This window comes from Amblyomma mixtum, chromosome 4 (genome assembly GCF_055824585.1).
Source record: "Amblyomma mixtum isolate Tamu chromosome 4, ASM5582458v1, whole genome shotgun sequence".
In the NCBI taxonomy this organism is placed as follows: Eukaryota; Metazoa; Arthropoda; class Arachnida; order Ixodida; family Ixodidae; genus Amblyomma; species Amblyomma mixtum.
This window is the reverse complement of record NC_143015.1, coordinates 32,136,626-32,208,714: the sequence shown is the minus strand read 5'-3', so window position 1 is coordinate 32,208,714 and position 72,089 is coordinate 32,136,626. Positions and strand designations below refer to the sequence as shown.

The 72,089-nt window shown below is 47.0% G+C and overlaps 1 protein-coding gene across 1 annotated transcript; it reads left to right on the top strand.

Moving 5' to 3' along the window:
* Positions 1–18,301: 18,301 nt before the first annotated feature.
* LOC149346079 (uncharacterized) lies at positions 18,302–64,760 on the top strand. Its single transcript, XM_089541247.1, has 8 exons — positions 18,302–18,500; positions 30,315–30,409; positions 32,024–32,062; positions 49,253–49,352; positions 50,623–50,748; positions 55,049–55,098; positions 62,571–62,606; positions 64,472–64,760. Exons 1-8 carry the CDS (start codon positions 18,431–18,433, stop codon positions 64,721–64,723), a joined length of 768 nt encoding a protein of 255 aa, XP_089397373.1. The 5' UTR covers positions 18,302–18,430; the 3' UTR covers positions 64,724–64,760.
* Positions 64,761–72,089: the final 7,329 nt, after the last annotated feature.

Below are 72,089 nucleotides of genomic sequence, written 5' to 3'. Positions count from 1 at the left end.
CGCGTACACTCAACCTTGTTTTTTCCCATTTCTTTTTTTGCGCATGTTATTCGTGCTTCATTTCATGTAACTCTTTGTATATTATGATTCTTGTTATCTTTTGATGCCCTGGACATCGTGTGGGCCCCAGTTTGATTGCGTGCCTTGATTACTACCCCTGGTGGGCTTTTACCCGGTGTGTGTATATAAGTGCGGGTTCAGTTTTTGTTCAAATAAAAGTTGGAAGTTCAGCGCTCTGTACTATCTTCTCCTTCTTCCTGATTTGTGTTCGCGCTGCTGATACATATAGGTGATACATTATTGCTAAAGCATACCGGATTCTTTTCCTAACGGAAAATTAAATGACCATTAGGAAAGTCTGTAAGTGCACTTTAACGGGACTGGTTGGTTACTGGGAGTAGACATATTAGCGGAAAGAAAGACACGCTCAGCGGAAATTCGACAGGACATACGCTAGACCTTGAATTTTACCGGACTAGTGTTTGTCCTGTCACATATCCACTGTCCATGTCGTTTTTTGCGCTCTATGTGTTTAATAGCATTACAATCAAACCACTTACCCAAAGAATTCAGAAATAGAGAAATAACGTCTTTTCATGGAACCACTGCTGAAAATAGTATTTTTATAGCTACGCGCTGGATCAGTAGTAGCAGTAGTATAAAACTTCATTCCACAAAATGGGACAGGGCTTAGGGGTTGGGGTCTTGAGCAGCAGGTGGTGTTCCTAGGTACAGGATCCCCTTGGTTCTTGCTGCCCCCTCGGCCCGCTCAACCAGCGCAAGCTGACCTTGCGGGTCGGAGCTGGACAGAAGCTCCTCCCACTGCTAGACTGACGGGTTTGTTATTATGGGCTCTACCGGGCTCGCCTGACAGCCCCTTGTGGAGTGGAAGAGGGTGGCTATCTCTCCGCACCACACGCATTCTTGAGTGTACTTATTCAGGTCATGCGCAAAAACCGGGGCGTATCTACTTCCTTCTTAAACTATGAAAGGATCGAATATGTTCTGCCCACCAAGAAGGGCTGAGACATTCCGAGCGCGCTGCGAATGCAGTTCCACAGTTTCTTTGCGCAGCCTCCTAAACGACAATTTTAATTGCAATGTCGGAGGGCCTTGGTGTGAGATAAGATTGTGGTTCAGTGTTTCATTATTTACGTTATTTGACACCTCAAGTTAAACTGATTGTTATGAGGTTTCTTCACCTCCAGTTACCATTCCTTTCCTTTCCCCTTTTCCGCCACCGGTGCGGAGTAGCAGGCGAGTGGCCCAATTCTCGAACTTAGCTCTTTACTGCTCGTTAAAAGAAAACGCTCTTTCTCTGCGTTTTACGTCCCCTAGGAATAATCACTCTTTTGCGTCTCCGGTACCAGAGCTCCACTTTTCGAAACACCTGCAATGCTGTCGCATGACCAGATTCGAGTCGGCGTGGCCAGAGCAGCAGGAACATCCACAAGTTAGAACAAACAGTAAGAAGCAACAGAAGACACATGCTAAAAGCATGCAGTTGTAAGAGTGGCCTTATACGCCAAGCGGAAAATCGGCAACGACACACGAAAAACGACTTACTATGCGCTGCAGGGGCTACTCTGAACAACTTCACCCTTTTGCTGCCGGTAAAGCCGCAGCCCGTGGCCATCTTGAGAAGAAAACCCAGTGCAGCCCGTGAAGCCATTTTATTTGATGACCATTGGCGATGTTCATGAAACTGACGTCACATTACGGCGGCGCCGCGCACTAGTCTAAGAAGTCACACTTAGAACGGCAGAAAGTTGGGCCAATTGGTTATGATGCATGGTTAGAAAAGTGGGCAAAATGGCGTAAATGAAAAGTGCGTAAAAGGGACGAAGAAGAACCACAACGGCGGGTGCAATTTCCGTTGTGAGTCAGCTCATGTAGCCGTGGTCTTCCTAAGTCCGTTTGTCCTTTTACGCGCTTTTTCAACCCTGTAGGTTTGACTGAAACATTTTGACTGAAAAGAAATAACAGAAATTTTTGATGGCTGCACAAAGAACAAGGCACTTACAGTGTACACGCCATGGTCCTGGAAGGGCTTTTGCCCTTCCAATTGGCTGGCTTGAAGATTGTCAAGCGTGGACTCTCCAAAGCTTGCTTAAAGCCGCATTGCACAGGTCATGCGTTGATAAAAAAAAAAACAGTTTTCACTCACAGGTGGATAGGCTAACCGCTGCAGGATACCCCATTAGGATCTTGCCAAGCGCTGCGGAATCTTTGCTTGGAGTTGGGAGTTCATCCTTTAAAAGAAAATATAAATAGGGAGGGGCAGCCGTATCGATGAAAAATGAGCTATCCTTGTTGGCCGTTGGAACCTGAAGACTGGTTTGGTTTGGATTAATTCTGAAAGCGCCTCCGGCTGTTTTTGCCCCCGCGGTGGAGGATTCCGGATATTTCCGACCACGTGGTGCTTTTTTTTTTTACCGTCAACTGACATCATGCAGTACGCAAACCTCTAGTGCTTCGCCTCAATCGAAATGCGACTACCGCAACCGGGCTCGAACATTCGGGTCAGCAGCCGAGCGCCATACCCACTGAACCACCACTCTTTGTCAAAAATCTAGACAGCTGATAATCACAAGAATGTCCACATTATATACTATATTCTCGGCAGGAAAATACGTTTATAGAACATAATGGTGCTTGAAGGAAACGAGCTGCAATAGTGCCACAATATCCTCCTGCTCTTAACGCCGCTGCTAGCCTTATTACGACCAATATCTGCTGTCTTCTTCCCGTTTGGGTATATAATTTCTCTTACGAGAATAATGCGCTCATAGCTTTTATGTCTTGATAGCAACAGCAATATGCATTTGGGAACCTTTCTGCGCAGTACTATAAATAATTATTATTTAGGACCGTCTATATCATCCAGGAACTCTACCCCAGTTATCTTGGGAAAACACCGCTGGACACCACGTCAATGAAAGAAGACAAAACAAGCACTGACTTTTTTATGTCGTCGTTGTGCGCAGGGGAAAACAAGAACTCATTCAGTGCTTGTAAATTCGCCGTTCACCATCCTCTTCTGTTGCGCTAATCTTCTCTCGATGAAAAAGCAATGAAACATTGAAGAAAACCAATTTTGTCTTTCTTAGCACCGGCGCATTTGCGCTGAAATAGGACTGACAGGATTAAGAAAAAACAAGTCTCGATGCTTGCTTTTCATTATTGACTAAAATTCGGTGGTATGTTTAAGTGGCGGCTTGAATGAGCCACTCAGGTCCGCATACAAGCAAAGATTTCCTCTTTAAAGAACGAAACAGTGCAACTAAAACGAAGGACCAAGAAAAAGAGAGACACGAACACGCGCTGACTTACAACTGACTGTTTTAATCGGAAAACTACATAAAAACAATCTCTAATCGCTGCGTCACAGCCTCACGTCGTCATCGCAAACTACTAACATAAAAAGAACGGAAAATCATTGGCGAAATGTAAGCACCTACAGGCTCCCACGCTTTTCCAACTGTGACGCTGTGACGCTGTGACGCAGTGATTAGAGATTATTTCTATGTGGTTTTCCGATTAAAACAGTCAGTTGTAAGTCAGCGCGTGTTCGTGTCTCTCTTTTTCTTGGTCCTTCGTTTTAGTTGCGCTGTTTCGTTCTTTAAAGATGCAATACCAACTCGCCCACTATGCTATGTTGCTAAAAGATTTCCTCTTCCTGATTTTAGCAGTGAGCTTTGAATATGAAAAATTGCAAAAAACACCAGGAGGCGCGTAGCTTCTGAAAAATTACAAGTTTCAGGCTGGCTCCTCAGGGACTATACGTCGTGTGATGCGGAAGTGGTATGTTTGAGGTTCTGGTTTGTGCTTGACTGAGCAGCGATCCTTGATTCTTGGTGAGGAGCAGGACGAAAACATTTTTATTCCTGTGGTGTTAGATTCGGACGGGGAGGCAACTGTGCATTTCAGCAGCGCAGTACCTTCAGTGGAGTGCGTTTCAGGGGAATGCTTTGAATTACGTTTGCAAGGTAGGCTTGGTGTCAGGTAATTATAGTCACGCACTAGAAAGTTTGCGACTTTGTAACGAAGCACAATGAAAGGATAACCGTTGAAATAAAGCAAGTTCCCGCATTTACGCTTATTCGCGAAGTTGCCTGCTATGGGCGGTATAGTTTAAGACACCGAGTGTTGAATTGAAAAGATTCAGTTAAAGACGTCGGTCTTAGCCAAGTAGTAGCCACAGATATTGACCATGTGACTGAACTGACTAGCAGAGTAAGAATGGGATAAAATGCGTTTCACAGCTAGGTAAAGATTCCAAATGACAGCTTAACAATATATTTTGACAGTAAAGTATAATAGTTCTATCTCATCACTTCTCATCTGTCGGGAGGAAATTTCGAAGAAAATGAAATGGCTGGCATCTAAATTCTGTGCATTGAAGCAAGCTATTAGGAGGAAAACAATACGAAGAAGCAAACACAGGAAAAGAGCACATTGGTCTAGAGAATTATCAGTAGTTAATGATAGTCAAGCTCAAATCAAAAACAAAATATCAGCAAGGACAAGGCTCCTAATGCTGAGAGCGGATCACGGATGATCATCTAGGGCAGTGGATTTAATAACTAGAGAAGTAAAATGAAGAAAGTCAGTGAGGGGATCGGGGGTAGAGGAATGATTGAGTTGGGAAGATGAGATTGGGAAAACTGTGCTGTAACGGTGGCCGCATCTGGAAGTGGGCTAGTCTAATGGCAGTCATTAGAAGATGCTTTTGCTCTGCGCTCTACGTGTTGGCGAGCTGATGATTATGAGAACTCCTTAGGCAATTTAAGTAGAGGAAAGAGTTGCTAAGGAGAGTACAGCAGCCAGTTTACTCTGGTAGACAGAGTACCTGATTTTAGAATGAAGCACACGATAGAGAATAATGTGGGTATGTTAAAACGGTTTCTATTAGTCTCCTACTGCCAAGGTACTGCTATAAACAGAATTTCAGGAGAGGTGCACTTGCAAGGGTAATTTCGTAGTTCGGTCGTACTCAGCGGAAAGCACTTGTCAAATGATGCTATCTGTGTGTAAGTTACTCCTTCTGGCTTTTCATTTTCTTACGAAAGGCAACGATTTAAAAGTGTGTCTACATCGCGGAATAGTATGCGCACCCTTAAAGCATTTGGTAACTTAACGGGCCTGATATCTATGCAATGAAGAAAAAGTGGTGTTGTGGTGTTACAGGTTCTCCCAGTTAAAATGGGGCTTCACAATAAAAAAAGACATTTTTGTTTCTTCAGATAATTGTAGCCTATGTGATGCACCTGAAATCATCGAACACTGCTTTATATTGGTTGCAAAGACGCGATATTATTTTGGGACATTCTACAAAGAACACTGAAGAAAGACCTTGCATTGAATTCCTGCAGTGCTCGTGACCTCATGGTCACCCAACATGACCACGAACCTTTTGAGGTGATTTTCCTATTCGGACTGCAAATCCTGTGGAAAACGCGCATGTTGGTCCGGCGTGCTGAGCCCCTTGTCTCCTCCAGCACAAATTTCGAGCCATATGGTGGACTAGCAGAAAGACACGAAGATAGGGACTGTCGACCAGACTGCAGGGTTGTCGTCATTGATGTCTTGTCTAAACTTGCGACCGTTTTATTTGTGTTAAGACGTGTGTTTTGTTGTTTGGTGTGTTTCCATTCAAGTTGCTCGGCTACTAGCTAATTACTTCGTAAATAATGTATATACCTCTTTCCTGCATATAAACGCTTGTAATAAATGCCACGCTGAAAAAAAATTTATCGGTGGTGTAGTGGTTAACGTGGTGTGAAAGGGGAAAGATTGTTTCGCCCAGAATTCATTTTAGCTGAATGATGCTGCAGGTAACGGACGTACATTTACAAAGAATTGGACTTTTTACCGGATTGGTTGCCTCTCCTGATGCACTGTATATCGTTGCCGGCCTTTTAGTTCTGTTATCCTTTCTATCATATTTGCGCCACGTAGCGCCTGCCTAGCTGCTCTGTAAATAGCTTTTTTGCGCATGTACACACACATATATATTGCCACGTATCATTGCAGTGTTTGTTCGTTCACGCTCAAGGCAGCAGGAAAGGGTCGTTATCACTTTTGTTCGTGGCGCGAGAAGCGACCAGACTAATCTCGATTGTTCGCAGCCAGGAAAGGCTGCATCTAGGTTTTTCCAGATTACCGTAGATGATCTTGACCTGTTATCTGGAAGTTTCCTTGCCGGGTTTAAATTGAGCGATGCCGCGAGCGGCGGACATTCGTAGTTCGACGACCGCCGAGCACGCCTGTTGCTGCCCGAGCTCGTCCAGAACCAGCGAAGTTCTTTCGGCGCTGGCTTGCTGAGAAGTTTTGACAAGTGCAGGCGGGCCTCGGATCCACTGCGACCCCGAGGATCCGCAACCAGCCTCCCAGCCCAGGCGCCGTGCCTTTGCCGGTGCTCGGGCAACTTCCTGGCCTTCAAGCAGCAGCCCAGTCGGCCGCCCGTGACGTCATGGGAGGCCCGGGACCTGCTGCCCCTCCGGTGTTCCGTGCGCCGCCCCCAAAGGCGCACTGTTTTTCGTTCACAGTTACATCCGACGCGACAGCTGACGACATCGTCGACGGCATCGAGTTGGTTGTCGGCCCGAAAGGGCTAGAGAGCCTCCAGCACCATGGAGGCATGAAGTTCTGCGTCGCCATGGCCTCGGCTGCGGCGGCGGAGAAGATGCTCGTGGAAGGCGCCTTCAACGTGAACGGCACTTCCGTCCAAGTAGCCTGCGTGGGTCCTGCCGTGGTCCACGTGACGGCTTTTCGTGTGCCGCTGTTCGTGGGAGACGCGGCGCTGGCAGCGGCACTGAGCTCTTTCGGCAAGGTGCTGGACATCACCCACCCCGTCCTCAAGGGCCGTCGTCACGTCGGCAACGGGACGCGCGTGGTCCGGATCGAGATGAAGCAGGCGGTGCCGAACTTCTTGACCGTCCAGGGCCACCGCGTCATGTTTGACTACCGAGGCGTCCGGAAAGTGTGTTCCCGCTGCGGGCAGGACGGCCACATCGGCGCGGCGTGTCGAACGCCGCGGTGCGCTCGCTGCGAGGTGTTCGGCCACGACACGGCCGGATGCGGAGCGGCTTGCAGGCGCTGCGGTGGAAGCCACGCCACAGCGGACTGCCTGCGGCCACGGTCCTATGCGGCGGCCGCCGCCTCGAGGAAGGAACCGAGTAAGGACAACGTGGCCGCAGAAACGCGGAGCCCACCAACCGTCCGGACGCCTGTTGCCGACGAGCACCCAACGACCAGCCGCCCGAGGGAGCCCGAACCCGCCCCCGCGACGGAGGTGCCCGTGAAGGAGCAGCTCGAGGGGACGCCTTCAAACGAGGTGGAGCCGTTCGGTGCTGTTTTCGCGGAACCCTTGCCGCCGCTACCCCGCACAGCTTCCTTCAACACCGAGAGCAGCAGCGGCGATGAGTCGAGCGTGGCGTCGGGCGACCTGGTGGACGTACCGGACAAAGTCACGCCGCTTCGCCTGACAGGCGACTTGACGTGCGGCCAGGTGTCAGAAACGACGACTCCTGGAGGTGCGGACGACGCGCGCTTCCCGTCACCAGCCAGCCACACCCTCCCATCGGCGACCCTGGCGTCGGCATCGGCTTCAGCTGCGAGCGTCGCCAAGACCACGCAGCAACCGGTGAGCGAGGCCACAAGCGCCGACGGCCCCGAAAACATGGACTTTTCCCGACCAGACTTCAAACGTGCCCACCCCCAATCATCGGAATCCGAAGGGACTGTTAACGAACGTTCTAGCAAAAAAGTGCCGCGCGCGCCAAGCGCCGCCCATGGCAGCGCTCTTTAGGTTGTATGCTATGCCGTCGGTGCTCTTGGCAGTCATGGCGGTTGTGCATCTCCTCTCCCTGAATGTTCGGGAATTTCAATCCGTAGACAGACAGAGAGAGGTGATGCACTTTGCCAGGGCTAGGGGCGTCGACATCCTGTTTTTACAGGAATGCAACTTCCGTACTTCACTTGATGTGCTGAATTTCACCACCCGGTTTTCTGTTTTTGCTTATTTTTCGTTGACTGATTTTCATATGTGCGGTGTTGGTGTCGTTTTTGTAAACCCCTGCCTGCGCGCGGGTGCTCATTGCACTTTCGGGCTGGACGGCCGCACTCTTGCGGTCGACTTCACACTAAATCAGCGGCGGGTACGTGCGTTGGTTGTATATGCGCCAGCACGGCGGACTAATAGTTCTGATTTTTTTGAGCGCCTCGACTCATTCCTCCTTGATCCCTACCCCACTTTCATCGTCGGTGACTTCAATTGTGTACTTAACATCGACCGTGACGTCCGCGGACAGGGTCACGGTCGCCGTTATTGCGGTGCCCCCGCGCTCCGCGATCTCGTGACTCAGTTCCGCTTGTCTGACGCGTGGGTACAGCTTCACGGGGATGCCTTTGGAGCGACGTTTGAGAGAGCACAGTCAGCGAGTCGGATAGACAAATTCTATTTTCCACCAGAGCTGGCTTCTTTTGTCGTTAGCTGCGAAGTTCTCGCGTTCCCTGCAGGCACGCCGGTGATTTCCGATCACCACCCCTTGTCAGTCAGGCTCGACTTTGGTGAGGACACCCCACGTACTGTTACGTGGCGCATGGACACGAGCCTACTGGCGGACCCGGAAAGCGTGGCGTCGCTGCGTACGGCGTTGGCAGCATCGTGCAGGAGCTTCGTTGCGACTGATTCATGGGACACACTCAAGGCTCGTTGGCAAGCAACCCTGGTGGCGGCCGCACAAGACCGCAGACGCCGGGTAACTCATGCACTGAATGACACCCTCAAGCGCATCCGTATAGTGCAAAGGGGAGCACCCTTAACCTTTGCCATGAGCGATTACCTGAGTCTACTTAAAGCACGTTACCACGTGTTGCTCTGCCAGTCATCACGGGCAGCTAGTCGTGCACACCAGCTCGGGCGGCCGATATCAGACCCGGCTGTGCTACGACACGTACGCGCAGGCACGGCAGAGGAATTCGCTCCCGCTACTGTGCCTTTCGTGACACTCCCAGACGGCACCCAAAGCAAAACCACGGCCGATATCTGCACGATCTTCGCAAGCCACTTTTCGAACCTGTTCTCTACGGACAGTTGGCTACATCTTCAAGATGGTTATGACGGGCTTCTACAAAGTTTTTTTGGAAACTTGCCACGAGTAGCTGAAGAGTTGCATGAAAACCTTTGCGCACCAGCCACAAGCCAAGAGCTGCACGCCATCCTGCAGAGTATGAATGCAGCCTCTGCCCCCGGTCCAGACGGCATTCCAACAAGTTTTTATTCAAACTTTTTTTACGAGATCCAAGGAGCGCTCCTGAAGATGGTCAACGGCTTCCTCGCGGATGGGTTACGTCCAAACTCTTTCCGCGAATGTCGCATCATACTCATTCCGAAAGCGGACGGTGACCCCTCCGACCCGCAAGCATGGCGGCCCATAAGCCTCTTAAACGCAGATTACAAAATAGTCACATCTTTACTGAACACAAGAATGCGGACGATCCTACCTCACCTAATCCACCGGGCTCAAACCAGCAGCGTGCCTGACCGCTCTGTGTTTGATGCATTGGCACTCACTAGAGACCTGTTCACATTTGCCAGCAGGACGGGCTTCAGCGGGTGCTTTGTTTCACTAGACCAGGCGAAAGCATTCGATCGGGTGGAACACTCGTATCTGTTCGGAGTCCTTGAAGCCTTCGGATTCCCTCCGCAAATTGTCAGCAGGCTGCGCTTACTTTACGCAGACCTGAATGCTCGTCTCTCCGTAAACGGCCACCAGAGCGCTCCCTTCTCAGTCACCAGGGGCATAAGGCAAGGATGCCCTCTCTCCCCAACATTCTTCGTGTTGTGCCTGGATCCACTCATCCGGCGCATTAACGACAGCCCATCCATACGCGGCTTCCCTCTGCCTGGCCAGGGCCAAATCAAGGTATCGGCCTACGCCGATGACGTGTCGCTTTTCCTCAAGGACGAGGATAGCTACGCCGCTTTTTCGCGGCTGTTTCTCGAGTACAGCGAGATATCTGGGGCCCTATTGAACAGGGAAAAAAGCAAGGCACTAAGGTTTGGCACCTTCACACCGAACCTTGCGGGCGAGGTGGAGTGGGTGCAGGGAGTGAAAGTCCTGGGAGTAGTATTCCTCGCCAGCGGAGAAGTAGCCCGCGAAACCTGGACTAACCTCCGCACGAACGCTGAGAAACGCCTCTCGGTGGCGTCAACTTTCCGCCTTTCAATGGCAGAGCGCTGCTATATAGTTAAGTCCACAATCCTAGCCGCATGTTTTTTTGTCGCCCGCGTCGCAAACCCACCGCGCACGTTTGCGCGCAGGCTAACCTCGGCCTGTGGCTCTTTCGTTTGGGCGGGCAAAACCGAACTTGTGTCACGAATGTTCATGCGCCTTCCATCGTACATGGGTGGGTTTGGTATACCTTGTATCCGCACCATGTGCAATGTGCTCGCCTTGCGAGGAGTACGAGATCTTGTACGCAACCCAGACTATCCCGGGAGAACACTCCTCACATATTTTCTGGGTACAGCGCGTAACGTGTTTTTTTCACAACACGTGGTTGGCCCTACAGCCGAGCAGCCGCCGGCATTTTTCGTTAATGTGCGTCGCACACTGACGTCGTTGACTGCCAGCGTGCCCGATCTGGATGTTGATGAAACCCCACCCTCCAGAATGTGTGAAGCACTAACGGTCGCTGCGCTGACCCGCGAACAACTCCAGAAAACGAGACGGGCACGCTGGCGCCAACTGACCTCAGCTACGCTTCCTGCAGATGTCAGGGACCTCGGCTGGCTGCGAGGCTGGCGGGTCCTGCCCACAAGAGACCGCCTTGCGGCGTGGGGCGTGGCGCCCTCCGCCCGATGCCCGCAGTGCGGTCTGCTTGAAACTTTGCAGCACGCAATGTTTGAGTGTGTAGTTGCGCGCACTTTTTGGACATTAGTGTCACGCATGTTTTTAACCCGCCTGGAAGCGCGCACTAGTTCTCCCGAAGTGTTTCAAAATATGCTCTTGTGTGTCGGCATGTTCGTTTTGTGGCGGCAGCGTGGAGTGGCATCCTTAAATGGGCGTCCGCAAAGAACAATGTTCCCAATGTTGCAGCGCCTGCGCACGCGCCTCTTTGAACAAGCATGCATGGACGCTCTGTCAATGAGCGAGGCTGAGTTTTTGCGCAAATGGTCGACATACTTTATCGTCCTGCGCGGCGGTCGAGTATCGGCATTTTTACTGCATTACTGACATGCTCAGTGCTGCGTCACTGCGCATGTGCTTGAATGATCAGAGAATTAAGTTAATCTGTTTTGTTGTATTTTCTATGCTATGACAGATAAAATAAACTTCTCTTTATACGCCGCCACCGAGTAAGTCAGTTCTTTTGCGGGCGCAAGTCAGCCCAAATAAAGAGCTTCGTTTGCAAGTATTTCTGGTGTCTTCCTGACCGCTGGACTGCCGTCACTGCAACGTGACATCTGGTGGAGGTGCTGGGTAAGCGTCCACGCACTGCGTAGCCTCGGCTAGGAGATACGTAGCGCGGTGACGATGGCGACGGAGAACGCGATAGACGGCTCGGCGATGTGTATCCTTCCCGACGCAAAAAATCCTCGATTTCGGCTGGTCGCTGGCCGGGTCGGGGTCGTGGGGCGTCGTAAAGGAACCCTCGGATGCCCATTCTCCTGTATGGGCAGTACCGGAGAATGTGACCGGCTTCTCCGCAGTGGAAGCATTGTGGGCGGCGCTGGTCGGGTGTTCTCCACTCGACGCATTTTCTCGGCCGTGTACGACGCTCGTAGGACGGGCGAGTTGGGGCGAGAGGGCGGCGCTCCAGCGCAGCTGGCTAAGGGCGATAGGGGCTTGGGTCCCGTCGTCGAGGTACAGGACGGCGCACTGCTGCGACGTAAGTCATGGCTGGAGGCTCCAGAGGCTGCGTGGTAGACTGGAGTCAGGTCTTCCGGCGAATAACTCAAAGGGCTGGCGTCACGACTTGTAGGGGGTGTCCGGAACATGGGAGCCCCCGAAGGTTAAACTGAATAAAGCAGCCTGTGGAGGTGAGGTTGCTTCTGAGCGCAATGACAAAGATCCTCCGTCGACGAGTACTCAAGACCATGCCTCAACTACGACGACAACACCAACGACGACAACACCAACGACGACTACACCAACGACGACAACACCGACGACGACAACACCGACGACGACAACGCCGACGACGACAACACCGACGACGACAACGCCGACGCCGACGACACCGACGACGACGCGGCCAGACTTGAAGCTTTTACCGCTGCCCAGTGAAGTAACGTCGCAGTACGCCCACCGCAGCCTCACTACTCGACGAAGCCGAGATCGGACACCGAAGACAACGTACAATACCAGAACGCGAACAAGTGACCTTGAAGTTACGGTCGACGGTCACGCGGTTACTGCCTTGGTGGACACGGGAGCTGACTACTCTGTCATGAGTGGCCCACTCGCTGTCCGACTCAGGAAGGTAACAACAACCTGGGATGGCCCGCTGATCCGCACCGCAGGTGGCAACCTGATTACGCCGTCAGGACGCTGCACCGCGAGAGTTACTGTAAATGGGAGAACCTATGCGACAACCTTCCTGATCCTACAGCAATGCTCGAGAGACGTGATTTTGGGAATGGACTTCCTGAACGAACATCGGGCAATCATCGACCTTCGATCTAAGTCGATCAAGCTTTCCACGGAAAAAGCCATACCTGTTGCGACGAGCGCGACTCATCACGTTGCCTTAAACGTCCTCGATGAAGCATTGAGCGTGCCGCCCCGATCAAGTGTTCTCGTCGGCATAGGTACTGGAGACGTCGAAAATGCCGAAGGCGTTATCGAGGGGAACACACAGTTACTCCTGGATCGAGGATTGGGCGTCGCGAGGGAAGTCGCCGAAATCCGAAATGGCCAAGCCCAGGTGTTGCTAACCAACTTCACCGAAGAATACCGGCATCTAAACAAAGGTACGACGATAGCTTTCCTCGACGAGCTGGCAGACATCAGAGACGTATTTGCCCTACCCGACCAACCCGCAGAACTATCTGACCAAGGCCATCAACCCACGATCGACATCAACCCGGCATTACCCCGGAGCAGACAAGACCAAATACGCAGTCTTCTTCAGAGGTACACCGATTGCTCCTCATCAGCATCGAATGTGCGACGAACCCGCCTTGCCAAGCACCGCATTGTCACAGACGAACACGCACGACCACTGCGACAGAGTCCCTACCGCGTATCGCCGCTAGAACGCCAAGCTATCCGCAAGCAAGTTGAGGAAATGCTTCGTGACGACGTCATACAGCCATCGAGGAGCCCCTGGGCAGCACCGGTCGTCCTAGTGAAAAAGAAAGACGGCGCCCTTCGCTTTTGCGTCGATTACCGCCGCCTGAAAAAAATTACGAAGAAGGATGTCTACCCCCTCCCCCGCATCGACGATACACTGGACCGGCTGTGCGACGCTAAGTACTTCTCATCGATGGACCTGAAGAGCGGACTGGCAAATTGAAGTCGACTAAAGAGATCGCGAGAAGACTGCGTTCATCACGCCAGACGGACTCTTCGAGTTCAAGGTGATGCCATTCGGCCTCTGCTCTGCCCCAGCGACGTTCCAGCGAGTAATGGATACGGTGCTCGCAGGCTTGAAGTGGCAGATTTGCCTAGACTACTTAGATGACGTTGTTGTCTTCTCCTCAAGCTTTGAAGACCACCTCAGAAGGCTTAGGATAGTGCTGGAAACGATCAAGTCTTCAGGCCTGACACTGAAATCAGAGAAGTGCCACTTCGCCTACGAGGAGCTGCTGTTCCTTGGTCACGTCGTAAGCAAGGATGGAGTTCGCCCAGACCCCAAGAAGACGGCTGCGATCGCAGAGTTTCCACAGCCTAATGACAAGAAAGCTATACGCAGATTCCTTGGATTGTGCGCTTATTACCGGCGATTCGTCAAGAACTTTTCGCGCATCGCTGAACCTTTGACCCAACTTACCAAGGCTGACGTGCCTTTTAAATGGGAAAGGCCGCAAGAGGAAGCCTTCAACGAGCTGAAGCGCCGCTTACAGTCCCCTCCTGTGCTCGGGCAGTTTGTTGAAAACGCCGAAACCGAAGTTCATACCGAAGCAAGCGGGGTGGGCTTAGGAGCGGTCCTCGTTCAGAAAAATGGCAGACAGGAGAAAGTTATCGCGTACGCTAGCCGTTCACTGTCGAAAGCCGAAGCCAACTATTCGACGACAGAGAAAGAATGTCTCGCCATTATTTTGGCCACGTCCAAATTTCGCCCCTACCTATACGGACGACCATTCAAGGTTGTGAGCGATCACCATGCTCTGTGCTGGTTGGCCAATTTGAAAGATCCCTCCGGCCGCCTTGCTCGTTGGAGCCTGCGTCTTCAAGAATTCGACATAACTATAGTCTACAAATCTGGCCGCAAGCATTCCGATGCAGACTGCCTATCGCGAGCCCCCGTAGACGCAGCACCGGAAGAGGAAGACGACGACGCTTTCTTAGGACCGGTAAGCGCCAGCAGCTTCGCGCAGCAGCAGCGCTCGGATCCTGAGTTGCAAAGCCTAGTTGATTATTTGAAAGGTAAGACCGCATCTCCTCCCCGGGGGTTCAAGCGCCAACTGTCGTCCTTCGTCCTTCACAATAATGTCCTTCTGAAGAAGAACTTCGCGCCCAACAGGACAGTGCATCTTCTTGTTGTGCCCAAAAATCTCAGGCAATAAATTATGCAGCCATGTCATGATGAGCCGACTGCAGGGCATCTCGGGATTGCTCGCACGTTGCACCGCATCCAGGAGAAGTACTATTGGCCGCGGCTAGCTACCGACGTTTCCCATTACGTGAAAACGTGCCGTGAGTGTCAGCGACGCAAAACGCCTCCGACTAGACCAGCCGGACTCCTCAACTCCATACCACCGCTAACTAAGCCCTTTCAGCAAATCGGGATGGACCTCCTCGGCCCCTTTCCGACTTCATCATCGGGTAACAAGTGGATCATCGTGGCCACCGACTACATGACCCGCTACGCCGAAGCAAAAGCCTTGCCTAGTGGTACCGCAACAGAAGTTGCAAAATTTTTTGTCGAACAAATTCTCCTGCGACACGGCGCCCCCGAAGTGCTCATCACAGACAGAGGGACGGCATTTACAGCGGAGCTGACGCAAGCGATTTTAAACTACAGCCAGACAAGCCATCGGAGGACAACTGCCTATCATCCACAAACCAACGGACTCACAGAGCGTCTGAACAAGACCATCGCAGACATGCTCTCCATGTACATCGACGCCGAGTACAAGACGTGGGACTGCATTCTGCCCTACGTGATCTTCGCGTACAATACTGCCGTCCAAGAGACAACCAGGTTTACCCCATTCCAGCTGGTATACGGCAGGAAGCCCACGACAACACTCGACGCAATGCTCCCGCACGTTTCTTACGAAGACAACCTCGACGTCGCCGCCTACCTTCATCGCGCCGAGGAAGCCCGAAGACTTGCGCGGCTTCGCATTCAAGACCAGCAGCACACCGACGCTCGACGGTACAATCTGCGCCGACGAGACACGCATTACAAGCCAGGTGATCGTGTTTGGATATGGACGCCAGTTCGCCGCCGTGGATTGAGTGAAAAGCTGCTGCGACGCTACTTTGGCCCGTACAAGGTTCTCCGTCGCATCGGTGACCTCGACTACGAAGTCATCCCCGACGGCACGGCAGCATCTCAGCGACGACGCGCACGCTCGGAAGTCGTACATGTCGTACGCCTGAAGCCATATTATGAACGCTGAAGGACTGGAAGTTTTCATTGTCCGTGTTTATTTTCATTTTAAAGCATCAAGACGATGCTTCTTTGGAAGGGGGGTAATGCCACGTATCATTGCAGTGTTTGTTCGTTCACGCTCAAGGCAGCAGGAAAGGGTCGTTATCACTTTTGTTCGTGGCGCGAGAAGCGACCAGACTAATCTCGATTGTTCGCAGCCATGAAAGGCTGCATCTAGGTTTTTCCAGATTACCGTAGATGATCTTGACCTGTTATCTGGAAGTTTCCTTGCCGGGTTTAAATTGAGCGATGCCGCGAGCGGTGGACATTCGTAGTTCGACGATTGACGAGCACGCTTGTTGCTTACGCCGCCACCGAGTGAGTCAGTTCTTTTGCGGGCGCAAGTCAGCCCAAATAAAGAGCTTCGTTTGCAAGTATTTCTGGTGTCTTCCTGACCGCTGGACTGCCGTCACTGCAACGTGACAATATAGTATATATATCCTTTCTGTACATAACCATGTAGAATGAAAAATCTCTGCCTCTCCCGTAACCGAGAGTAGAGTAAGCATGAAATGTTTACGGGCATAACACGAAGCGTACGCGGACACGACGAGACGCAGGCCTGACAAGAATGTATACGCAGCGCGTTCGAAACTGTCTAAAGTGCGTAGAGGCGAAAGCGTTTTCCGGACCACTCTGCCTGTGACACTGGCGACATTACCACTAGATTACGTCACACATAATTGATTACGAAGCAATGACGAATCACTAATTAGCGGCTAATTACTGATTAGAGACTAAATACTAATTAACTGCTATTATAGCAGCAACGTATCTCCTACGTGGCCCTTTTTTCGGTGTTTAATGAAGCCCTGCGGAATTTGAAAAAAAACCAAGTGACTGTGCTCATACGCTACCATATTCCAGCGCTCCCAACCGCGTTTTGAACGAACGAAACGTGCCCGCTGACCGTGTCCTAGTGAGCACCTTGAAATACGAGACTCCCCTGCTTTATCTTCCTTTTTTTGATTTGCCTCTGCGATGGTGAAATAGAAGCTCCATCTGAATTGGCTGTCGAAAGCCTGCTTAACACTTATAGCACATAAGAGAAGTTTATTTGGACTCTCGATCAAAAAGGGACATCCGTCCCTCTACAAAAACAAATATACATTGCGGCAACTGATGTCGCCCTATACACACACACTCACAGGGAACGTAAGTGTCCAAAAACAAAAAGTGTCCAAGAAAGTTCTAGTGGGTCCATACGCGGGGGAAGCGCGCCGGGTTGAAAACCGCGCTCAAAAACCCGCGTACAAAGACCCGCGCACAAACAACGCGCACGAACAACGCGCACGAACAACGCGCACGAACAACGCGCACGAACAACGCGCACGAACAACGCGCACGAACAACGCGCACGAACAACGCGCACGAACAACGCGCACGAACAACGCGCACGAACAACGCGCACGAACAACGCGCACGAACAACGCGCACGAACAACGCGCACCACACACGCGCACCACACACGCGCACCACACACGCGCACCACACACGCGCACCACACACGCGCACCACACACGCGCACCACACACGCGCACCACACACGCGCACCACACACGCGCACCACACACGCGCACCACACACGCGCGCCGTCCCTCCACATCCGTCCCTCTAGAAAAACAAAGATACATTGCGGCAACTGATGTTGCCCTATGCACACACACGACGATAGCAGATCACGGCGCGCGCTTTCCGCGTTCAGGTAGAATGTGCTGACGCACTTTCAAGCCAATGTTGAGAGCGGCGTCAGCCGCCCACTTCGAGACGGTGAGCACGCACGCTTTGCTCACTCAGGAAGCGCTTGGAAGCGATACAATACGGTAGCGCAAGAGGGCAACACATGGTTTTTTTTTCGTATTTCGAGGGCTTTCTTTAAATGGTAGAGAAAAGGGCCGCGTAGAAAATATCTTGCTACAAAGAAGTGGATCGGTTGTTTCATAACCATTTCTGCAACACAACGAAACGCAAATGACTCTCAAGTGAACATTAAGCTTTTTGCATAATTAATCTCTGGTCATTAACTAAGTAAGCGGAAATTAAAAAGTTAATCTGAGCAACGCCACATGACGGGAAACAATATGCATCTGGTTTCAACCAGCTCTAGTGCGCCACTTTTTTTAAATCCCTGGTTCAAGTTACGTGAAACACCCTGTATACGGGAAGCAAAAGTGTGATCCCACGGGGTTGTTTTGAATTACCCGCACGAGGTCATGTGGTTGTGACGTCATAAACCAGTTTGTTCCAAATTTTTGGCAACGCCGTAGATCAACGCCGGCATCGGTTTTTCTGCGACACGTGGCCTTTAACGCTAGCTCGTTAAAACTCTGCGCATGGCTAAAATTGTCTGTTTACAATTTCACAGCGCTGACACACTAAGCAGAGTAAGCAGCAAGCAGCTGGCACGCGATGTAAGTGTACGTGATAGTACGACTATCATGCATTCCGTGCCACCTGCAGCAACCGCTCGGTACCTCGTATGCAGTTCGGTTGCTTTTAACTGTGTTCGCCGCATGCGGGAAGCTGCAGAGGAAAAGCGACCAACCCTCAGAGCTACATTCATCTGGCTGTTCCAGTAAGGTAATCCACAGCGATGAACTGGCCAGCAGTATGGCTCGCTTCGCTTCTGGTCGCATTTTACACCGTTCGCTACGGTACCACAGGTAGGCCTCAACGTACCTTTAATGGCTTTTGTTGCGACGTGCATTGTTGTCCTGCATTTTAGGTCCGCCAATGACAGTAGTAAACGGCTCAACTACGCAAATTGTGTGGAGGTTAGAAAATGCGATGATGTCTGAAATGAAATGTTCGTCCTCTTTTGTATCTATGTTCGCATCTGTGGATAAGAAAATCAGCAGCCTGTTATTATCTAGCAACACAGACAATAAGATGAAGCCTGCTGATGTACGGCTCCGCCAGCTAATAATAAAATAGCTATTATGCGGTATTTTTCGTCATATACGTAAGACATCTCCATGATGATCAGAGTCAAAGTATGTCGCTACCGAAAACCGACATATCAACCCCCACACCTGGGATGGTTTGAGTCCGGGTATGCACCCGATAAGGAAACGTTAATGCTAATGCAACGAAAGTCGACTAGAGAGGGACAGCACTCGCGTGGATGATGTAGGGGGCGCAACGGGCGTCGTATACTTTCGGAGCAATAGCGCAAACAGGACAAGGGACAAAAGAACGAGTAGACACACAGAGCGCTAACTTCCAACAACTTTATTAGAATCCAAAGCACAAGAATTTATACATGACTTGTACCGTATCATCTCAAAGCATGCGCAAAATCACTGTGAGCGTAGCTAATCTACTTCTTTTTTTGAAAGTCTGACAGAAGGAGTGCTTACACAGGCACTTCCTAACCTGCCTATCATTTCTGCTTCGATAATTTCACGAGTGCGCTTGTCATTACTTTTTCCAACTAAAAAACATTTGTCAAGTAGCGGTTTGCACTCTACACATGCGTTGCAATGTTTCACGAGTTCTCCATCGTTTTCATTCTTATTACTTACATTGCGATTATGCTCACGGAGGCGGTCATTCAGGCAGCGACCGGCTTGACCGACATACTGTCGTCCACATGAGAGCGGTAACTGGTACACCACGCCTACCTTGCATTCTAGAAACGGTGTTTGGTGTTGTTTTGTGCATTCTTTGGCCAAAGGACGAACAACTTTGTTTACCTTGCATAGGCTTGTGAGAGATGGTATGCAAGTATGGGATAACTGCCATTTTTTTCTTCTGTCTTTCTGAGGGCACATGCGCACAAGGATGCAGCTCAGTGTTCAATTTCCTGAGTAAACTTTCCGCTACTGAAATCTGAAGATGACCAGCATAGCCAGCGTGCGATAGCCTACTGCACTGTTGTTGCAAACTTGCATACATCAAATGCGGACAGGATTTTCGGAGGGCATATTCAAGGCACAGATTCGCTATCGCTCTTTTTAACCTTTTTAGAGTGGGCAGATTTGAAGGGCGGGAGAGGCTTGGTATTGCGAGGTTCATAAGCCCAGCAGGTATGATCTGTGTGAAATATGATGCTAATGTCAAGAAATCTAAGCTTGTCATTAGAAGGCAGTTCGAAAGTTAGAAAAGCGGTTTAAAACTTTGTCTGAGCACAGTTAGTATGTTAAAAGCCTTCGATTCAAAGGAATCATGGTCACTGTCAATAAAAATCAGGAAATCGTCAACGTATCTAAAAACTTTGGTAATATTTTTTAGTTGGAAAAAGTAATGACAAGCGCACTCGTGAAATTATCGAAGCAGAAAAGATAGGCAGGTTAGGAAGTGCCTGTGTAAGCCCTCCTTCTGTCAGACTTTCAAAAAAAGAAGTAGATTACCTACGGTCACAGTGATTTTGCGCATGCTTTGAGATGATACGGTACAAATCATGTATAAATTCTTGTGCTTTGGTTTCTAATAAAGTTGTTGGAAGTTAGCGCTGTGTGTGTCTACTCGTTCTTTTGTCCCTTGTCCTGTTTGCGCTATTGCTCCGAAGTATGAACCAACAAGCCCGAATTTCAACGTCGTATCCTTTACTCCTGGCGAAAGACAAAACTTACTGGGTTTTCATTTCTCTTGAACTGCGGTATGATCTGCTGATCAGATTTTTAGTGGCAATATTTTGTCCATTGAATAATCAAGCAAAGAACGCATCAAGCGCACAGGTATTTTTCTAGAGACAAGTTACCCACGTTCATCGCTGCCGTCTGCGCTTTGGGCGTCATGTATTCTTCCACGAACGAATGGACTGTCTCACTGAAGAACTCACTGTACACAGCAAAGCCACTGTTATCTTCTTTTCACTGTTAAAGTTGCCAATGGAGGCTCGGCACGAAACTCCCGTAATAAATTAGAGGCAATCTTATCGACAACCTCCTGAAATGTACGCGTGAAGGTATTCTCCACGTATTCGGTTCCCTAATTGAGTTCAAGGATGCAGAATCCATGAAACTAGACTGTTCAAGCCAGCAGACTTAGAGCTATAGCTGCAAAGTCTGGCCAATTCGCGACAAAACACGCCTCAGAATTGAAAGAAGCTTTGCTGTAACTTTTGAAAACTGTAAATAATCTTCCATAGGCGTCAAATTTCCTCTTTATGAGGGTCGGAAACAGACATTACACTTTCCCACGTATCAGTGAACGTAGAATTACGCTCGTAAAATGGCTTGCTCTCCCCTGCCCCTTTGTATAGACCGCATCTGCTAGGTGTACACTGTCCACACATGTATGTTTCAAAGCGGCTCTTTGTCGGGTATCGTGAGGCGGCACATCAACGTCATGCAAGGTGCGCCGCAAAAGGGATTATAAAATCGCCAGCAAATAAAGCTTGGGCGCGCCATCTCCGCCATAACTGAAAGTAGCGGCCTCGCGAATTAAACGAAAGAGCGATTAAAAATCGACAATATGAACACGTCAGGGGTCATTTCTGAATCGGTGAGACAGGTGGCGAGACACCTAGCTTTTAGCGTTCTGTAGAGAAGCGATGAGATGTTGTAATATCTAGAAAACATAGGAAAAAAAATTGTGAGACATGGCCTGAGAACTATGGCCATTGCTCGCGCTTATACAGATAAACAATAGACTTTATGGCAGAGACTGCGGAGCGATGAAATAAAGTGAAAAAAAAAAAACCTGCATGATGGCCGTTATGGCAGGGACTGCGGAGTGATTAAACAAATTGGAGAAAAACCAGCATGAGTGATTTCGCACTGGCTACAACGTTTCTGGTTGAAACAAATCGTTGGATGATTCTTAACTGCGGAACATATTCTTTGTCAGCACGAACGAGGGAGCTAGCGGAAGTGGTAGCTTAACCATGGTCGTAGAGCAGGCAAGGCGCGCAGAGGATTGTTAGTGCCGTTTGCTCTTTAGGATCTTTAAAACCCAATCCCCTCTAAAGTGCTACTACGCTGCAAGGTACGTAAAATAAATGAAATCGTGCTGCAAATTGGGCGCCATAAGCTTCTACTGGCGATTTTCAAGAAATCAACGCTACGCTGCGGCACCGCCGCGAACAATTATAAGAATGTTCGGCAGTGCGTCGAAGCTTATGTTTCTTCTATTGCGAGTGCTTTGTTTGCGCATTCACACATCGCTCTCATAGTTTTCTTTTAAATATGGACAGTTTTAGCGACATAGACGCCCCAATCTGAGTTCGCGCTTGGTGGTGCTGCTGGTGCGGACTGGTGGTGCTGCGCAGCAAGCTCTTTCGAATGTTATCCCCGGTGCGTCATGGCGAAAAGAAATTTCAGCAGTACTGGTGCTTGCCTTTTTGTATGTAATCGAGACAGAACAGCTAAGATGTATCATTCTATTTCTTAACCACCGCTAGCAGCCCGAAGAGAAAACAGTTTTGAGTGCATAAACTGCGGATTGGAAAGCCAGTCACAGCGCCAGTGTTCTTGTGTTCTAGTCATTTTCAGGGAGATGACTTCCATTTTCTAGGCAAGGATTCGGTGCCATTATAGCTTTCTTTGGTTTTAACTGACCCAATACGGTGATAATAGCAGCCGGTCTTTATAATTACTGCCACGAATCAGCCGTAATGCACCCAAAATAGTACCTCGTGGTACCCAAGCTGCAACCATGACATTGGCATTATATTTTTCCTCTCTGCGATTTATTTATTTAAGCATACGTCAGGCTCTTTTCGGGCCCATGAAGGAGTATTTACACTAGAAATAAATGTGATCAAACAGAATGAAAACAAGAATACAAAAATGCAGGGATGTTTTCTGATCCAAAATCAAAAAGAAAAGGAGGGAAACAGAAAAGTCAATTTTTTCAATATACTGTATCTGTGCGTTATACACACTCGTGTTTCACTGCTGAAAAATGAAACCTCAAAGTCAAGAGACCGAAGCGGCGAGAGACGAACGAATTTAAGAAAGTATGAGACAGCGGGGAAGAAAAATTAAAGCGACGAGTCAAGTCGAACAAACTCGCCTGGAAGGGGGGTTGGTTTACTCACCAGACCTGACCGGCAAACTGTATTAGGCCTGGGAATTCGATTACCAGCAAGTGAAAGCAGGAACAGGAGCCTGCGTATACTACCTGCGCCGTCGGGCCTCCGATAGCGCACTTCGGCTCGTTCGCGTTGAGTTCACGACGCAATGTACAGGCTTGAGCCGCCTTGTGTGGGAGTGCTCGAATGGTCCTCTGCAGAGCAAGCGAAACAATATTTTACAGCATGTATTCGGTTTCAATGCTGGTGCTAGCGCTGAAGAGAAGCTGGAGAGAAATGTAAGCAAAGAACGCGCACACTGCTCTTAACACAGGACTGGCGCGCTTTGGTTTGTCCGGCAGCGCGCGGCTCCAGCGCTCAAAACAAGTCTAATCACCAGTGTACACACAAGGACCTTGCTTGCTCGACTGAAGTGATGGCCACACCTAAGTTCTACTGAGATTCTCAGATCTTAATTGAAATCAAAGCACACGATGGTCGAAAGCGAAAGCAGAGCAAGCCGTTTTTGCTTTCTGCGTCAAGCAATGAGTTATGAAAGCCTTGCTTACCTGTAATAATGGAACAGTAAACCAGACGCTTGTTTGTATTTTAATGACTTTTCCGGCGTATAGCAGCTGTGCCCTGGCAGTGCTGACATTGCTAAAGACGTCCTGAAGGTGGGCAACGATCTGTGAGGTTCCCGTTGCTCGCGGATCTTTGCATACAGAGGTTGACGACCTCGAGCTTGACATCGGTTCTGTGCTTTACGCGAGTAATACCAAGGGTTTAATTAAAGCCAGGCACTCACCTTCAATGAAAAAGCGTGACTAAAGCGTGGGAGAACACTATTTACAGCTGCCATGTTGGCTCGAAAGCGGCAACGCCTATGGCTCGCGAAAATCGCCAATAAATAGCCAAGCATCTCTTATATGATCGATCGTGACCTGTAGCGCAATATGTTCGTGCTCATGTACTTCCATAATTGTATAAAAGAATCAGAGATGAAAGACTGCTTGGAGCTAGGAATAGAGTGACGACAGCCTTCGTCATCAAGAATAGAATGAACTGCATGAACACGCATAAGAAGCGGACAGAGAGACAGTTGGAGGAAATGTTTGCAATGATGTAATCTTTAGTATTAGAAGAAGTCCTTGGCTAATCAGAGTACCAGGGAACGTATCTGAAATCATAGGTGACCAAGAAGCAAAGGTGTTATCAGTATTCATGACTTTTCTTCTTCAAAATTAGTGCCAAAATTGAAGCACTGGCGGTGTATAAATAGATGTTAACTATGGGAAAGCAGCTTGCGTAAAAGAACTAGTTATAAGAACTTTTAAAGCTGATACAAAGATTACAGCGGGTATAATTAAGTTGAGGCTCAATCTTCGGATAGTAAAAAAACCGCTCAATATTAGAGCCACAGTCGCTATTTGATTATGCCGTCGGGATGAAAAATTAAAAATCAACTGCCATAAACAACAGCGGAGGCGTATACATATATCTGTCTGTCCGTGTGTTTATATATGCGGTAGTTAAAATGTATGATAATGAGAAGCAATTGGTCGAATTGAGTGTGGCAGGGAAGCCCGAACCCGAGTGCGCGCCGCGCATTCGGAGTATACAGGGTATTCCAGCTAACTTAGTCCAAGATTTAAAAAAAACCTAAGCGTTCTTCAGAACGGACATCACGTGGATGTTGTTAGGGTTTATCTAAAGTTACAGAACCATTTTTTTCGCTCGTCCTATTTGAATAATTAGTCGAGATAAATAAATGAACATTTTAAATATAGCTTTAAACGTTCAGGTGTCAATAGGAAAGTGGTGGAGCTCCAAAAATATTGCCCAACCCAGGCACTTCCAACGAGATAGACTTAGCGTGCCTGTTTTTATTCGGGAGAAACGAAATGCCACGTAGTTTAAAAAATACCACGTCACAGCGCGCTCCGTGCGCCCGGATGCGCCGCGATTACAGCGCTCTCATCCGCGCTTTGTAAAAAACATCACTCGCTTCGCGCCTTTCGTGCTGCCCATGACAGGGCTTCGCATTGTGCTTGGTTCCAAGATTAGCGCCACTAAACACCACACACAGCACACAACACAAACAGTCTTCGCGAGCCCGGCTCCCTAAAAATCGCTAGTGCATTGCAGCTTAACTTAAGACTGACGGAATCGGCCTTACTCTACCGCGTAAGGAAACCTGTGAGGTGAGTTTTTTTATTAAGGAGTAAGCGGATGAAAAGGAAAGAATTTTTGTAAGCCACATTTTTAGTTTTGTGAAGCAAAAGCTGTGAAGTGGTCTGAAAAATGATCCTGTAACATGTATTTTTAAAGTTTTTAAAGAATTGCGAGTAATAAAAATCTGGAGGGGACACAAGCTGCACTTTAAAATTATGATGATATCCTTAATGGGTCCCTTCAGCGCCCATGGGTCCTCTTCGCTTATTGCTTATCAGACATAGTAATTATCTATTATCTATTCACATTCGTCGATCCCTGGGAGTCCTCATACCACTCCCGGCGACGTGGTGCAGCGGGTAAGCGATGCTCCACTGCCGCGGCAGGTGGCAGTTTCAAACAGAGCCACCGATGGGGCTTTTATCAAATAGCAATTTTACAAAAAAGAGCCCGTCGTATAATAACACATAGTAAACGCACAGACAGATCCGCTCCGCTCTTTCGTGACCTAGACATTACACCTTTCTTTCCTAAGCGGGATTTCAAACTAGCTTGTGTGGTTATACATGTACTAAACCATAACATCCCACTGTCGTCATCTGTTTTCGTATATCCATCTGGTCCAACTAGAAGTTTTTCAATTGTCGTTTTAACCTTCAAGTTGTGAATAATGTGTACGGTAAAAGAACTATTGTCTATGCCAGTGCTAAAACTTGGAACCAACGGCCAGCTAACTTGAAAACAGGTCAATTTCAATCGCCGAAATAAAGAAGTTTTTTCGGAGCCAGCAATATTCGATTCCACTATAAATCAGTGTTTGTCTTCAAATCAAATCGTCTTTATTTTCTCTCTCAAGGAGAAAAGGGGGTGACGGGTAAAAGCCGCATAACTGCGGCTTGACAAAGCCCGGCTCCCGCTATGTACAGTTCGGCAGTATTGCTCGTGCACATACAGAATTCAATTTCACACTTCATCTCAGACCTAAAATTTTGCACCCTACAGAACAAAAACACTCCAAATGAAAGTACATGCAGTTTTAAATACGTTCGAAACACACATTCTAGAACACATCAGGTTTTAAACATAAAAATTCCAAACACACTCAGATTAAAAACACGTTCAGTTTAATAATTTTCAATTTTTTTAAATTCTGCAAAAGACGTTACCTTTAGTGGTAGCAGAAATTAAGACATTTTACAGCAAAAAAAGCACCAATAAAAAATAAAAGGCACCAAGAAAAACACAAAACGCAATCATACAAGGGAATCATGTGATGTTGGCTGCAAGGAAATGTGCATGTAGCGCTCGTAATGACATTTTTTCCGGGAAGGTATCGATGAGCGCAAGGCTATTTAGAAGAATAGCAGCACGATACGAAATGGACTGGCGACCGTACTCTGTACGACAGTGAGGCACCACCCATGCGTCATTATGACGTGTATTGTAAATGTAATTGCGGGGGCGAAGGTTTAACAAATTCAGGATGCTGTGATTGCACGCCGATACGGATGAGCTATATGTACAAGCTAGACGGTAAGGATAAATGCATTCCGTGGGAAGAAGCTTATAGCGCAAGAAGTAATCGGAAGTGTGTGCATGACAAGGGACATTAGCAATAGCACGCAAGGCACGTTTCTGGCAGATTTTAAGTTTCTGTATGTTTTCTTTCGTTGTAGTTGACCAGACTAAATGGCAGTAGTTAAGTGTCGACAAGTGCGTTATAAATTAAGCGTTTAACTGCTGTTGGCAAGAAGTTGCGGTGTCTGTTTAGTATCCCGCAAACCTTATTAAGTTTGTTGCAAAGCCCATCAACATGCTTGTTCCAAGTTAGAGTTTCCGATAATGTTACGCCAAGAGTCTTAATTTCATTAACAATGCATTGGATGCATTCATTCTTTTACTTTTTGTTTTGTTTTTGTCCTCCTAACTAATGTATAATTTCTTGAGTATTTCGCTTTTATTAGTATATAGCTGTCGCATAACTGCTGTGTAATACTGAGTTGTCTCGCTATAATATTTTTTGCACTTGCTGCATGGGCCCAAGTCTAGCCGAGAAGGCTAAGGGCCCAGATGATTCACATGTATTTTTTAATAACTGTTTGAATAAAAGTGATTTTGATTTGATTTCATTTGATCAACCAGTCATGTAACTACCACCTGTCTTGGGGGGCAGTTTTCTAACAGCCCTGTGGGCAGATGGGCTCCTTCCACTGTGCAAAGGCAGGTTGTGATGAACTTCAATAAAACTTCCGTTGAGCCTAGTTGGTACATGATGTTGTGAAGGTGTAGGTTGCGCAACCACGGGAATAACCACGAAGAAAAGACACAGAGACACACAGAAGCGAACTAACAACTGTTTACTTCTTCTTGGGAACGCATACTTATACACCTGACCACGCATGCTCAAACGTAATCTAGTCAAACGCAACAATAGTCATGCCAAGGGTTGTTAACGCAGACGCGAACGCAAAAAATTGATTTCAGGCAGGTACAGAGCCACTGACTGTGGGCTCCAATGTGCTCCAGCGAAATCAGAGCTTTTGCATGTCAGAGCGAACCCAAAGGATAGGACAGCAATTCACATCTCTCTGTCAGGAGGTCCTATTAGAGAGGTGGAGGAGCTCCGTATTCTGGGCCTTTTCATTCACCACAGACTCAGACCGGACTCCACCATTCTGAAACTCAAGAGAGTAGGCGAACAGGTAGGGCGCATGATCCGCCGCGTTTCCAACAAGCGGGGCGGTCTGCGGGGCAGGGACGCGCTTCGGCTGGTCTATGCCTTCGTGACTAGCCGGATCCTCTACGCCGTGCCATATCTCCGCCCTACTAAGCAAGACGAGGCGCGAATAGACGCCGTCATCCGCAAGGCAACTAAGCGAGCCCTGGATCTCCCGGTGGCTACCTCTAATGCCAAACTCAAGGCATTGGGGGTGCTAAACTCCTACCAGGAGCTGCGGGAGGCCCACCTCGTGAACCAATACACTCGGCTCATGCAGACGGCCCCTGGGCGCCGCCTGCTAAACCGCTTACACATCCAACACGACTGCACTCCAGAGGAGGCGGAGCGTATCCCAGTACTGTGGCGCCATATGCTCTGGGTCTCCCCGCTCCCCCGTAACATGGACACCGACATGCACGTAAACAGGCGACAAGCGCGGGCTCGGGCTCTTGAGAGACAACACGGCTCCCGACCTGGTTTATATTATGTAGACGTAGCAGGCCCATCGCCCACGGGATTTTACACGGCCGCTGTCGTTCACCATGAAATGCACGTTGATGGACTCTCTTTTCGAGCCCCGAATTCAATGCGAGCCGAGGAAGTAGCGATAGCGCTTGCTGCCGCCCAGGCCAATTCGAGAATCATCATTACGGACTCCTGAAAAGCATGTGATCATTACTTGGCAGGGGAGATCTCCCCCTTAGCAGCTTGTATTCTAAGACGGACTGCCACTGATCCAACACCCAAAAGAATCATTTGGGCTCCTGGCCACCAGGGCTTACGAGGTAATGAGGCCGCTGACGCGACTGCCCGAGCGCTTACTCACCGGGCTCCTCATCCCAGCTCTTCTGGCTCGGAGACTAACCAGCCGCTGCTGCGATTCAAGGAAATTATAACACATTATAGCAACATCCACCGCCTTTTCCCGGCCCCTGCAAAGGGGCTGAGTAAGACGGAGGAGCGAATTTTAAGGCGCCTGCAGACAGGTACTCTACTCTGTCCTGCAATCTTAAAGCATTACGACCCTAACACGGATGGGCGATGCCCACACTGTGGGGAGACCTGTGATATCTTCCACATGGTGTGGGCATGTACTCAAAATCCCCACCTCCCCCCTTCCCCTACCCCTTCCAGAGAGGCATGGGAGACTGGCCTTCTCAACTGCTCCTCGCTTGAGTCCCAAAGGGCTCTGGTGAAACGGGCTAGAGACGGGGCATTGTCATGCGGTGTTCCGGACTAGGGACGCCGACCATGTAGCGGGGCCACTCTGTGGCTCCCAAACTCTATTTCAGTAATTAAAAGTTTTCACCACCACCACGGACCTAATGATGATGATGATGATGTCCTCGGGCTGAATGGCACATACCCACGGCGGGGGATTGGCCAGGGTGCATATCACAGATACAGTCTACTTCGTTTTCCTTTATGTGGAAAGCTTCCAAAGCCAGTCGCGCGTGTTCATTTTTGCTTTTTGCTAGTATCGCGGTCTCGTCAAGTCGCGGTGCGCCATTGCGGCAAGAACTAAGATGGGACACAAGGTGTGCCCCTTTGTCTGTGCGGTTCTTAACTTTATTCGCATGCTCCCTGAGTCGCTCGTTTATGCACCGCCCTGTATGCCCGATGTAGGTCTTACCACATGAAAGAGGGAAGGAATATACCACCCCGGTGGCGCAAGGGATGTATAAGTTAAGGGAGTTAAGGGATGTATTTGGTAGTGCGCTTGTGTGTGTCTGTCTTTTTTTCGTGGTTCGTCCCGTGGTTGCGCAACCTACACCTCCACAACAGGTTGTGATGAGTCCACAAGGTCATGCCACCTGGGTGGCAGCTGACAACTCCGACGACGGATTTTCTGCAGGATAAGAATCCTAAAGCTATTGGGTTAAAAAACGGAATGATTTCAAAATCTGTCACATTTTGCCCACTCTCCCCTAACTGCTCACTTTGATTACGTCCCAATCTGTCGTAATAGAAAAGTGTTTAATCGCTAGCCCCGGTAGCTTGTAAAAGACGCGCTTTAAAATATTTCGAGAACTGTAAGGTTTTTCACATTACGGAAACAAGTGATAACCTAAGCAATACAGGCTTCACTTTTGCATGAAGAGAGTAATGGTTTTACACTGCTGCATTTAATCTAAGAGCTTGAGATGAAAGGCCCGTGGTTTTCTGGGAGCAGTGGTTCCTCTTATTTGGCCGGTCAATGAGACCGCTTTTAAAGCACGATGACATTAAGCACTCGGCTGCACACAAAGGGAGTTGTGTGCGCACTGATTGGCGTTCCCCACTTGTTGGAATAGTTCAAGGTTGTGTCAAAGGAACGCAATAAAACTTGTATCAAAAATTGAACGGCGAACGCAAATAGTAATGCAGAAATGACGTGCTAGCTGGCATGCGAATATTACATGCATTTGAATGCCATTACGCAAAGGAAGAAATCACCCCGTAATGAGCTCAAGAATCCAAGGCTATGCAAGAAATGTATGCTTCTGCAATCTGCTGAACATTAAAGATTGGCGCGGGCAAACGTGCTTTCAGCACTAAAATATGAGTAATTTCTCGCAAGCTTGTTTAAGCCGATTAATAAGTTCTGGACTAAGAATTCTGTTTCATTGTTTCCGCCTTACGCAGTGTCGGCGGCGAGTGACCCGAGCATGGAGGCAAATGCTACTTCTGAGGGAGATTGCAGAGTAGCCACCATACTTGACGTAATCGGCATTAAAGAGGTATGATGCAGTCGCCGAGCGACTGTTTTGCAGTAGTTTTTTTTTTCCGAGGAGAAGATGAAGATGTCTTTGCATTACACGCGTATATAAAGAAGCATTAAATTCTTGTAGGATATTTTGAGGTGATCTCTAGTCCTATGACAGGAGCAATCAAAGCGGCCCAATCTCCGTTGCCCTTGAGCTGGTTACACTATCGAGAAAAGTATTCTTCCTCTGACTGCAAGCAATGAGATCAATCAGGGTGTATGAGAGTCATACTTGAAAATACAGGTACTGTCTTTGTGAAAAGTAACCAGGCTGCATGGTTTGCTTCTAGCTCGTACAGTGGAGCCCTTACAGCTTCCCTGAAGCTTAAATGGTCGTTAAAGGCAAGGACTAGGGGTCTTCGTACCTTCCAACACGTTTTGATCTTTAGTAAAGCCACAAGGGCTCCACTATGGAAGCTAGAAGCAAACCATGCAGCCTAGTGCCAGAGCCAGGTCAGGACTAAAGGGGGTTATGCAGACGCGGACACAGGGAGACAAACAAGAAGGGCGCTACAGTACTTAGCACCTGTCCTGTTTGTCTCCCTGTGTCTGTGTCTGTTTTGCGCTATGGGGCAGGTGAATCGCCCAAGCTTCTATTCTCACCAAAGGGTGGCTAGGGCCTCGTGACCAAGTTGTGCTTAGGCAGGAGCTCCCGTAAGCGCGCAGAAGTGTGCATGATTAAAATGGGGGCGCAAACAAAACTTAGAAGCAGAAAGAAGACAACAGGAAGGACGAGTGCTTTTTTCGCAACTGTATTATTTGGTGGTTTGGTTTACAGAAAATTATGGATGGGAGCATTGTCGTGGTGCAACTGCCAGGTATCGGCGATATCTTTGGCTCTCGGACGGCCCTTTTTGTCAATCTCTCGAGCGCATCCACGTACTTTTGATGCCATACATGGCAATTTTTAGAATATTCAGAGTCTCTGCTATCGTCTGCACACTCATTCGACGGTAGGTGTTCAAAAGATCACGAATACAAGACACACTTTCGTCACTTTTTGTCGTTGATGGCCGTCGAGAGCGGGATTCATCATCGATGTCTTCCCGGCCCACTTTAAACGACTTCAACCACATTGAAACTTAAGAATTTCGCAACGAAGACTTCCTGTTGGCTTGTTTAAGCACTTGGTAGGTGTCCGCAAGACTGTTATCTAGTCTAGCTCATAATTTGATAACCCGTACTGTTGCCTTACTGTTGCCTTACTGTTGCCTTACGCGTGCGGATGCCATCGCACGTTGTGACACACGCGCTATCAGCAGGTGCACAGAAACAGCGATCGTGACGTTCCCAGAGCTTGGAGCAGACTGCGCTAGGCAGTCCCAACCAATCCGAGCGCAGTAGGACCGATAGCATGGCCCTAAAAAAAGTAATTCTATTACTTCCCGGACACACCCGACAGGACCCAAAGCAGTTTGACAGTACCAAGCTAATTCAATCTCTAAGACACGTAAGAGTTACTTACCACTTGCAGCAAACAAAGCGGAAGTGATTTTAAAAAGATGCCAATTAATTGAAATCAAATCAACTTCCAAGTCTATGCGTTTAATAACATTGGCATCTCACTTGCTTTTCTTGCCTTCTGCAGTGCCTTCAAGGCAAAGAGAATATGTGTGGCATCAGCAAAGTAAGTAAAATAATCGAATCTTGCTCATCGCTAGCGCAAAGAAAAAGACATCTCATATTCTGTTTCTGTTCCTTTACAACATGCCGTGGCGGCGGTAATTCGATGGAGGGGAATTCTAAAGCGTCCGTGAGTTGTGTGTTGTCAGTGAAAGATAATGAATCCCCAGGCGGACTCAATTAACCTGTGTTCCTCCACTCAGACCTCCTGCATAGCCCGTGCGTCGCTTCGAGACGTTATCGCCCGTAGTTTACGATTTATTTATTTTCCAGTTTGTAAACATAGCACTCTATAGCTGTAAGAAATTATAAAGGTATATTATATAGTGTACTGTATAACTATTATATACCTAGAATATATGCAAACTATAAATGTGCCGTGCTGTGCAATCTAGTAACGAAACAATTCCCCGCTGTTGTCTTTGCGGTTGAAAGAAGTCTCAATAACATGTACAGGGGACGGGGTAACGGTTACTCCATTGCTGGGCTACCGGACGCTTATCGTTGTCATGTTACCAGTTTAATTGACGTTTGAGAATATGCACCCTCACAATGGATGTAGAAAAACGTTATCTACTAATAAAACAGAATATTTTAAAGACCAGAGAATATTGGCGCGTGCTCATGGGAGCGCGCCAACGATGAAGACGAAGTGTGCGTGTGTCGGTGGACGAAGACAAAGTGTGTGTGTGTGTGGTTCGGACAGCCATCTTGTGAGTTCTCTGCTGTGAGCTGAACTTCCCAGAAACTGTGGTGTGTGCCGGTCCTGTCCTCATTACATTTTTGGTGGAGGTGCTGGGTACTTTCCAACATCTACGTGCCCCGAAGGCTGTCTATGAACACGGATTTGACTCCGGTTCATCGCAGTGCGAGCCGCCGACTCCAAGGTCAGTCACCAGAGTTCGGCCCGTTATTCCCTAAGACCAGGGCTCCAGCCGCGACGCGCAGGACTGACGCGGCACCTATGGCTAACAACGGAGACGCGGCAGCTATGGCTGACAACGGAAACTCAGCTGCTCATTTCCTGGTCCTCCAGCCGCGAACGCCGCCGACATTCCATAGCGAAGTGTTTGAGGACGCGGAGGACTGGCTTGACCAGTTCGAGCGCGTTGCCAGGTACAACGGCTGGGATGCGGAGCGGAAGCTGCACAATGTTTACTTCGCCCATAACGACTCGGCGCGGACGTGGTACGAGAACCACGAGACAACGTTTCCTTCTTGGGAACGGTTCCGTAGCCAGTTGCTGGCGACCTACGTCAACACCGACCGTCGGGAACGAGCTGAGTCGGCACTGCAGTCAAGGAACCAGCGACCTAATGAGAGCGTCGCAATGTATTATGAGGACATGACACGACTGTTCAGAAGGGCGGATGCAAACATGGCCGAGGACAAGAAAGTGCGCCACCTGATGCGCGGCATAAAAGAAGAACTGTTCGCTGGGCTTGTGCGAAACCCACCTAACACCACTTCGGAGTTTCTATCGGAGGCCACTACCGTCGAAAAGACCCTGCAACAACGCGCCCGCTACTACAATCGGGCCGTGAACACCGTATCTACTGCCGACTTTGCGCCAGCCGCCAGCGACTCTGCTGACACCCTGCGGGAGCTGGTTCGATCTATCGTCAAAGAAGAGCTGCACAAAATGCACCTCTCTGCCCAGTCGCAGCCGCAGTGTCCGTCGTTAGCACAAATTATCCGAGAGGAAGTGCAGCAGGCGGTCCCTGAACCTGTTGCCCCTGCTGTCCTTACACCGACGCCCCCGCGCCAGACGTACGCGTCGGTACTCCGGCAGAACTGCGACCTCACCCCTTGGAGCGTAAGCCCACCTGCTTTCCAGCCGCGGTCCCCGCCTGTCCCTGTGTTGGCCGAAGCGAGGCTGCGGAAGACGGACGTGTGGCGGGCACCTGACCAGCGGGCCCTTTGTTACCACTGTGGTGAGGCTGGCCATATCTTGCGGAGGTGCCCTTATCGCCGAGCTGGAATTCGTGGATTTCATCCGCGAGTCCCCTCTCCGCTCAATGGCGAACGGCCCCGCGAAATTGAGGAGCACCTGTCAACGCGCCGGGATCACACTGATTTCCCTCGCCCTGACTACCGCCCACCAACCTCTACCCGCTATCGTTCGCCGAGTCCCCGTCCTTCGACAAGCCGTTTCAGCCGCTCACCGAGTCCTCGCCGGGGAAACTAGACCCAGCGGCCTGCGGAGGAAAGGCCGCTGACGAGCGAACAGCCGAACATCCTCCATCGCGTTCCCGACCAGACGACGACTATCAAACGAGGACACGTGACGATCACAAAGGATGTGCAGCTTCGGACTTACCGGTCGATATCGACGATTTAGCAGTTACGGCATTGGTTGATACTGGAGCGGACTATTTGGTCATGAGCAACGAGCTAGCAAAGGAACTGAGGAAAGTTTTAACCGCGTGGACTGGGCCTCAGATTCGCACAGCTGGTGGGCACCTTATCACCCCTGTTGGCCGGTGTACGGGGAGAGTTACAATCGACGGATTTGTTTACGTTTGTGACTTTGTTGTTCTACCTCACTGTTCGCGCGATTTCATTCTCGGCCTGGACTTTTTACAGGCTAACGGCGCCGTTATCAATTTAAAAGAGCCGCGCGTGACGTTTTCGCCGACGCAAGCAATTGAACGAGCCGACCCAGACGACTCCAGGATGCCCGCCCTGCGTATTGCTGCTGATGGCGTGACGGTGCCTCCGCGGTGCAGCATGATGTTCCCCGTGCACAGTGACTCGCCCGGTGATCGAGACGTTATGGCAGAGAAACGGCAGCCTTCTACTAGATAAAGGAATCTGCGCTGCAAGAGAAGCCCTCTTGCAGCGCAGATTAAGGGGTCGCAGAGCGATCCCTTAAGCGAACAAGCCGTTCGCTTAAGGGATCGCTCTGCGACACTCTTGATCACCAACTTCGGAACCGAGTTCCAGCCCATTGCGAAAGGAACGGCCGTCGCATACGTTACCGACTTCGTTGAGCACGCATAAATATGTGCTCTGGAGTTACCGTCACCGGACGGACGCGATGCAGCAGCCGTTCTGTCTACCGTGGACATTAATCCCGGCTTGTCGGTGGGTCAGAAGCAGCGCTTGTTAGAGCTCCTTCGCGATTTCGCAGAGTGCTTCGCCACGACATCAAAGGTAGGGCGCACCCCGGTAGCCAAACACCGCATCATCGTCAACGAGGAGACTAGCCCCATATCCCAACACCAGTACAGAGTGTCGCCGATGGAACGGGAGGCTATACGATCCCAAGTGCAAGAAATGCTTGCAGACGACGTAGTCCAGCCGTCCACGAGCCCCTGGGCTTCGCCTGTGGTATTGGTGAAGAAAAAAGATAACACCTTGCGATTCTGCGTCGATTATCGGAAGTTGAATCCTGTCACGAAACGTGACGTTTACCCCCTTCCACGCATCGACGACGCCTTGGATCGACTGCGTGACGCTAAATATTTTTCTTCACTCGACCTTAAGAATGGCTACTGGCAGATCGAAGTGGACGAAAGGGACAGAGAGAAGACAGCGTTCGTGACACCTGACGGCCTTTATGAATTCAAAGTGCTACCCTTTGGACTCTGTTCTGCGCGAGCAACCTTCCAACGCATGATGGACACCGTTCTTTCTGGGCTGAAATGGCAGACATGCCTAATGTACCTTGATGATGTCGTCATTTTTGCTCCTAGCTTCGAGGAACATCTCAACCGGCTGCGAATGGTGTTACAGGCGCTCCGTTCGGCACAGTTGACGATAAAGCCACAAAAGTGTCACTTTGGTTTCGAAGAACTCAGTTTTCTTGGTCACGTGATAAGCGCTGACGAAGTCCGTCCTGACCCGGAGAAGACTGCCGCTGTGGCACAGTTCCCGCGCCCAACCGACAAAAAGTCCGTTCGTAGGTTTCTGGGCCTCTGTGCCTACTACAGACGTTTCGTTGAAAACTTTTCCAGAATTGCCGAGCCCCTTACAATGCTTACTAGAGACAATGTATCTTTTGTGTGGCACGATGATCAGGAAGCTGCCTTCAACGAGCTACGCAGCCGCCTACAAACTGTCCCAATACTCGCCCATTTTGATGAACGAGCTTCCACTGAAATTCATACTGACGCCAGCAATGTTGGCCTCGGCGCTATTCTCGTTCAGTGGCAGGACGGCAACGAGAAAGTCATAGCGTACGCCAGCCGCTCTCTCTCGAAAGCAGAGGCAAACTACTCTAACACAGAGAAGGAATGCCTTGCGGTAGTGTGGGCGATTAGCAAGTTCTGACCATATCTCTATGGTCGCCCGTTTCGAGCTGTAAGTGACCATCATTCGTTATGCTGGCTAGCCAAACTCAAAGACCCTTCGGGACTGCTTGCGAGATGGAGCCTTCGGCTCCAGGAATACGACATCACCGTAGTGTACAAGTCCGGCCGTAAGCACAATGACGTCGATTGTTTGTCCCGTGCACCTGCCGACGTTGCTCCGGCCGAAACGGAGGACGACTTCCCGTTTTTTGCTCTCGTCACGTCGTCCGATATGGCCCGGCGTCAACGGGCTGACTCAGAGTTGCGTCCGCTCATCGAGCATCTGGAGGGCCTTAACGTCGCTGTTCCGCGGCTTTTCGTTCGAGGTTTGGGTTCCTACAGTCTCCGAGATGGCGTCCTTTACAAGAGGAACTGCGCGCATAACACTGAAACCTTTCTTCTGGTTGTACCATCCGAACTCCGTCCAGAAATCTTGCACACCTGCCACGACGAGCCATCGGCTGGTCATTTGAGTGTTACGCGGATGTTTGCCCGCATTCGTGCGAAGTATTACTGGCCAAAGTTGCTCTCATCAGTCCAGCAATATGTAAGGACCTGCCGTGACTGCCAGCGACGAAAGACACCACCAGTTAAACCCGCAGGACTTCTCCAGCCCATCCCACCGCCTACAACACCTTTCCAACAAGTGGGCATGGACTTGCTGGGCCTATTTCCATTGTCTTCCTCTGGGAACAAATGGATTGTTGTGGTGATGGACTACTTAACGCGGTACGCCGAGACACAGGCGCTCCCCCACGCTAGTGCTGCAGAAGTGGCTCAGTTTTTTATGACATCCATCGTCTTGCGTCACGGTGCGCCATCAGTCGTCATCACAGACCGTGGAACCGCCTTTACGGCGGCATTAATGCAATCTCTCTTCGAACTTACCCACACCAGTCACCGGAAGACAACAGCCTATCATCCCCAAATAAACGGCTTGACTGAACGCCTCAACCGGACGCTTGCAGATATGCTTGCTATGTATGTCGACGTTGAGCATCGCACGTGGGACGAAGTTCTTCCTTATGCAACCTTCGCCTACAATACGGCAGAACAGGAGACTACCCGTCTTACACCTTTCCAGCTGGTCTACGGACGGTGTGTCACTACCATGCTGGATGCTATGCTACCCGCTGCTCACAACGACGGAGACATCGGCCCCCTACGCTGACGTTGACACATTCGTCAAGCGGGCTGAAGAAGCCCGCCAACTCGCAAGGTGCCGGATTCGACATCAGCAACAACTCGACGCTGGTCGCTACTACCTCCGACACCGATACGTTCGGTACGAGCCCGGCGATTCTGTGTGAGTATGGACACCTGTGCGCCGCCGCGGACTCTCCGAAAAGCTCCTCCGACGCTACTTCGGTCCGTACGAGGTGGTTCGTCGTGTAAGTGATGTCACATACGAAGTTGCTCCGCGGGACACAACCTCCTTACCACTTGTGACGGAACAGCGCAAAACAACGGGACAAGAGACAAGCGCTGACTTACAACTGGTTTTTATTTCGAAGAAACACTGCTTCTTATACCTTCTTCCCCCTCAAAAAAACACAACAAATGCGTCACAACAATATCGTTCAAGCGTCCAAAAAAAAAAACACATGAGATAAATAATCACAGAGATTTATAATCACATTTTTAACATTTCAAATTCTTTCTTAGTCAAAGCAACAGACGGCGTGCTGACACAATCGTCGCGCAGACTCGCTATCGAAGCTGCCTCGATTATTTCCCTGACTAACTGGTCTTTGTGATTAGCCAAAGCTTTGCATTTCTGGAAAACAGGTGCACAACTTGTTGAAGGGCAATCTCTGCAATGAATTCCCAGGTTCCGGCAAGCTTGCTCGAAATTAGTTTTGTGTTCTAGTAGCCTTTCGTTCATGCACCTACCAGTCTGCCCTATGTATTGTTTACCACATGCCACTGGCAACGAATAAACAAGGCCTTCGGTGCACTCCACAAAGGGTGTTCGATGCTTTATCGTGCATCCCTGCTTCTTTTTGGTCGGGTCGGAATTGACTCGTCTGCACAGACTTTTGAGTTTGTTAGGAGCAGTCATCACTACATTCACGCCAGCTCTTCGACCTATGCTCTTCAGGCGATGAGAAACGTTGTGAATATACGGTATTGCTACTACCGGCCTCCTTTCGTTTTGTTTCTTTGCCTCATCTTGCTGCTCAGGCCTAGCCTGCATCAGGTGCTTTTTCATCTGCTTGGCAACAGAAACCAAAAGGTGCGAGGGGTAACCCGAGTTGCCAAGCCGTTCAGCCTGGCGAAGAAAGCTCACTTCCATTTTGTGAGCACATGATTTCCTCAAGGCATTTGTGAGGGACAAGTTCACAATAGCCCTCTTGGTCAACTTAGAGTGAGCTGATTGGAAGGGCATTGGCGCTTTCTCCCCTCTGGGCTCATAGGCCCAGCAGGCATGCCCTTTAGCGAACTCAAGTCTCAGGTCTAAAAACCTTAGTGACCCTTGAGCAGGAAGCTCGTGCGTGACAATAAGTGGCTGCAAAGCCTGTGCAAAGCGACCCACCTCCTCCATTACTGTTTCTAACGTATTCGCGCGTTGGCCATCACAAAGAACCAGGTAGTCATCAACGTACCTAAATACCTTTTTTACGCTTGTACCAGCGAGGGTTTCGTTCAGGAACCTGTCTTTTCGCGCCAAGTACAAATCACTGAGTAGAGGCGCTATGCACGAGCCAATGCAAACACCGCGTTTCTGGAGATACACTTTTTCTTCCCAGACGACGTAAGTCGACCTGAGGTACACTGATAATAGTTCCAGGAACCCTCTAATAGACATTCCACAGGCGTTTTGGAATGCAACAGCACCATGCGTATCTATGCATTCTTCTACAGACACCATTAGCTCGTCATGCGGTATGGAATAGTACAGATCTTTTACATCAACTGAGCATGCGGCGAAGTCACTGCTAGAATTGTCATTTAAAAATCTGGCTATATCGTCCGAAGATTTCACCTGAAATGGGTCGTCAATTGTTAGTAGTTTTAATTTTGCTTGCAAGAAGACACCAAGAATCTTTTGCCAAGTCCCACCCTCAGAAATTATTGCCCTCAAGGGCCAGTCTGGTTTGTGAGTTTTTACAGTGAAAAACGCGTCCAAGTTAGACTTCTTGCAAGTTTTTATGCCTCGAAGGAGGCAGTCAAGTTTAAGTTCTTTGCAGAGCTTCATAGCAGTTAACTTTGCTTTCCTAACAGCTGATATCTTGTGCTCGTCAAAAACAGAGCTGATGGTTTCTAACGCCTTATCTTTGTACAGGTCCTTGGAAATCACAGCAAAGCCCCCCTCTTTGTCAGAGGTCAGTAACGCAAGGGAATTGTCTTTCAAGTACCTTACAGTACGTCCCACTGGCAGATTCCTCTCGCAGAGATGGTAGCGACCAACGACGTCGACTCCGTCTGAAATACACCTTGCACTTTCCAATTCAGGGCTCACCTTGGCAACACGTCGCACCATGGCAAGAAGCTCCGGTGTTGTCTTCTTAGGTTGGATGGCAAACTTCGGTCCAAGGCTAAGCACCTCACGGACCGGTTGCGGCAAAACATCGACACCAAGCATGTGGATCTTGTTTTTATGGCTCTGTTCGGTCATGCCTCTTCTCCTTTCATTGTAGTCAGCGCGCAGCCTTGACAAAATGGAGCGCCACATGAACTCGCTCGTCCGGTCTATAACGCGGGACCAATCCCGCCATTGGCGCCAGTCAGTGAATAGACGCAGGCGAAGGCAATCCCGGTAGAGTTGGGCTTGATGGTTCCACTCTGATTTAAGAATCTTCAGGCATCTTCGGCCATGGCTCTCAGAAGGAGCATGCCCTCCAAAGAGAGCCATCACATCTGGTGGTAAAAACTTTTTCCGGATGCAAAACGACATGGTCCGTGCTCGGCACACGGCGTTGACGATGAGGGAAATGAGGGTTTGGAAGTCGAGAGTGAAACACTGAAAAGAGCCCGAGGTACTAGAAATGAAATTAGCCAGGACAGCAGCTTGGGCATGTTGGTTATTCATTTGTGACGGAACAGCGCAAAACAACGGGACAAGAGACAAGCGCTGACTTACAACTGGTTTTTATTTCGAAGAAACACTGCTTCTTATACCTTCTTCCCCCTCAAAAAAACACAACAAATGCGTCACAACAATATCGTTCAAGCGTCCAAAAAAAAAACACATGAGATAAATAATCACAGAGATTTATAATCACATTTTTAACATTTCAAATTCTTTCTTAGTCAAAGCAACAGACGGCGTGCTGACACAATCGTCGCGCAGACTCGCTATCGAAGCTGCCTCGATTATTTCCCTGACTAACTGGTCTTTGTGATTAGCCAAAGCTTTGCATTTCTGGAAAACAGGTGCACAACTTGTTGAAGGGCAATCTCTGCAATGAATTCCCAGGTTCCGGCAAGCTTGCTCGAAATTAGTTTTGTGTTCTAGTAGCCTTTCGTTCATGCACCTACCAGTCTGCCCTATGTATTGTTTACCACATGCCACTGGCAACGAATAAACAAGGCCTTCGGTGCACTCCACAAAGGGTGTTCGATGCTTTATCGTGCATCCCTGCTTCTTTTTGGTCGGGTCGGAATTGACTCGTCTGCACAGACTTTTGAGTTTGTTAGGAGCAGTCATCACTACATTCACGCCAGCTCTTCGACCTATGCTCTTCAGGCGATGAGAAACGTTGTGAATATACGGTATTGCTACTACCGGCCTCCTTTCAGCTCACTCTAAGTTGACCAAGAGGGCTATTGTGAACTTGTCCCTCACAAATGCCTTGAGGAAATCATGTGCTCACAAAATGGAAGTGAGCTTTCTTCGCCAGGCTGAACGGCTTGGCAACTCGGGTTACCCCTCGCACCTTTTGGTTTCTGTTGCCAAGCAGATGAAAAAGCACCTGATGCAGGCTAGGCCTGAGCAGCAAGATGAGGCAAAGAAACAAAACGAAAGGAGGCCGGTAGTAGCAATACCGTATATTCACAACGTTTCTCATCGCCTGAAGAGCATAGGTCGAAGAGCTGGCGTGAATGTAGTGATGACTGCTCCTAACAAACTCAAAAGTCTGTGCAGACGAGTCAATTCCGACCCGACCAAAAAGAAGCAGGGATGCACGATAAAGCATCGAACACCCTTTGTGGAGTGCACCGAAGGCCTTGTTTATTCGTTGCCAGTGGCATGTGGTAAACAATACATAGGGCAGACTGGTAGGTGCATGAACGAAAGGCTACTAGAACACAAAACTAATTTCGAGCAAGCTTGCCGGAACCTGGGAATTCATTGCAGAGATTGCCCTTCAACAAGTTGTGCACCTGTTTTCCAGAAATGCAAAGCTTTGGCTAATCACAAAGACCAGTTAGTCAGGGAAATAATCGAGGCAGCTTCGATAGCGAGTCTGCGCGACGATTGTGTCAGCACGCCGTCTGTTGCTTTGACTAAGAAAGAATTTGAAATGTTAAAAATGTGATTATAAATCTCTGTGATTATTTATCTCATGTGTTTTTTTTTTTGGACGCTTGAACGATATTGTTGTGACGCATTTGTTGTGTTTTTTTGAGGGGGAAGAAGGTATAAGAAGCAGTGTTTCTTCGAAATAAAAACCAGTTGTAAGTCAGCGCTTGTCTCTTGTCCCGTTGTTTTGCGCTGTTCCGTCACAAATGAATAACCAACATGCCCAAGCTGCTGTCCTGGCTAATTTCATTTCTAGTACCTCGGGCTCTTTTCAGTGTTTCACTCTCGACTTCCAAACCCTCATTTCCCTCATCGTCAACGCCGTGTGCCGAGCACGGACCATGTCGTTTTGCATCCGGAAAAAGTTTTTACCACCAGATGTGATGGCTCTCTTTGGAGGGCATGCTCCTTCTGAGAGCCATGGCCGAAGATGCCTGAAGATTCTTAAATCAGAGTGGAACCATCAAGCCCAACTCTACCGGGATTGCCTTCGCCTGCGTCTATTCACTGACTGGCGCCAATGGCGGGATTGGTCCCGCGTTATAGACCGGACGAGCGAGTTCATGTGGCGCTCCATTTTGTCAAGGCTGCGCGCTGACTACAATGAAAGGAGAAGAGGCATGACCGAACAGAGCCATAAAAACAAGATCCACATGCTTGGTGTCGATGTTTTGCCGCAACCGGTCCGTGAGGTGCTTAGCCTTGGACCGAAGTTTGCCATCCAACCTAAGAAGACAACACCGGAGCTTCTTGCCATGGTGCGACGTGTTGCCAAGGCGAGCCCTGAATTGGAAAGTGCAAGGTGTATTTCAGACGGAGTCGACGTCGTTGGTCGCTACCATCTCTGCGAGAGGAATCTGCCAGTGGGACGTACTGTAAGGTACTTGAAAGACAATTCCCTTGCGTTACTGACCTCTGACAAAGAGGGGGGCTTTGCTGTGATTTCCAAGGACCTGTACAAAGATAAGGCGTTAGAAACCATCAGCTCTGTTTTTGACGAGCACAAGATATCAGCTGTTAGGAAAGCAAAGTTAACTGCTATGAAGCTCTGCAAAGAACTTAAACTTGACTGCCTCCTTCGAGGCATAAAAACTTGCAAGAAGTCTAACTTGGACGCGTTTTTCACTGTAAAAACTCACAAACCAGACTGGCCCTTGAGGGCAATAATTTCTGAGGGTGGGACTTGGCAAAAGATTCTTGGTGTCTTCTTGCAAGCAAAATTAAAACTACTAACAATTGACGACCCATTTCAGGTGAAATCTTCGGACGATATAGCCAGATTTTTAAATGACAATTCTAGCAGTGACTTCGCCGCATGCTCAGTTGATGTAAAAGATCTGTACTATTCCATACCGCATGACGAGCTAATGGTGTCTGTAGAAGAATGCATAGATACGCATGGTGCTGTTGCATTCCAAAACGCCTGTGGAATGTCTATTAGAGGGTTCCTGGAACTATTATCAGTGTACCTCAGGTCGACTTACGTCGTCTGGGAAGAAAAAGTGTATCTCCAGAAACGCGGTGTTTGCATTGGCTCGTGCATAGCGCCTCTACTCAGTGATTTGTACTTGGCGCGAAAAGACAGGTTCCTGAACGAAACCCTCGCTGGTACAAGCGTAAAAAAGGTATTTAGGTACGTTGATGACTACCTGGTTCTTTGTGATGGCCAACGCGCGAATACGTTAGAAACAGTAATGGAGGAGGTGGGTCGCTTTGCACAGGCTTTGCAGCCACTTATTGTCACGCACGAGCTTCCTGCTCAAGGGCCACTAAGGTTTTTAGACCTGAGACTTGAGTTCGCTAAAGGGCATGCCTGCTGGGCCTATGAGCCCAGAGGGGAGAAAGCGCCAATGCCCTTCCAATCAGCTCACTCTAAGTTGACCAAGAGGGCTATTGTGAACTTGTCCCTCACAAATGCCTTGAGGAAATCATGTGCTCACAAAATGGAAGTGAGCTTTCTTCGCCAGGCTGAACGGCTTGGCAACTCGGGTTACCCCTCGCACCTTTTGGTTTCTGTTGCCAAGCAGATGAAAAAGCACCTGATGCAGGCTAGGCCTGAGCAGCAAGATGAGGCAAAGAAACAAAACGAAAGGAGGCCGGTAGTAGCAATACCGTATATTCACAACGTTTCTCATCGCCTGAAGAGCATAGGTCGAAGAGCTGGCGTGAATGTAGTGATGACTGCTCCTAACAAACTCAAAAGTCTGTGCAGACGAGTCAATTCCGACCCGACCAAAAAGAAGCAGGGATGCACGATAAAGCATCGAACACCCTTTGTGGAGTGCACCGAAGGCCTTGTTTATTCGTTGCCAGTGGCATGTGGTAAACAATACATAGGGCAGACTGGTAGGTGCATGAACGAAAGGCTACTAGAACACAAAACTAATTTCGAGCAAGCTTGCCGGAACCTGGGAATTCATTGCAGAGATTGCCCTTCAACAAGTTGTGCACCTGTTTTCCAGAAATGCAAAGCTTTGGCTAATCACAAAGACCAGTTAGTCAGGGAAATAATCGAGGCAGCTTCGATAGCGAGTCTGCGCGACGATTGTGTCAGCACGCCGTCTGTTGCTTTGACTAAGAAAGAATTTGAAATGTTAAAAATGTGATTATAAATCTCTGTGATTATTTATCTCATGTGTTTTTTTTTTTTTTTGGACGCTTGAACGATATTGTTGTGACGCATTTGTTGTGTTTTTTTGAGGGGGAAGAAGGTATAAGAAGCAGTGTTTCTTCGAAATAAAAACCAGTTGTAAGTCAGCGCTTGTCTCTTGTCCCGTTGTTTTGCGCTGTTCCGTCACAAATGAATAACCAACATGCCCAAGCTGCTGTCCTGGTCTCCTTACCACGTCGGCGCCATCCGACCGATACTGTCCACGTGGTGCGCATGAAGCCCTACCATGACAGGCTGCCACCCGCCGCTTTACCAGCTTAACAGCTCTCTGTGTTCTCTGCCCTCCGCCATCTATACCGAGCATTACCTTTGCCGTCCGTGTTCGTTTCCGGCGTCGGGCCACCGCTTTGATGGAGGGGGTAATGGCGCGTGCTCATGGGAGCGCGCCGACGATGAAGACGAAGTGTGCGTGTGTCGGTGGACGAAGACGAAGTGTGTGTGTCTGTGGTTCGGACAGCCATCTTGTGAGTTCTCTGCTGTGAGCTGAACTTCGCAGAAACTGTGGTCTGTGCCGGTCCTGTCCTCGTTACAATATGTAGATGCTAAATGGTACATTATTTTGTTTAGTGAACATTTCCAGCTCCGGGCAAGGTACGTGTAAAAAACCGGCTAAATGAAAAAAAGGACGAATATATTGCGGTGCGTTTTCAGATGCGAAGCAATTATTCAGTTTCATTTGTCTATTTCATAAATATTTTGTACTCGGTATGATGCCATTTCAAAATGTTCGTCAGTATATAAAGTGAATGAAGCTGGTCTAACGTGACGGTCTGAGAAAGCAGCTTTCGAAGAAAAAAATAATGCCTAGGAGGGATGTTCCTTGCAGCTACCGGAAATTTGCTCTTACTTACCACTTAAGTTCAGCATGATGAATGAACGCTAAAGAGTAGAAATTTTCCAAGTTGTACTCGCTGCGCGTGTTTGTTTTGTCGTGCGTGACCATACGAAAAAAAATTTCTGCACTGGAATCAATTGCGCTGTGCTCTTCTTTTCCACCAAATATTTGGAGTGAGGTTTGCACCATTTCTTCGCCGTAACCGTTATATCTAGCCTGAACTATCTTGCATCGAAAGAAGATTTATTTCTCATCTATTTCGTAAAGTTCTCTGTAAAGGAATGGGAATTAGCTTCTTCGTTTAGGTGCAGTGTAGATGAAAAATCCTCATAAAGTCGACATTATTCGATACGAACGTAACTGATGCATTGGTATTGCATGGTCTACAAATGCATTTGGTGTCTCAGATTTAAATATCATAAACCTTGCCTCAAGAACTTAACCATAAAACTGCTGAAAAAAACTTCCGTGAGGCCGAAATTTGGGCGAGTTCGTAGGTATTCATGATTTTACTCACAGCGCAACAAGAACGGGGCACGAAACGAAAGACTAACACAAACAAGCGCTTGTTTGTGTTAGTTTTTTGTCTCGTGTCCCGTTCTTGTTGCCATGTGAGAAAGATCATGAAAAAAATTAGGAAGTAACGCAAATAAGTCGTATGAGAACACTGACGGAAAATGTGGTTGTTCGGGACTTAGCTAAATTTCATGAGCCAGAAGTATCCGTAGCGCCTTTCTGACAAAATTAATTCCTTCTTAGACGTATTATCTAAATAGTTAAGAGCTCATTTACAGCTGCAATAAACCTACGTCCTTGCCTTTAGACATGCATCAAAGATAGGTGATTTATTACATTTTTTGAAAGAGCTAGTTACACAGCGGAAAACAAGATTGCGAAAAACCCCCCAAAAGGTGCAGCACAAGTGAAGAAGCTTGTCTCGGGAAAAATATCGACAACGTTAACGCCTCGTGTAAATTGCAACATTTAGAGAGAGTTCGGTTAACTTTTGTGTTGCCAGTTCGCCTCTCGGCTACGCGCAGCATTCGGTAGGCGTTGCAGTGCGTTTGGAGGCTTCTTTATACCGTGCATGCCACTCAGTGACTTCACAGGTTGCACGAAGCGTGAGGCTTTGGGGTCCGTGCCAGGGGGGATTGATCATTGCTGAGCGCGCGTCTCACCCTAACAATACGAAGGTGAGGAGATTCATTACAACGAAACGCTGTAATAGAACGTTTTCACTAACGAGAAGAAATGCAGTAACGCGCCAGGTGAGGGGACTTTGACTCCCCTTGCCGGCTGACGTAGTTGCTCAGGAGCCGCCTGCGCTGAGCTTGAAAAGAAATTATTTTCTGGTACTTTTAGTGCATCCTTGTCGATCATGACTGTTTGGTAACATACAGAAGGCCTACGGGATTCTTGGCCAGGAATATGCGTACCTATTCAGAATTTCAAGGAAGAAAACCAAGGTTACGGCGCTCGGCTGCTGACCCGAAAGACGCGGGTTCGATCTCGGCCGCAGCGGCTGAATTTCGATGAAGGCGATATTCTAGAGGCCCGTGTGCTGCGAGATGTCGGTGCACGTCAAAGAACCCCAGGTGGTTGAAATTTGAGGAGCCCTTTACTACGGCGTCCCTCATAGCCTGAGTAGCTTTGAAACGATAACCTCCAGTAAACCTAACCAAAATGAAAAAAGATACTCTATGCTAGGTGTCGCGCATTCACTACGGTGGTTTAGAATTACTGTAATGGTGCACACAAGCACAATGTAGTTTGGTGGCGGCCCTGGCGAATAGTAAGTAGCTTGCTAGTAGAAGCCACCCGACGTTTTTCTGTCCTCAGGTGTTGTATACTGGTTATTCTGTTTACAAAGGTACAAGAAGATTATCATAAATATCTGTGCGTAAAATAACCTAGACAAAATGTGGCTACCTACGTTGAAATCGCGGATTTGTACAGTACTAGTCGCCAGAGAAGGAATGAAAGAGAATTATGTGCATAATTTATTTAACTTCCAAACCTTAAATAACTTAAATAACTTCACGCTTTGTCACGCCACATTGGCAGCCTGTCCTCGTATTTGACGTATTTCACTTCCATCCTGATCTCTCCGCACAGGACACTCCTATCCCTGAAGGAAACCATATTCCACACCAAGAAGCATAAGGCCAGCCCATGCATGGGGGGCCGATCGGCGAGTTTCTCAACCAGCTGGACAAACATGGCTGGTAGACAGAGCTTTCCGTGAAGCCCAGGCCTTGGACTCTTGGACAAGTAGGAGCCCCCAGCGAGTGCTTTCTTTAATTTTCTTTACCGCTACACCCCCCCCCCCCCCCCCCCCCATAAAGGCTATCCTTCTCAGCTTTATCGTCGGCAAAAAGCACGTGACAGTGCCCGCTTCGTAGACGACGCCCCCACGGCGAGCTAAACAGAATCTCGGGGGTTGAATCTTTCGAGCTGAGCGATGTGCACCACCTGCGTCTTTCGTGAGCATCGGCCACTCTCAGTGAGACGTGGTACAACGTAGTTGAAATCACTGATGCGCTCCACAACAACGAAATGGGCATGTAGCCTTATAAAAATGGTCTATAGACAGTCTTTAGCCTTCTTATTGGCTCTGTTGACTTTCTCTAGATATTGCTTTTTGTCTAATCATTGTCTATAGACTGTCCATAGACAAAAGTCTCTTCTACACACACACACACACACACACACGAACGCACGCACGCACGCACGCACACACACACACACACACACACACACACACACACACACACACACACACACACACACACACACACACACACACACGCTCACGCACACGCACACGCACACACACACACATACACGCACACACACACATGCACACACACACACACGTACACACACATACACACACATACACACACACATACACACACACATACATACACACATACATACATAATTTATTTTGTCATATTTACACATGGAAGTATGTCTGCCCGCGGAAGCGCAACACAGGGCGCTTGTGGGCGGGCCACGGCAATCAAACAAAGTGCAGACTCAGTACAGACAAGATTACATGGTTTGCAATATAAAAGTGAGAAAAAAAATACATTGATAGGCACAACAATCACACTTGCACACACTGAAAAAGTAGGTTAAATACATAGATTATGAGGATGCATCAACAACAACAAAAATAGATTTTCTATAGACTGGCTATGGCATTTGTATTGCCTGTAGACAGTTCCCTAGGATTTGTCTATAGACAACGTATAGACTTTATAGACAAAAATCTATAGACACTCTATAGACTGTCTGAAACTTTTTTGTAAGGATAGTGTGGCAGGCGATTCTAATACAAACCACGCTTGCGGTGCGGCGTCCACAGCCACACTATGTCACCGGGGGATAGCAGATAGGCTAATGTCGCATGTCGTAGCGCTGCTTAGAGCGCTCCAGCAAGCCCAAAATGCTGCAACGGGAATTGTTCGTATTGAGGAGTAGTTTAGCTGTTTTATTTTATCTTATTTTGAATGTATAGTATGTTCATAGAAAGCATGTAGAATGCAAGAACTGGTGTTCATGGCCAAGTAAACTTACCTCAGTGAAGTCAATTCATGGTTGAAGCGTATAATCTGTCTTACTGCACAGAAGGTCCTGAGATAAAGGCGCGGGTTTGGGCGATTTTCGGCTATAGAACGGTCTCCCTGTCGCCGCTTTTTTTCGGGTCCTCAGTTCTTCCCATAGATGACAGGTATGAATAGAATTTCGCTCTTTAATATGAAATAGGGAATTAAAATTTACAAGCTCCCTTTTATTGCCAGCATTTATTCAACGAATGGTCAAAGAGCAAGAGTTAAAAAAAACAATCAACCTTCGAGATGTCATCTTTATCTGCGATATTTTCGGTGTGTTATCTTTGTTATTGCGTTATTTTTCAGTGTGTCATGGTTGGACTGTTTGAAAAGTTCTACAGGCCATTCGCTCTGAAATGGCTGAGGTTCATGGTCGGAGATTTCGCCTGGAAGAAAGACCGCAAGGGTGGGTGACTGGCCTCTTGCCTTCTGTTTGAGCATTGTCAATAATACTTTGTCATGGTGTAGAATGTGTGTGGGGGGGGGGGGGGGGGGGGGGAATGGTATGTTGAAGGGCCGATAGCATGCCGTACGGCGCAACCGCTTACAACATAACTTGGACAGAAAGAGCAATGGCGTCGTTCAAGGGCGACTGTGAATATGGTATGTCTTGTGTACTCAAAGTAACAGTACGTGACCTCATGTCGTACCATATAACTATTTTGAATGTTTAACCGCACAATGACACCTAGAAATCAGGTCTCACACATCTATAGCAGTACCAGTTACTCTTCATTGAGGGCGATATTTACGAAACTGATTTTCTTTGGGGTTAATTCTATCGGCGTGAATGTGAAATGCACAATCAGAAAAATCGTCTTGACCAACGAAAAGGTAAAAGTTCCCCAGGCGGACCTGAGCAATAACATGACTGTTAGTTTTGGCAATTCTTGATTTTCGCGTATTGCAACCGGATAGCAGCCTGCTACGAGAGGGGACCCAGATCATAGTAAACAAACTTGCTAGCCGCAATAAGCAGCATCTTAATTTCCTTGAAAATACAAATAAACAGAAACAGACACTTGTGATCGGTAGCTTAGCAAATGACCACGAAGGCCGTTCGCCCAGATAGCCAGGTAGAGAGTTATGATTTTCAATACAATGAATGGAATGTTGTTGTCACTCACTCGATCCCGAGAAGGGTCTAGAAGTTTTGCTTGGCGCTGTGCGAGAAGACGTCTCGGAGGTTTGCTGGAGTGATTGCTTAGTTCTTGCAAGCAAAAGTAATCTACAGGAGCCTCTTTTTTCGGAAGAGTTAGGCACAGTAACAGCTTACACGTATATATTAAATTTGCGCCAAATGAAGCCGGCAAATGTGCCGGCTCATGTTTTCTTTGCGGAAAGCCCAAAAAACGCGTTCATTGTTATTGGCCGCTGTCATTAATCATACATGTTAAGTTGTCTGAGTGGTTTTCTGAAGAAATTTATGTTCCAATAAAGTAGAGAACAGTACTGCACTACGCATGAAACTATGAAAATAATTTCAGAGCTGTTTCATCTCCTTATCGGAGGAAAACGCCAAGTTTTCAAGCGTTACTCCGTCCCCCAGAATTTTCTTTACTGGCGCTTCCGCTTATGTATCCCCACTAAGAGTATTTTTTTTTGTATTTATAGCTCAATATTTTTATAACACTAGCGTTACTGACTTCCTGACTGAGGCGATATTTCTGTTTCAGTTTTTATCGGAGTCGGCAGCCTAGCCCAGCTAAGTTTATGGCTTTCCTCTTTCCCTGAAGAACTTGCTGTGCAACACACGACCTGCGGCGGCTATTTCCAAGTCAGATTGCCAAAGAACACTGAAAATATGGGTACCGGTGAACCTGCAGATTGAAACGTCAGCCTTTAACTGGTTTGTTGCCACATTTAGTGTAAAAAACTATACATGCTTTAGAAGCATTTCCTTGTTCGTTATTGTAAACAAAATATGATGCCACCATGGGAGATTCAGTTTGTTACTAGGAGTTTCCAAACCTCGTAACTTTAAGAAAAGATGCGAGAGAACGCCGGATTAAAATCCCAAGTTATCCATGAGCCGTGCAACATGCCGGTGGGATGGAGTTGATGCGGAACACTTAGTGCCGCATCGCTTATTGCCGTCGTTCTACGGTTGGGCTAACAAGAAACCGACATGACCAGTGAACTCTCTAACTGTGTGAATTTAAGGCTTCCATAGTTTTTATTTTTCAGTCTATTTTACCCAGAAATGCTTATTGTGCAGCATAGCCCCTTTTTTTCAGCAAATCTTGTTTCATGTATGATATTAAACGCCTTCACCCGTCACATTCCTGCTTGGATATTATCCCCAAAAATTTTACTGGCTTTCACGTATTACTCGCGTCGTGCCCGCAAAAGCGCAGGCTGGTCACAGACTCATGATTGCAGTCGTGTGGTGCGTACGCTGTACCTGCAAATAAGAGCATGAAGTGAACGCATCTGAAAATACGCAAGTAATATTGTGCAAACACGCGTTTGAATTTCGCGCTATTTTGTCCCACTGAGCAGATTGTTTAAGCCATTTTGTCTCACTGAGCATACAGTGTTTGTTTCTTCTTTATGTTAACCAAGTATTCCAAACTAATATTTTCCCCGGCAGGTTGTTGACATAATGGCGGAACTAAAATTCATGACCAATTTGTACAAAGTTCTTGAGCCATTTATATTTAAAAGTTCAGTTTTACATAACATCTTGTGCCCGTTTTGTGGAATTTGCTAATCTAAGGAAAATAACGTTCTGCACTAAACACCTGATCAGGGGTGTCAACGATCGAGCAGACTTTGGAATAATGTAAAAGTCCGCTCGTTCATATTTTTCCTGATTTTTCATGTAAATTATTATTCCAAAGTGCACTAAAGCAGTTCGTTTGCCTGGAGAGTGCTGTACTGCCAGCATGATGCCTAGAGTGATATCTCATACTGCAGTGCAGCTTTTCGTAGGGATTGTAGGGCCAGTTTACGCAGCTTTATTGTAGCAACTCATCCTTCACTGATAAAGATGGCCAAAAATGATTTAAGACGAATAATGAGGGGAAGGAATTTAATACAAGAAAAGAAGAATAGAGAGACACGTTTACATGCTGAATCTCCGGTTTCTTCGAGAACTCCAGCCTCCTGAAGAAAGAGCGCGTTCGGCTGTTTGAAGGGTATTCATATCGTGGACCCGAAGGAAGCAGAATTGGATGAAGCCAAGTTTTAAATGATTTACGCTGGTTAAACTACATTTTGTTCCAAGATGCATGGAAAGAATGACGCTGTGTTTTCAGCTTTCCGTAATGTACCCTATTCAGATTGTTCATTAATGCGTATTCTTTCTTCAACAAATCAGTTCTAAGTGGCTGTCTTTGGGTTGTTTACGACCAGTTGCCGACATGGTTAACTCAAGGTTAGATTTTTTATTGTACTGGCGGCAAAAGAACACTTTGGAGCTGGGCTATAGAGTTTTCATGAGTGTTTTTCTGCGTTACTGAAACTATATTGTCTCCAGAATAGCAGTTAGCTCCTCAGTTAAACACAGGTAAGATCGCAGATACACATAATAAAGAATAAAGCTTCAAGCATTTTTCTGTGCAGGGCTTAAAATCTGGTCTGTGTCAAAAAACCATAAACATGCTTTAAAGTGTTACTGTGGCTGTTCCAAGACGGCCATGAAATAGTATAGAAAAAGTTTTACAAGCCCTTCTAATCCTACCTGTCTAACGTGTACAGCAATGTCGTGTGCTCAATGGTGTCGAATGTGTAAGAAATCTTCATTACAATCTTTTTGTCAGTAGTTTTGTTTAAATGCTCCGAAAAGTAAACAGACCACAGTGCTCAGTCCAGACCGAAACTCGTGAGTAGCTTTGACTAAGCAATGTATTGTGCGAAATTTTCTCCGAATATGTTCTGCGAAATATAACGCTGAAAGCTGGCGTTGTAACTACTGATTTGAAATTGATATTACCAGTGCTGGAAATTGTCTTCGGAAGGGCCCTGACCACAAAGGTCATTACTTCTAGAAAAACTCGAAATGTTTCAGTGCAACTGATTATTGCCAACCGGGAAATATTTTAAAGTCTTGAAAACTTAGTACGCTCAATTTGCATGATAGCTTTGTAGTAGATATCTCACTACAAGCATATCATGAATTCTCATGCAGTAATAGGTTAGGAATCGTCAGCGTGCACTTTTCCTGATGATGAGCCGCATCAAAGCTGGCAATACAGCAGGATGTATGGCGTCTTACTTGTCGAAGATAGTCATAACGCGGTTGACATTCCGTCCAATGTTTCCGGGCACCGCTGTAGAGACAAAATAACGCATTCCTTTCTTTATAAGAAATTAGAGCATATTAAAGAATGCCATTGCAATGTTTAAGCGAGGCGTAGCGCGAAAAAAGACAGGGACGAGAGAGACACAAGACACAGGACCAGCGCTGGTCCTGTATCTTGTGTCTCTCTCGTCCCTGTCTTTTTTCGCGCTACGCCTCCCTTAAACACGCTATACCAACTGGCTCAGAACACCACTCTGCTCAAGGCCATTGCAATAGTCTCGCTGAATGTTTCACAATGGCGTGCGTGTCGTGGTGATGGGAGCTAAAAACGGCCTTCAAACACTCTCTTTGAAGTCCATATGGCCCGGAATATAGTATGGGCAAACAACACAACGAAAGGAAAGGGCTCCTTAAACGTAAATACGATAGGTGTTTCCTCTTTTTTTTTGCTGCTGCGTTACCGCTGCTTGTTTGTCTGGTCCTCGTTCATGATGTTACCATTACCACACTACCACACACGTGGTAGAGGATCGAAGGGGGTGGCGACGGGGTAGTGTGCAAAAGCTGCAAGCTGGAGGGGTGCTAGTCGGATGTTTTTGTTGTTGTTTGGGGCTATTTATTGTTAATAAAAATAAAAAGTATGGGAGGAACAAATGTTGCTAGCTGCGGCATCTGCCTTCGAAACCGGAAGCACCTGAGGTGCGGCTAGCCGGATAAAATGACAGGTAAAAAACAGGGAGAGGGAATGAAAGGGGGGAGCAATAGTAATCAAGAATAGAGGTAGGGCAGTAATATACACTGTGTGTAAATACAGGATATTGCATAGAAATACATGTGGAGTGCTGCACCGCGCAAGGTTGTTCAGAGTACCGGCGGGATGACCGGCATGCTGGTTTTCAGGAAGGAGAAAGTGCCTCTCTGTAGCTGCCGTTATAAGGCAGGTTCATGTCTCCAGAGTATGTAATAAGGTTGACGGTCCTCACGGCGTCCGTATAAATACCCTGCGTATCCGAAATGCGCACTGAAAACTTTCTTTGCAATCTGAGCTGAAGCCCAAAGTGTACTCGAAGCAATCTGGTTTTCTTGAGCTTAGGTAAGCACGTGAGCCCGCACATTCTCGGGCGGCTTGTGGCCGGGCACCGAGACGATGAGGTAGCAGCAGACACAGGTGGCGGTGTATTTCGCAGCAAGCTTAGATTGATTGTCCTGTGCACTGATCTCGCTGCTCTCATCCATCTACGACAAAAAGAAAAACTACATTGCTATTTTTGAGGCACATGAACTACGAGCCTAGGTCAGGCGCGCACACGACAAAAGATATTGTATACACTAAACAGCGGGGGGGGGGGGGGGGGGGGGAAGGCGGGAGGAATCAACGTTATGCAAAGAAGCTGTTTTCATAGTCGTCGCCGTTATACACATTATCAGATTAACCGTAGCCCAATATGCGTTCTCTGGTTGGTTCAGCGTCCACGCGGGGATGACATAAAGAACATCTTTTACGATGATATGATAGGACCAGGTGTTCGGAACAGTTGAAAGGGAAAGAACACTTGCAATACTAAGCAACAAATAAGAAGCAGCATAAACTAGATGGAACACATCAGTTGCGAATACTTTCGCGGATATAAAGTAATTGGCATCTAAAGCACTTTTATTGCGCATAAATAAAATGTACTGTCTTTTAGACGCTTATAGTAGTGACCATGATTTTTAGAAATAATTCTCTGTCAGAATTTCAAAGAATTGTGACAGTTTCAGCGCGTCTGGCCCATTTCTTCTCTTAAATCTGCTAGCCAACTTGGCTTACATGCTGGAGATTACTTCATAGTGTGTCTGAAGAATGTTTTTTTTTCAGTGCATAAATGAAACTCTGAAGCTCTGCGAAGCTGGTGAAAAAGTCGACGTAAGTTCGTTATTGCCTTATGATAGTAGTGCTAATCCTGTCGTGGCAAAAGTTGCTGCAAGTATTCGTTAGGAAAGCTTCGCACTGTGATTGATATTTTTCTATTGGTTGGAAGCGTACGCTAAAGAAAAAAGAAGCTATGCAAGAACTTCTTGAGTCACCAACGATCGCTTGGCGTAACACTTCTAGAAACTCTTTCTTCCCGGTGTTTTTTTATAGTTTTGTGTTGTCCATAAGCACAATTGGGGTTATTTTTGCAATGCTATCGCCAGCATTTCGTTTCATCCATTTCATTTATGGAACCCTCAAGGCCAAAGGCATTAAAGAGGGGAGTGGTTACAAAAACAAGAAAATACATAAACAGATGCAATATATGATACAAAACAAAGTATTATCATATTCCTGTTATACAATGTTAGCTAGTGCAGAACGAAAATGATGGTTATGACTTATGTCGACGATAACTGCGGGAAGGCGGTTCCATTCGCGTGATGCACAAGGCAAGAAAGACTGACATGCAGTTACAGTGTTACACGTTTCAATGCCAACTTTGTGACGATGATCAATGCGGTTTGACACGTATCCGGGGACGAAATGAGGGCATGTAGCATGGGATCATGGTATAGCTTATGAAAGAGGCTCAAGCGAATTGTCTGCCGGCGGGATGCTAAAAGAGGCAAAAAAGCTTAGCTTTCATGCTTGTTACACTTGCGGTACGGTTAAAGTTGGACAGGATAAAACCAGCAGCGTTATTTTGAACTAGCTCAAGCAAAGTTATCAGTTTTTCATGATGGGGATCCCATATGGCGGTGGCGTATTCCAGATTAGGGCGTATTAGTGTTTTATAAAGCAATAATTTCAAGGAAGACGGAGTTTTGGAAAAGTTACGGCGCACGTAACCCAACATGCGTTAGCTTTGTTAGCAATGTACTCAATTTGGCGCGTCCAGTGAAGATCAGCAGAAATATGAACACCCAGGTATTTATATGAAGTAACCGCTTCTAAGGGAACGTTATTCAGGTAGTACAAAGGCGGAGTGTTGACACTTCTTGATATTCGCATAATTTTGCACTTATTAGTGTTAAGTTCCATAAGCCATTCGTTACACCAAAGAGAAATGTTAGAGAGATCACGCTGAAGAAGGTTAGCATCGTCGGGGGATTTTATTTTGCGGAAAACAACACAGTCGTCAGCAAACAAAAGAATGTTAGATGATACAATTGAACGGAGGTCGTTGATGTAAATAAGAAATAAAAGGGGTCCGAGCACTGAGCCTTGTGGCACGCCCGAGTAAACTTCGCTGAAAGGTGAGTTACAATTATTAGCGGAAACAAACTGCGATCGGTTAAGAAGAAAGTATTCAATCCATTTCAGAACGCTGTAGTCGATATTCAGTTATGTTAGCTTTAAAAATATTAAGCGCTGACATACCTTGTCGAATGCTTTAGAATAATCAAGGAAAATGCAGTCAGCTTCTGATGCGTGATCTAAAATATGGTGAAGTTTGATAGTGAAGCTGGCAAGCTGGGTTTCGCAAGAAAATGACGTCCGAAAGCCATGCTGTGCGGGTGTAAAAAAGGAATTAGACTCGAGAAAGTTCACAAGGTTAGTGAAGATGACGTGTTCTAATAGTTTGCAACAAGTACTAGTAAGCGAGATGGGGCGATAATTTGTAGGGGAGGTTCGATTTCCTGATTTGAATAATGGAACCACCTTCCCGATTTTCCATTGTGTTGGCAGAATGGAATTATTGAGAGTCTGCTGAAAAATCTTTGTTAGTATTAATGAGCTGGAGGCAACTGTATTTTTTAAAAATTTAGCATGAATGCAGTCAAAACCGGGCAATGAATGAAGTTTGAGGGCATCAATAAGTTTAGCAACGCCAGATGTATCGATGAAAATTTGACGCATAGAAGGGTAATTATACCGGAGTGGAACGGGATGTTTTGTGTTTGATGTGGGCGAGAAGTTCTGAATAAAGGTTTCGTTAAGTGCTGATGCGCATAAATGAGCCGGAATAGGGTCCCCTGACACGTCAGTTAAGTTAATAGATTCTTCGGTATGTGGGTTGATGACGTGCCTAAATTTTTTAACGTTGATAGTTAGCATGGATGGTAACGTGTTAGAAAGGAAGTTATCTTTTGCTTGCTTAAGTGCAGTTGTATAGGCATCAGCGGCAGTCTTGTATGCGTCCCAGTGTGCGTTACATGGTGATAGCCTAGCTATACGATATCGGCGCTTTTTTCTGTTAGATAGACGTCTTATATAAGCGGTATACCATGGGGCCTGAGGATTAGAAGTGATGGTGCGTCTTGGAATATATTTCTGAGTTAGTTCGTGAACTTTGGCAGTGAACATATCCCAGTTAGTTTGCACAGAGCGATCGTCGAAGTTTTTCAGGAAATTTTCAGTAAACACTGATAATTCATTGATCAAAGGTCCTCAATAACGCAGAACACTCGAAAACATAACGTACGAGAAAACAGTTGTACGGCTCTCACGAAATAAGGTGTCTTACCAAGAATGACGACAGATCGGGCACCCATTAGGAAGGCCTGACTGTTATAGTGCGGGGCTTCGTTAAAAATAATTAAAAGGGAATAGTGGGAAGAGAAATGCGGGACACAGGAAAAACGATAATATAGACAACGTTCCTACAGTGACATAAGAGTAGCGTAATACCAGGACGACGGACACAAGGGGAGAGAACACACACCAACAACACAGGTGTCCGTCGTCCTGGTTTTGCGCTACTCCTGTGTTATGGATCAATACCGACTTGCCCAAATTTCCACCCTGGTGAATTCCTACAGTGAAAATAGAACATTCGTCCTCTTTAAAAAATAGAATGCAAGGTTTAACGACGAGTTTTGGTTAATGAGGCATTTCTAAGAACTGCGCATAAAAGCAAGTGCAGTATGAACTGCATAGAGCATAGATATCGGGTTTACAAAGTACAGTATTTACGGGGTTGTGGCAACTGGGGACGTACGTAAATAACATTTAAGATTTGGATGCTAGGACGCCTTTATATCAAAATTTGCTTTGTAGTAACAAAATGCACCTAATGCCACTTTGCTTGCTTCGGCCTTTAGTACATGGCTGGCATTCCGTATTCGTAGGGTTAGAAAATTATTAGGTCATTAACATTTGCGCTTCTGCATTCGTTTAAATTTCACGGTAGTCTCTGTCACAAGAGCAGTTTAAAGGCTATGGTCCTTTCTGGCACTAGCTTAAGTTACCACCATCCGTCCTTAATCAGCAACTCGGCTAAAATATCTCATGCATGCAAATACGGACGAGGCAACAATCAGTCCTCGGCAAGGCCAGCGCTCATCACTTTAAAAGCCCGCATCTAAGGGTTGTAGCTAGCTCATTCAGAGCATTCCGACTGAGAGTCTGCTGGAAATATTTATAGAGAAAACAATGCCTACTGCCATCTACGTCCACATATGCTATTTGCCGCTTCAAGTTACTCTTAATTAAGCTCTTTCATAGCTCGGCGTAAATTGGTGTGCCTTTTCAAGCTGTGTTACTAATATTCCTGCTGCAAATAAGAAGCCCTGAATAATGCTTTCCTCTGAAAAGTTGAAAGACAAAGATAGAGAAATATTTTTTTCGATATACGCAATTGGTAGCTTTGTCTCAATCCCGAGATAGCAATAGTGGCTATGGCGATCACGTGTCCTGCAGGGAGAGTGGTCCAAGTCGGCATGCAGGAACGGATGTTGGCAATTTGTAATTGAGTTTACCCTCTGCAACGATGGCGTAGCAGTGGAGCCTCGGCCTCACGTGCAAGAGCCCAGTGGTTCAAACCCCGCTGATGCCCTAGTTCTACACCGGCTTGAAAAGAACTAACAATGGACCGGGCGTTAATCGTTGCGGTAAAAAGGATTTCAGGAATAGCTAGGGTGCTGCACAATCCTGACGCCAGTGGGAGTGTTTAGTTGCTCATGGCCAGAGTGTCGGTTGAGAAAGCTGGCTTATTATAGGAGGCGTACCCCTTTTTTTGGCGTGAGCCACGGTCACACCTTCGATTATATAAGGAAGGGGTTGTGCAATGCTGATGCCAGGACTTACAAAGCGTAATGAAGGCGTAGTGAAGCAAACAATGATGGGGTGTGGAGTAGTGTGACTGTGAGGAGTTGCGGAGTACGATGAAAACAACGGCTACATGATTCACTTTAACTTCACCTATTCAGGTCTCGCTGTGAAAAAAAATCTGAGTGTATTTGAAAGTAATTCAATTTTGAGCTCTTGGGCTTGACGTGATGTTTCGGTGAGAGCCGACAGCCCACCCTCTCACCGCAGAAAAATTCGGCCATCACGATCTAGTAGTGCATGGCCATTAATTCCAAAACAAATACACTAATTATGCCTGTCCTCAATTTTCAGCTAGCGCGTAGGAAGCGACAAAAACAGAGGAGAGCGCTAAAAATTTAAGAATCCGGGCAGGCTGTCGTTGCAGTGGAACGTGAACTATAAATGAAAGAAGCTTACTTTGAGATGCTGTCAAGCAGTGCTGTTCGAGGAACTAGGGGGCTTTAAATTGGATGTCAGCGCGCTTAGTGAAGTTAAAACTGAGGAAGCATAATTAATGCTAGCGGGTGGGAATGTACGCGACTGTGCTATCGCGTATTACCAGACGTGTGATGATCAGGTGTGACATTCTTTATCAAGAAGGCTTTAGCGGATAACGATGAATTCTGAACCATTAATGAGGGGATGGCAGTTATTGAAACGCGCTGAATAAGAGGTACTTTCACCAGTACCGAAATCTGCTGCAGCTCGTACATTGAAGCAGATTTATAACTCTCATATTATCAATACCGGATGATTTCTTCGGGCGACCTTGACTAGACGATGACATACATAATCTTGCGAAGAATATAAAAGAGGACAATGAACGGCATGGAGAACATCGCACACAGTGGCGTCCAAATTCATGTGAAAGGTTACTCAACTTATGGTTGATGAGAAATGCAGATTAACTGGTTACCTAAGTTAGAGAGTTAAAGATATTTTTTAGATTGAATGCATTAATGGAAAAATGTAGCCAATTTAGTCATCTGATAAAGGGTAAATGTTAAAATAGCCCCAGACAAAATAGGGTTTATTTGTAGTCGCATATGATATCAAAATGGTTTCCATATCAGAAGTGAATTTTTTTACTAAAGAAGTTGGGGGGGGGGGGGGGTGATAAATCACTACCAATTATGAGGCCAAACTGAAGCTTATGGAAAAGAGCTTCAGTTATTTCCCTTTTCTCCTTCATAACATCGAAACTGCAGTAGCCAAGTCCAGCTTTCATCAAAAACGCAACGCCACCCCCCCCGCCTAGAACTGCACCCAGGAACCGATAGCATTCCGTAGTCCGGTAAAACAACAGATTCCTTTTTTTTGAACCAAGTTTCTATGATGGCAGTGACGTCACTTTGGAAAGGGTACTGTGGCGAGTAAGCTAGAAGATTATCAGAATTTTTGAGGATGCTTCGCATGTCACCAACGTCGCAGGTAAGTAACCAAACGAAAGCCTGGCTTGCTTTATCGCAGATATGGTGTGCACCATTAGACTAGACCATTCTGCTCAGGTCTTCCTCGAATGTCATGTGGAATACCTTTGCTTTTCGGTGTTTCCCCGTTAGGTTTTTATCGTCGGATAACCACGAATTTCACCCTCTTTTTCTCGTTCTGCTCCCAGAGACTTTCCTAGAAGTAGTTTATTCGCCGGACAGACCATCCGATAAAGGAGATAAAATCATCATCATCATCAGCCTGACTACGCCCACCACAGCGCAAAGATCTCTCCATAGGCTGTTACTATTAATGACAAAGGACAATAGGTTATCTTTTCCTCGCACTACATGCCTTGTCCAAGCCGAAGCTCATTTATTCCTCTTTATTTCGAATTGAATATCATTACCCTCATTTGTTCCCTTGCGCACTTTGCCCTCTTCCTGTCTGTTTTTGTCACATCAATCGTTTTCCGTTTCGTAGTTTGCTGCGCTGTTCATAACTTAAGTTGAATCCTTTACGATACCCTCCCCGTTTTTTCTCCATAGATTAGTACCGGTAAGATACAGCTGTTGCATACTTTTCTTGTGAGGTATATTTGTAAACTGCCCTTCACGATTTGCGAGCACCTGATAAATGGGCTCCACCCCATTCTTACTCTAGTTATTTAACTCTCGTAATTGTGATCTACCGTGACTACGTTCCCTAAGTAGACGTATTTCCTTACCACTTCTAGCACCTCGCTACCAACTGTAAACTGCTGTTATTTCCGAGGCTGTAGAAGAGAACTTAGGCTTTTTGAATAATAATTATTAGACTAACCATTCTGTTCTGCCTGTCTATCTCATTCATCATGCTCAGCAGTTCATCTCTTTAGTGACTTCGCAAGGCAATGTCATTATTGAATGTTCCCAATCCAGGCCTCTAATACCTCATATAAAGAGGCATTGAATAGCATTGGCGAGATCGTGCCAACCTGCCTGACACCATTAATTATTGCAATTTTACTGGTGACTGTATGGGTGATTATGGTAGCTGGGCTGCCTTTATAGATATATTACTGTATTTTTACATAAGGTCTTGCACACTCTGATTCCGCAATACTTGCATGACTGCTGAGGATTCGGCAGACTCAAATGCCTTTTCATAATCTATGAAGGCTATATATAGAGATTGGTTATATTCTGCACATTTGTCTATTATCTGATTCACAGTGCGAATAAGGTCTATTGCGGATTCCTTTAGCAAGCCTTCCTGATCATTTGGTTGATTGAAGCTTCAGGTTGCTCTGACTCTAGTAGCGTGTACCTCAGTAACTACCTAGTAAGAAACGAACAGTAGGCTGACTGGTTTGTAATTTTTCAAGTCCTTGACATCTTGCTTCTTACGGATTAAGATGTTTTCAGCGTTCTTCGAAGCTACTAGTACGTTTGAGGTCTTCATTGCCTATACAGGGTGGCTAGTTTTTCTGGCCTACTCTTCCCTTCGTCCTTCAACAGATCTGCTGCTCCCTTTGTATACAACGGACCTAAGTGTGCCAGCAAGGATATAAGAAACTTTCTTGTCTAGACCTGTGCGGTAACAAACTTACTATGTTGACCTTGAATATACCGAACTTTAGTCAGTCAGCCTGGGTTCTAACGAACTTTTGGCCGCTAACTCATTCAGCCGATCCACCGAGGTTCACCTAAGAGCTTTTATGAAGTAAATAATGTTTTTTCTTAGTGCGAGCCACAGATACAGTTCAGATGACTCTGCTTTGAAGAAATGCAATAAATATATGTACTTTTGTTCTGTGCGTGCGACAGCATCGAAGATCAAAGAGATGATTCGAGTTTGGCGTCCATAGAGCTGCCTTCTGGGAGGCGGCGTGCATATACTGCTCTTCTTTTCTTGCCCTTCATTGTTCCCATGTGCGTATGACGGCAAGTACAAAGGAGCTCTTCTTCTTCTTGCAGAAGTCCTTCATGGAAAAGTTCTTATTTCCCGTAATGGTGAGTGCTGGACCTTCCCAATGGAAGCTCGACGTCTGAACGGCAAAAGAATGGAGTGTATATAAGACGACACATAAAACAAAGTTGATATGCTGGCACCCAGGTTTTGGTGATGAACAGCGTTTGGAATGAAATAACTTTACATTATGTGCCGAAATTTATTTTATTTATTCAGCCTGATAACCTGATAACCCTCTGTATGAGGGTCATTACAGGTAGGGAAACATATAGAAATATGCAGGTGCAATTCTCTTCGCTAAACTACACTTAATAACGCATAATTAGAGATTTGCACAGCAATCCTCCAGGAACGTGTTTACACTGATCTCAAAAATTTTACATCTGTTTGGTCCACAACGTCGGTTGGTAGTTGGTTCCAAATTTCTGCTGCATCGAAAAAAAAAAAGGAGTGTAGCGATAGACATCAGTACGTGTAATAATAGGTTGCAATACCTTACTGTGATTTTTTCGTTGGCAACGCTTCAGGGGAGGTGAACATAGTGTTGTTTATTAAGTTTTACTTTATCAATCATTATCAGAAAAAAGGTTTCCATTTCTGCTTTGTTCTCCTTATTCTAATGATTCTAACTGACACTGTTTTAAATTTCTCTAACTGAATTAGTGCGGCGGTGCTTAGAGCATATAAAACGTGCTGACATCCTTTGCAATGTTTCCAGTTTCCGTTTTAAACCCTTTTGATGTGGACTCCACACTGCACTTGCATACTCTATGATTAGCCGCACGAACGTCTTTTACGCAATCAATTTAATTTATCTAGTCGAATTCGGCAACTTCCTCCTCAGGAAACTGACCTTCTGGTAGGCTTTTAAATAGAGATTTTCAATATGGGTGCGCCAGGAAAGATTATTTGTTAGTGGCCCTCCGAAGTATTTGAGACACGTCATCAAAAGAATTTTCACTGATATTACATCGAAACGCCATAAAATTCTGCTTCCTTGTTACATGCACGTAATTATATTTTTGGTAGTTTATTTCTATGCCCCATTTCAGGCACCACGAGTTTAACGACTGACGACACCTATTTATATTCATGTGATCTGATGGGGAAGCTACAGGAGAGTACGTACATTAAAAAATAATAGGCAAAAAGTTTCATTCCAACAGGCGATTTAACGATAGCAGAAGTATCATTTATATACAATAAAAACAAAAGCTAACCTAAAATGGAGCCCTGTGGCACCCCCGACAGGACTTCACGCCTGTCTGATACTGTGCATTCTATTTTGACAACTTGACTGCGGTTACTTAGATGAGCCTGAATCCACAGTACTATATTTTCACTGATTCTTAATCTGCGCAGCTTAAAAAGAAGCTTATGCTGTGGAACTTTATAGAAAGCCTTCAAGGAGTTCACTTAGACCATATCTACCTGCTTACATCCATCTACATCCTTGTAAAAATCGTTCGCTGTTTCAATTAACTGCGTCAAATTAAGGAGGTTTCGCAGTAGCATCGGTTTCTGCTGGTTGACATGAATTGTTTTCCGAAGACTACATAGTTAATGCCCTTCTAAGTATGCGATCGTTGCGAAGGCCTACGTTGACAAAAAGTGATTGCGCCTTCGTCTGTCTGAGAAATTAGCAAAAGGCAGACAAAACCACAGCGCCAGCTTCCGCCGAGTTTAGCGCTTTAATTAAGAAGCACAGCAAAACACTCGGCATTTTTTTTATTTTTTGGCGTTATCACTTAATACATATCAGAGCTCAGGGACAGAGGGCGCAATAGGCAGAACAGTGTAAGCTTTTTTTTTACGATTGTTAAAGATAATGCGAATTTTCTGTGCTGAAAATTCACTGTGGAGTGCATTTTCACTGAGGTGATTTTTGGGCACGTTCTTTGCGCAGTGTGCTGGCAGAGAACTTCTCAGGGCAGCTTCCCAACAAGAGGTCCGGTCCGTTTCGTGTGACCTGGTGAATTCTGTGAGGGGCTCGTTTAACTGGAAGGGACTCGAGATTATCGAGAAACGCGTGGATCCTGTTTGTGAGCTGCAGATTTTGTGTGAATATGGGGCTTGCACAACATCATGTTTCCTGCATTGTGCGCGAGTCTTTACATTGCCTGCACAGGCCTTGCCTGCACTTGATAAGGTTTCTTGATAGCAGGACTTGAAAAAAGCGTTGTAAACACGGCAAAAAAAATGACAGAACATAAGCAGTTTCGTCAATTGTTTATTTATTAGACAAAAAAATTTTTATAAAGAAAGAATAAAGCGCCTGACGGGTTGACATTTTCATTAGTTGGTTACCTTCTCTCTAGTCGTAATTTGTCTTGGAATTTGGTTTTAGGTCGCAAGATTAATCTTTGCACATGTAGGTAGAGATTTGCTTTAGAAGTTGTTTTGCTACGATAAATAATAAATACTAAATGAGCGCTTGCGGTGTGTTCTAGTGTCTCTGCCATCATCTGCAGCTATGCTTCTCCGTTGCTTACCGCACAACACGTTTTGCTCTAGTGGAGATCATTATCGTGGGAGAATTTTTAGAATGCCGCTCTTAAGCGCATGTTTCCGGGTTGAGCGACTTGTGCGGTGGTGTAACGAAGCTCGGAGCGCAGCAGTGGATGAAAGATGGTGATAGCAAAGAGAGTGAGAGAAGGAAAATGGAGGAGGAGCGTTCGGTGCGTACGGAGATAGCGCGCGCCACCTTGTGCTAGCCGCTGACGTCATCGGTAAGTTATGCGTCGCTGGCCAGAAATGGCTGGCAGTAATTTCTACCGCCTGCAGTTCTTTAATGCGCGATAGCGTCGCGTAGTACACGGTCTTCTGGCATTTAGCTGCCATCTATGAAAATGCGACCACTGCGTCGGGAATCGAACCAGCGTCTTTGGGGTCAGCAACCAAACACCATGACCACTGAGCGACCGCGGGGGCCATATGTACAATTCTATCTCTGCGACACCCTGATCGCCTCTTTTTCAATCTGTGTCCGTTGTTAACAAGGGCATGAGAAAAAGTTATGAGGACGCATATGTCAACTTAATAGTGGAATGTGGCAGTATCAGAAACAACGTTGCTGCTACATGCTTGTTAGACTATGTCAGTTCTTTTATCACATACACAATGTTGCCATTGCCATCTTATCTTTACTTGAACAAACTTAATCATGTGCGTAATGAGTTCAAAGAGAACCTGTTCCAACCTGCTTGTCTCGCGCTTTCATGGTTACGCGCTCTCCGCTTCTTTTTTAGTTTTCGCGCTGTTTTTAAGTGGCCTTGTGACCTCATCACCCTCGCCGCTAATCAACGACTTGTGGCTAACAGAGCACACGAAGACGCTCCATGTGAAGCTCCACGGTGGACAGGTTGCTCACAACCTGGTGGGCAAACTTCCACCTCCCATAGACAGGTTGTGCTGACGTCACAAGGTCACGTGACCTCTATCGACCAATCACAGACTTTTGTGACAGACGCAGGGCGCGAAATTGACGATGTGATGTCTAAAGCGGTCGCATTACTACATGGTATTTCTCGCGCTAAGTGCTTGAACTCATTTTTCAGGTAACGCGCTCCCCGCAACTGCTGCATGATGACCTGCACCGACTACGTAGATTGCTTGGTGGACCGGCGTCATCGCCATCGATTGCCTCCCTCCTAAATACACGCTTTTCTTTTTCACGTAAACACGATACACTTTAGCTACAAACGTCACTGCGTCTTAAAGGTTCATTACTTGGTATCCTTAGGCGTCTTTCACCTTCAAGAGAAGTTTTAGAGATTAAACGAATATATTCAGTTTTCATGGAGCCCATATCTTTCAGATCCATAAATAACTGAGTGAAATTTTTACACTGTTCGTACTTGATTTCTAGGCAGATGAATACAGTTGCAATACGCAAGCTGCAACATGGCTTCTAATCTGAAAACTCACACTAGCACTGCAATCAACAATGATGAAAAGCTCAGACAACGATCACGACTGAAAGATCTTCAGAGTGTTCATTCTTCAGAAAATCACGCAGGATTTATTTCTGATGTCAATGCCATTGAGCGAAGCCAAAAACAAACCTAAAAGCACTATTGATGACATCCAGGAGAGGCTGCATGCTATCGAAGAGAAAATGTCCATTTTTTTGATAAATTGGTGGAGCACGTTCGAAACGTGCAACGACCACCTCGATTCTCCTCAATCTTGGCTGGACGACTTACAGTACACATGGCGGTGAATGAGTGTAATTTGTCGTGGTATCTCCGATTAGAGGTAATCATGGCGAGAATATGCGGTCCACATTGTAAACGCTGTAAAGGCGGCAATCTTGCCCGAAATGATAATATAACGCGCTGATCGTCTTGTTTCATTGTCGCATGCGCACCGGTGGCGTGCGTCTTCAGACACCCTTGGATCTTGTAGGTTGCTGTTCCGGTCTTCAGGAGATGCCCTCGAATCAGAGTTACAAGCTCAAGCGTTATCCAGCTACCAAGTGAGAAAGAGCGGCGTCTGTTTGGTATCCAGCATTCGCCGGTCGCAAGCCAGAAAATGGGCCGTAGTAAAAGGTTCAGAAAAAAAGAAGCTTTTATACTCTATAACAAAAAAAAAACATGATACGGAGGAATGCATAATCATTCATAAGAACACTTGGAAGTGCTCTACAAGAGAATGCAATACATCCAAATGAATGCTGTACTGAGGCTGCAGTACAAAAAGGCTGCAGGACAAAGGCTGCAGTACAAAGTGTAGCAAGGGTGCGCTAATACGCGATAGAGGCAACCAAAAGAAAACAATCTGTTCACTGGGCACTGCGACGGTACGGAGACCGGAGGGCTACGCTGACGGCGTCCCGATGACTGCTCCCTCGTCACACGCCTTGTTCGAAGGCAACTCATAACGTTTGCGACGCGTTTACGTAAAAAGCCCTTATTTCATCTTCGACAATAAAAACTGATCGGTAACAAGAAACATTTGATGCACAACCGCACGCTAGACAGCGTAATGAGTGAAGGCCATAACCCGTGCCGCGGCTGGCGCTTATCATCTGCTTCTGGTTTGGTTTATTGGGGTTTACCGTCCCAAAGCTACTCAGGCTATGAGAGACGCCGTAGTGAAGGGCTCTGGAAATTTCGACCACCTGGGGTTCTTAACGTGCACTGACATCGCACAGTACACGGGCCTCTAGAATTTCGCCTCCTGTTTCTATCCTTGCACTTACATTCGATGCATTAAAAACAACGCGTATTCTTTCACTTCGGCAGCAAGTACACCTAACCTTGGTAGTATTATAGACCGTGAACTTTCACTGTGTACTCAATGTCAGGACCAGAAAATCATCTTAATTTCACATCGTTTCTAAGTTTGTCGCCGCGACCATGCGATAGGACAAGGCGGCTGTGTTCTTCTGGCTATCAATAAACCCCTGTATGCTAAGAAAATTAATAATAGTAGTAACCTCAGGATTTTCACGGTAGGTAACGAAATATGTTGCGAAAAACTGTACCTGGCTCATATGCCCTGCTCCTTCTCACACTAATTACCAAAATTACGCTTATATGATTTTCGGAATTGACTCTTGCAAATAAAACACAATACACAATTAATATCTTTTCAATCAGCAGTCAAATCAATATATCGAGAATAGTCTGCGATAATGAACCCAATGCCTTGTTCTCCATCCGGCCATAACACGGCCTATCAGAACAACGCGACAACTTCCTAACACCCTTCAGCTATTGCTAATAACCAAGGAACCTTGTTTTATTTCCATCATTACTTACTTACATCCGTTCAGTGATCATTCTGTCGTTCAGTTCGACTTCAACGTTTCACGACCAAAATGAGCAAATAATATAACCATCATGTCTGGAAAAATGCCCATTTTGAATTAATTAACACGGATCTCTCTACTTTCTTCGACGCTTTCTGTACTGCCTTCGATGATTCAAGTGTGCAGCCAAAAGATTTGTGTTTTATTACTGAAACCAATGAGTTAGCCGAAAAGTTAATTCCCACTTAGAGTATTCCCTCCATCAACAACGCTCCTTGGCACAACGCTCACACTGAGAGCCTGCCAAGCAGAAAGAAACGTTTGTATAAATCACATCAAGGATTTTGGAGCACTGAAAAATTAGCAGCCTACTAACACGCTTCTAATGATTACATAAGAACGCTGAAAAATCGCCAAAGTAGAGTAAACTTGTTATACTTATTGCCGTTGCTATTTATACCGCATTTTTTGCATCATCACCTGCATATTCATGCTTGCCACTGAAATTAATATTTAGAGCAACTTTTTAATAATTATGAGTAGCGCGTGCAACGAGACCTTATTAGAGTTATGCTGTCATATTTTTTAATAATTTAACCGGTCGGCGCAAAAATTTTAACCGAAACACTCAAAGTGACTTCAGCTGTTGTTTGTGGCTGAATTAATCGAGTTTCTGAAAAACAATTGGAAATAATGTTCCGCTATTGATGGACATATTTTTCAGCCATAAGGTAAAGCAGTTTGCTGCTTGCCAAGTGCAAGGTCGGAAAGGAGATTCCTCTCTCCTAAACTGGAGCGCAAGACTCCCCACTTAACTATCTGCTAAATTCTTTAGTTGTTATTTCATGGGAAATTTTTTTTACATATTCTCTTTTCTCATGCTTTGTTAGTTTTAGAAGAAAACCAGTTTTTTCTTTACAATTTCCCCCACCTTTCTCGAAACACATTGGTCTGCAGCACAACTCACATTCTTCATGCAGAAAGTTAACCAATAATTTTGCACTAAATGTTTAAGTATAGGCAACGAATGACCAAAACATTATTGAACAGGATTTTTAAAGAAGGGGTTCAAATCACTAGTCGACAGACACGGCAAGAAAATAGCAGGTTTGCCATTTGGTTTCTTTGCAAGTTCAAGATAAAGAAGAAATGATCCTGATGAGAGCGGTCGGCGATTAGGAGAAGAAATAACCGGCCACCTGTTATGACAACACACAATATAAAGCGAACGGAACATTGACGAAACTCGCGAATATCGAGGGAGCAGATGAAAATCTTTCATTAAACGAGTAGCTGTGGCAATCCGATAGCTTAAGAACGTTGTTATGAGTAATACGAGTAAGTCAGGCAGCTCTCGGGCTGCGCCCGCTTGTCTCTGCCAATCTTTGTGGAGGATTTCTCATCGGTGCTGACGATTTGTCTTCAGATAACCTGCGCTGCAACATCATGGCATGATTCCGGCGGTGAGTACGGCTCCGCTGGTGCCGCACCCGGGCTCAACACGTGAAGATACGTGGCGGTAGTGACAGATGCGCGCTGCATGCGTTGGCATTGACAACGTTGTGCCAGAAACGCGGCGCTAAAGCCATTGGCCGTCGGCGTTCGTTGTGTTCATTGGCCCTTCGCCTCTTTCCTCCACATCCTTTCCCTCTGCCCGGCGGACCCTCCGCCAGGGTACCTAAAGAACCTCTAGACCTGGAAGGACTGGGAGCCCCAGCTGCGCTCGGAAGACCCGGCCGTGCAGACCATCTCCACCGGCCGGGCTGCCAGTGTTATGGACCTTAGGAACATAAACACTTGAGTGCAGTGGGGTCGTGCGGGGACCCTGGGGCGTGCCCCGAATTCCTTGTACAATAAAGTTTTTTCTCTCTCTCTTCATTGGCGTTGGCATTGACAAAGTTTTGCACTCCGGTCATTTTAAGGAAAAGAAGTGCCCATAATGGCTCCCTGGGTCAGTGGACGCCTGAATGGTGCTTAGAGGTACGTGAGGCGAGCCACATGCGTCGCCGTTAGTTGTGTTAATTGGAGTTGGTGTTGTCAACGTTTCACACAGATCATTTTAAGCAAAGGAAGGCAAGCGCGCGCGGCGATGCACGCCAGTTGTTGTTGTTGTTGATAAACCTTTATTTTCCATCAGAATGGTGGTGGTGGTGAAAACATTTATTACGAATGAACAGGAGGTATGAACAGGAATGAACACGAACCGAAACACAAAAACATTTGCAGCGAGCCCTGCACGCTTTTCCTGGCAACACCACTCAACTGGCCCAGAAACTTCGGGACCAGTATCTGTGTGCAGCCCAAGACCCCCGTGGATCTGCGTACTCTTATGCAGGCAGAGAGAACACGGAGCTGGATCAACCTTTCCAGCTCCATGATCTGCGGGCGGCTCTCGCCAAAATGAAACGGGGCACTGCGCCAGGACGGGATAAGGCCACCGTCAAGCTTTTGACGAACCTGCCCGACTTGGCATACCAGTCCCTCCTGGAATACGTCAATGCGATTTGGCGCGGGGACACCCCCCTGCCAATCGAATGGAAAACGGCTTTGGTCACTTTTATTCCTAAAGCTGGCAAACCAATTGGCACAGATAACCTCCGCCCCATCTCTCTCACCTCATGTGTGGGCAAACTAATGGAGACGATGGTGCGGGATCGGTTATCTACATATCTTGAACACAAACAGGTCTTTGCGAGCACCATGTTCGGATTCCGCCCACACAGATCCGCACAGGATGTCCTCCTGCAACTCAATCGGGAGTCCTTGACCCCCTCGAATTCCCCCATAATGACCGGGTAGTACTCGCCTTGGATCTTAAAGGGGCATTTGACAATGTAACACATTAGATCATACTCACTAGCCTAAGCACGCAATTCTCCACCGGATTAAAAAAAAAAAGAAGCTCCGCGTGTCGATGGAATTGCATAACCAGGCTTGGAGTGCGGCCTGATTTCGGTGACCAGAACCGACAACGCACTTCCTCACCAGAACAGGATTTGGCCACCCTGGTGTAGTACTTGGCCACAACCTTCTATGAACAAACCAATTAACCCTCGGCCCTCAGTCCCCAGCGGCTGCGGAGCAACTGACCAAGGCGGCGGTCAGATCTGTGACGCAGCGGAGGGTGCTAAGAATCTCTGGCTCCGGACAGGCCGCCATTGGAAACTGAACCTGGCAACGTTTAACGCAAGAACCTTATCAAGTGAGGCTAGCTTAGCAGTGCTATTGGAGGAATTAGCCGGCATTAAATGCGATGTCATAGGGCTTAGTGAGGTTAGGAGGACAGATGAGGCGTATACAGTATTAAAGGGCGGGCATGTACTGTGCTATCTTGGATTAGTAGATAGGCGAGAACTAGGTGTGGGATTCCTCATTAATCAGGATATAGCTGGCAACATCGAGGAGTTTTACAGTATTAACGAGAGAGTGGCAGCTATCGTAATTAGGCTTAATAAGAGGTACAAGCTGAAGGTGGTGCAGGCCTACGCGCCTACATCAAGCCATGATGACCGGATAGTTGAAAGCTTCTATGAGGATGTGGAATCGGCAATGACCAAAGTAAAATCACAGTACACTGTGCTGATGGGCGACTTTAATGCAACGGTAGGTAAAAAGCAGGCTGGAGACAAGGCGGTAGGTGACTATGGCCTAGGTTCTAGGAACAGTAGGGGAGAGTTATTAGTAGAGTTCGCAGATAGAAATAATTTACGGAGTATGAATACCTTCTTCCGCAAACGAGCAAACAGGAAGTGGACTTGGAAGAGCCCCA

Excerpts from the sequence above, each read along its gene's own strand:
- LOC149346079 (XM_089541247.1), top strand. The coding sequence starts at position 18,431 with ATGAACTGGCCAGCAGTATGGCTCGCTTCGCTTCTGGTCGCATTTTAC. Across the intron at positions 30,410-32,023 it reads ACGTAATCGGCATTAAAGAG|TGCCTTCAAGGCAAAGAGAA; the intron begins GTATGATGCAGT and ends TGCCTTCTGCAG. Across the intron at positions 50,749-55,048 it reads ATTGCCAAAGAACACTGAAA|AGTGCATAAATGAAACTCTG; the intron begins ATATGGGTACCG and ends TGTTTTTTTTTC.